This window comes from Callithrix jacchus, chromosome 1 (genome assembly GCF_049354715.1).
Source record: "Callithrix jacchus isolate 240 chromosome 1, calJac240_pri, whole genome shotgun sequence".
In the NCBI taxonomy this organism is placed as follows: Eukaryota; Metazoa; Chordata; class Mammalia; order Primates; family Cebidae; genus Callithrix; species Callithrix jacchus.
Window position 1 is genome coordinate 134439867 of NC_133502.1, and position 59363 is coordinate 134499229.

Here is a 59363-nt window from a genome sequence, read left to right on the forward strand (position 1 = left end):
TACTTTATCTCGCATTGACTGGTTTGACAGTCAAACCACTTCAATCCTCCTCTCAATATGTACTCTTACTCCCTGACCTCTCCTCTCCGCTACAACCCTCTGGATGACTCGCTCTGTGTGCACTTTGCTTTTCTATTAAACGTACTCCAAGGTGAGTCTTGACTCTTTAGTGTAGGACAAGATTGTACACTAACACCAGCATGGACCTGCTTTTCATTGTGTCTGAAATGTGAGCCAGGTAGTGTCAGCCTGCTGTGAAGTTAACATGGCCAGGACGAATCTTCTACAGAAATAATTTCCATTTGTTTCACTATTTAGTAGTGAAAGATATTAATGCATTAATGGTAATACATTTCTGGTTTAATGTAAATTACAGATATTTTCTAGTTGTGCATGAATGCTGGCAACTTAGTAAATTTTGACAATTGTTTAAATATGCAATGTTAAGCTTAGGTTTAAAAAAGTAAAGCTGGTAAATCGGTCATTTGCTTAAAAAAAAAATTTGAATGTGTTGGTACAAAAAAAAAAAAAAAAAACCACAACTACCACCTTTTCCATTTCTGTATCCAAGATTTTTATCTGACCCAAGAAAAATTACCCAGTTATGCAGACTGAGACCACAATACAGATGCTGGCTCCACCGCCAGGTGGTCCTCCAAAGTCCTGATGCCTTTGGCTCTTGCGTTCTTGGCCAGGCACCTTGTCCATTCTTCACAGCAGTAATTCCAAGCCCTTCACAGTTCTTTCCTTAGCCAACTCCTATCATTCAACTCATCCATACCCTGACCCTCTCTGAGCCCTTCTGTCTGGCCCTAGGTAATATTCTCCCAGTTGCTCCCAACAAGTCCCTCTGCCTCCAGTGGTTTTTGCACTAGTTTTTCTAGTAAAAACTGCCACACAAAGCCCTTTCTATGAACATAGTAAGAAAAGCTCAGGGTGTAAAAGTAACTTGCCCAGGAAAGTAGGCAGCGAAACAGCCCCAAATCTCAGCTCCCCCCGCTGGCTCCGAAGTCCCTGTCCTGCTCATTACGCTGTATAGTCCCGCCAGCCCAACTAGTTTATATTTGCTACACTTTTTCTACCTCAGCATCTTCCCTCCTTGTTCTTATTCTTGGAATTCAGTCTCCCACTTTCCCAAACTAAGCCCTCCATGCTTTAAAGATAGGTTGAACTTGTCTGAGCTACTTTACAACATTATTTATTCACCTAATTTTTCTTCTCATGGTTCCCCTCTATTTCCTTTCCTTTGCTTTTTTTTCATAGTGTTTATTACGATATTATCCATAGTTATAGCCACACCTACATAAATAATTTACCTCTTCACCCATCCAAATATTTATTGATGGCCTGTGTGTATCAGAAACTATGCTAAGTGCTGGGGGACAATGGGGAGGAAACATGCTAATCAGTCCCTCCAGAAGCTTGTCATTTTTTGAAGATGGCAGTCAGATTACTAACTCATTACAAAACATAGTTAAGTGCAGTGGAAGAAAGAGACAGGGTGCTGCAGAAGAGGGAGACCCTATGTAGAAATGTCAGTGGGGCCGGGCGCAGTGACTCACGCCTGTAATCCCAGCACTTTGGGAGGCTGAGGTGGGTGGATCACGAGGTCAGGAGATCAAGACCATCTTGATGCAACATGATGAAACCCCCATCTCTAAAAATTAGTCAGGCATGGTGGTGCGCACCTGTAGCCCAGCTACTCTGGAGACTGAGGCAGGGGGACTGCTTGAACCCAGGCAGCGGAGGATGCCGTGAGCTGAGATCGTGCCACTACACTATAGCCTAGGTGACAGGGCAAGACTCTCTCTCAAAAAAAGAATTACAAAAGAAAGTATGGTCAGTAAAAGACCTTGAGGATGTGACAATTAAGTAGAGACCTCAAGGTTACAAAAGAACTAGCCATGTGAAATGTTGAGGGTGCACCAGGAAAGAAGGCTCCAGAAAGGTGGGCAGTGTGGTGTAAAGACAGCAAGGAAAGGGTGGAAGAGGGGGTAGGGGCCAGACCAGAGAAGCAGCAGGTCTGGGATATGCTTGTGATGTAGAACAGTGGGACTTGCACACTGTCCAGATGAAAGGGTGTGCAAAAAGGGGACAGTGAGGATGACACTAGGTTTCTGGCATAAGCAGGGGAACAAATACACTTAGGCAGACTACAGGGAATTTAGTGTGCTGGAGATACCCCAGGCTGGGGAGAGGATCAAGAGCACATCTTCATGCAGGTGATGCTATGGTGCCCGAGGGAAACCTGCATAAGCAGGCAGATGGATATTCAGCAAGTTGGGAGTCCAGGGGAATCGTTTCTTTACAGAAACAGAGAGAAAATACTATAAGGTAGGACATTACTGAAAAGGTAAGTAAAGTGACTCAGAAATGAGTCTATTAGATCCAGCAGCCTCAAGGTCACTGGTGTGAGCTTCAGTGGTGAGTGGAGGGAGTGAAGCCAGCTGGCATAGACAACTCTTCATTGTGCATGAACTATACGCGACAGGGAGGGAAATGAGAGTAGCTATGCAGTGAGAGACCTGGGGTCATGGAGGCTTAGTTTGCTAAAACAAATGGGAGATACCAGGATGGTATGTTGAGGAACATGCTCATTTTACAGAGAAGGGGAGTCTGGTGAGTCTGTGAGTCCGTGCAGGAGGACAGGATGCAGATGCACATGCAGAGGAGCTGTGATGGAAAGAGGGATGCTTCCTCCATCATGACTACAGAGAGGAGCAGATGTTGGTGAATCCACTGGGAGGGAAGAGCAGGGCATTATTTCCCAAAGGTTTTGTTTTTTCAGTAAAGTATAGGTCAAGGCCACCTGCAAGGAATTGAAGCAATTAGCAAACAAACAAACAAAAAATGCTGCAATGCTGGTATGTGGAAAAGGGCAAGGTTAGGAGGCAGCTGATTGACCTGAGGTTTTAAAAAAAAGCAGAGTTGTCATGCCCTGAGGCTTTTTGAGCCAATGAGCTGTAGGGGTAAGATAAGTGGTGGTCAGAAGTAGATATCTGTAATAAAGGTTTTAGAGTTGATTGTTTTTCTTTACTGGACTGTATTGAACAAACATATTGAACTTAATACTTCACTCCACTTTTCTCTGAACATCTGTGGCACTGCCTTGTCAAACCAAAGAAAACTACCAAATACTTGCCTTTATAACTCAACACTCGGCCAAAGTGGTGGTTACATTCCTCTACCCTGCTGTGTCTGCCTGAAGGAGTCCGTCACACCGTATATTTTTCCATATCAACAACAGATCATCTTAGATGCTGAAACAAAACATGAAGTAGATGGGAGAGAAAAGGTAAATGAGCCAATGCGGAGACTTGCCTTTGCATGCTTGATCCTGTGGGAAGCACAAAGCCAGTGTGATTACAGAGTAACAGGAGAAGTTACAGGATTACTCAAGGGAGAATTTGCAAGTGGCCTGCCTATTGCACCAGGGCTGCTGCTGCTTAAACAGGCGATCCCCCGCCACCCCATTTCCCCACCACAAAACACAGAAAACAAATCAAACAAACAAACAAAAAACCCACCTCCAGAGTCAGCCCAATGCCAGACAATTGCTGCAACTTGACTGTAACCAACTTGATCAATCACCTACTCTAGGACATAATAGCTCCCTGAAAAAGGAGAGACTTGTCATGCCTTCTTTATGAGTTTATCCCTTCAAGAGCCTCCTACAATAATCTCTATGTTTGTTAAGTTATTAAGAATTTATCTGAGTTTCTCATTAGACCCCATTCATGAATATTTTTATTAATAAACCTCAGACTGGTTCTGATACTGATAATGATGGTGATGAGAACAACAATTCTTATTTGAGTATCCATGATGAGATCAGATTATGAGGCAGGCTCTGTGTCAAGTATTCTATATACATTATTTTAATGGATTCTTATAACAACCTGACAGGGTAGTTAGCATTATCCTCATTATTCTGAATGAGAAAACGGAGGGCAGGAGAAAACTTATCCAGCGTCTAAACCTTGACTAACACTTCGATGAGAAAACAGAGCCTTTAGGAAGCCTGACTTCCTCCTTCAGCGCCCAGATTCTTACCTGCCTTCCACTGAGGGGATCTGAAAAACATAACAAAAAGAGAAAAGTTAATGGTGAAGATAATCCCAAGGGAGAAGTCCTAAAGGTACAGAATATGATAAGTATTTTCTAGTCACTGTAAAATATTTGTACAACTGTATTTCATACTCTGATCATCAACTTAAAGTTTGTCAGCTGTGATGTTTAGCACCTTCTCTCTCTCTCAGTGGGGATGAACACAGTAACTAATTATGCCCAGTATTTGGAGAACATGCAAAATAAGACTAATTATAAATCTTTGTATATGAATTCACAGTGAGAATGTATACAGTGTTTAAAACATGGCATTGCATATGTAAAGAAAGAGTGACTAAGAGTAGGAGCTCAGGAGTTGGCTACCTGGGCTTGAAATCCTGGCTCCCCCACTTATTTTCTGTGACCCTTGATAAACTATTTGACCTCTCTGAATATCAGTTTCCTTATTTGTGTAATTAGGGGAATAACAATACTGACCTGAAATCGTTTTTGAGGACTTAGTAAAGTAGATCACTCATAAAATAAAGCACTTAGATAATGGAAATGAAATGAAAAGGGAAATGAAATATAATGCAAGAATGCTTTTATCAGTTGTAAAACTCTGTGAGCCAAATATCTCATTTCCACTAAAAAAAATACACACACACACACACACACACACACACGTGAGAACACTGGGTCCCCTAGGTTTCAGTCTTAGCCTGTAGAAAGGGTAATTGCTGACCCCATCCACTTACCATCATTTGCAAGAGTTTTTTCATAGCTGGGTTTAAAAGAATTCTTCCTGGTTTGTTGGGTTGTGGTCTAGGGTAGTTACTTTCGTGTAGCTGTTCTTCGGTTAGCAGGTAGTCTTTAAGATGTCTACAGAGAGTAATTCCTGTGAGCACTAAGAAAAGAAGAAAAGCCATTCCATAAAATTTAGATAGCATTTTTGTCTTTATGTTGTGGTAAGGTCAGAGTTTACTAACCCTTTTGGATATGAAATGCTAGGGTTCTGATTAATATTAAGTAAGGTAGTGGCCTAAAAGATTTCTAGGTCTTCATGTCCATCATCCAACAACAGCAACAAAACCAATATTGTTCCCTGCACCATGTGACATCACATGCTTGAGGTGAGAGAAGGGAAGTAAGAATCATATCAGTAATAGCTAGCATGTATTAAGCATAGCACCTTTATTTGAATGTCACATTAACTTAGAAAGACAACTGTATTCATTTCATTTTTACAGATGAGGAAAATGAGGCTCAGAAAAATCAAAGACCCATGACCAAGGTTACACAGCACAAGTGACACACAAACCCAGGTCTTCTGGCTCTAAATCATGCTAAATTATTCTTAATATTCAGATAAGAATACTGCAAATGCTTATATGCAAGGTCCATAAAGGGAAACATGACAAGTCTCTCATGGCAAAAGAGTTAAAGTTCAGGTTCCATTTTTAACATCATTTACCCAGACCAAGATCCCCTCATTCTTATGGATTCTTTTAAAATTTTATCTAATTTCTTATTTAAAACTCTAGCAGAATTTTCTAGATATTCTTTGGTAAACCCTTTTTCAAAAGGAAAAATTATTTTGTGAGAAGTATTAGGAGATTCAAAAAGCATCTATTTTGTTTTTATTCATACACACACACACACACACACACACACACACGGCTTTATTAGAGAAGATGCACTACCATTTGGTTTTATTCAAAATACAGCCAAATTCAAATTCTGTAGCTTCTTGCTCCTTGGAGCTTGTTATAAATTCAGTGTTTGAGGTTCTCCCCAGACCTACTGAACCATATTCTGCATTTTAACAAGATTCCCGGGTAATTCAAATGCATGTAAAGTTTGAAGTTTGAGAAGCATTGCTCTTGCTGACTAGACATACATTAACCAAAAAAGAAAATATATGTTAATCAAAAAAGAAAAATAGGTGAGAATTCAATCCAAATATAGCTTAAATTTAAGTTCTTTCCCCTTATTTATACAATTTTTAAAATTTCACTTGCAGTTCTGGGATACATGTACACAATGTGCACGTTTGTTACATAGGTGTACATGTGCCGTGATTGTTTGCTGCACCTATCAACTCATCGTCTAGGTTTTAAACCCTGCATGCATCATTAGGTATTTGTCCTAATGTTCTCCCTCCCGTTGCCGCCCACCCCGACAGGCCTCCGGTGTCTGATGTTCCCATCCCTGTGTACGTGTATTCTCATTGTTCAACTCCCACTTATAAGTGAGAACATGCAGTGTTTGGTTTTCTGTTCCTGTGTTGGTTTACTGAGAATAATGGCTTCCAGCTTCATCCATGTCCCTGCAAAGAACATGAACTCATTCTTTTTTGTGGCTGCCTAGTATTCCATAGTGTATTTAAATTGATTTTTTTAAAAAGGATAGCAAATATGCATACTATACAGTTGACCCTTCATAAACACAATAATTTAATATTTGTGCTATACCAAGTTTACTTTCCCTTTAAGGTAACAATTACAGGGCTTATTACTATTATTACAGTAAACTTACCATTTTTCTGCTGACACTTTCTAAATCCAGTTGTCTTAAATGTCATTACTGCTTCTAGACTGAATAAAAGATAAGAAACTCTCTGAAAATAATTATTCTTGTCTGATCCATAAAAACATATAGCCCATTAAAAAAGTATAGAAGCTTAGTAAAACATTTATTTTTATCTTAAAACAAGTATCCAACATGTATGTCCAAATATCTTCACGACAAATTCCAAGCTGGGAAAAAAATTAAATCTACTGAACTATTAACAAGGTCAAGAGCCACTGGCAAGATGGCCGAATAGGAACAACTCCGGTCTGCAGCTCCCAGCAAGATCAATGCAGAAGGCAGGTGATTTCTGTATTTCCAACTGAGGTATCCAGTTCATCTCACTGAGGCTGGTTAAACAGTGGGTGCAGCCCATAGAGAATGAGCTGAAGCAGGGTGGGGCATTGTCTCACCAGGGAAGCACAAGGGGTCAGGGGATTTCCCTTCCCCAGCCAAGGGCAACCATGAGAGACTGTAGCTGGAAGAACAGTGCATTATGGCCCAGATACCATGCTTTTCTCATGATCTTCTCAACTGGCAGACTAGAAGATTCTCTCCAGTGCCCATGCCACCAGGGCCCTGGGTTTCAAGCACAAAACTGGGTAACCATTTGGGCAGACATTGAGCTAGTGGCAAGAGTTATATATATATATTTTAATACCCCAGTGGCACCTGGAATGCCAGCAAGACAGAACTGTTTACCCCTCTAGAAAGGGGGCTGACGCCAGAAAGCCAAGTGGTCTGGCTTGGTGGATCCTACCCCCACAGAGCCCAGCAAGCTAAGATTCACTGGCTTGAAATTCTCGCTGCCAGCACAGCAGTCTGAAGTCAACCTGAGATGCTCGAGCTTAATGGGGGGTTGGGGGCATCTGCCACTGCTGAGGCTTGAGTAGGTGGTTTTACCCTGACACTGTAAACAAAGCCTCTGGGAAGTTCAAACTGGGTGGACCCCACCTCAGCACAGCAAGGCCACTGCGGCCAGACTGCCTCTAGATTCCTCCTCTCTGGGCAAGACATCTCTGATAAAAAGACAGCACCCCCAGTCAGGGACTTATAGATAAAACTCCCAACTCCCTGGGATAGAGCACCTGGGGGAAGGGGTGGCTGTAGGCTCAGCTTCAGCAGACTTAAACATCCCTGCCTGACAGCCCTGAAGGGAACAGGGGATCTCCCAGCACACTGTTCTAGCTCAGATAAGGGACAGACTGCCTCCTCAAGTGGGTCCCTGATCCCTGTGTATCCCGACTGGGAGACACCTCCCAGTAAAGCTCAACAGACCCTCATACAGGAGAGCTCTGGCTGGCATCTAGCAAGTGTCTTTCTGGGACAAAGCTTCCAGAGGAAGGAACAGGCAGCAATCTTTGCTGTTCTGCAGCCTCCACTGGTGATACCCAGGCAAACAGGGTCTGGAGTGGACCTTCAGCAAACTCCAGCAGACTGCAGCAGAGGGGACTGACTATTAGAAGGAAACCCAACAAACAGAAAGGAATAATATCAACATGAACAACAACAAAAAATTCCACTCAGAGACCCCATCCAAAGGTCACCAACATCAAAGATCAAAGGTAGATAAATCCACGAAGATGGGGATTAACCAGTGCAAAAAGACTGAAAATTCCAAAAACCAAAATGCCTCTTCTCCCTTAAAGGATTACAACTCCTCACCAGCAAGGGAACAAAATTAGATGGAGAAGGAGTTTGACAAATTGACGGAAGTAGGCTTCAGAAGGTAGGTAATAACAAACTCCCCTGAGCTAAAGGAGCATATTCTAACTCAATGCAAGGAAACTAAGAACCTTGAAAAAAGGTTAGACAAATTGTTAACTAGAATAACTAGTTTAGAAAAGAACATAAATGACCTGATGGAGCTGAAAAACACAGTATGAGAACTTCGTGAAGCATATACAAGTATCAATAGCCAAATCAATCAAGTGGAAGAAAGGATATCAGAAATTGAAGATAAAGTCAGTGGCAAGAAGAGAAGACTAGAGAAAAAAGAGTGAAAAGAAACTAACAAAGTCTCCAAGAAATATGGGACTGTATAAAAAGACCAAATCTACATTTGATTGGTGTACCTAAAAATGACGAGGAGAATGGAACCAAGTTGGAAAACACTCTTCAGGATATTATCCAGGAGAACTTCCCCAACCTAACAAGGCAGGCCAACATTTAAATTCAGGAAATACAGGGAACACCACAAAGATACTCTGTGAGAAGAGCAACCCCAAGACACATAATTGTCAGATTCACCAAGGTTGAAATAAAGGAAAACATTTTAAGGGCAGTCAGAGAGAAAGCCTAGGTTATCCACAAAGGGAAGCCCATCAGACTAACAGCAGATCTCCTGACAGAAACCCTACAAGTCAGAAGAAAGTGGGGGCCAACATTCAATTTTCAACCCAGAATTTCTTATCAAGCAAACCAAGCTTCATAAGTGAAGGAGAAATAAAATCCTTTATGTACAAGCAACTGCTGAGAGATTTTGTCACCACCAGGCCTGCCTTACAAGAGCTCCTGAAGGAAACACTAAACATGGAAAGGAACAACCAGTACCAGCCACTGCAAAAACATAAAAAATTGTAAAGACCGTCGATGCTATGAAGTAACTGCATCAACAGGCAAAATAACCAGCTAGCATCATAACGACAGGATCATATTCACATATAACAATATTAACCTTAAATGTAAATGGCTAAATGCCACAATTAAAAGACACAGACTGGGAAATTGGATAGAGTCAAGACTCATCAGTGTGCTATATTCAAAAGACCCATTTCAAGTGCAAAGACACACATATGCTCAAAATAAAGGGATGGAGGAATAGATACCAAGAAAATGAATAGCAAACAAACAAACAGCAGGGTTTACAATCCTAGTCTCTGATAAAACAGACTTTAAACCAATAAAGATCAAAAGAGACAGAGAAGGGCATTACATAATGGTAAAGGGATTAATGCAAAGAGAAGAGCTAACTGTCCTAAATATATGTGTACCCAATACAGGAGCACCCAGATACATAACACAAGTTCTTAGAGACCTACAAAGAGACTCAGACTTCCACACAATAATAGTGGGAGACTAACATCCCACTGTCAATATTAGACAGTTCAACAAGACAGAAAATTAACATATTCAGGACTGGAACTCAGCTCTGGACCAAGAGAACCTAATAACATCTACAGAACTCTCCACCCCAAATCAACAGAATATACATTCTTCTGAGCACCACATCACACTTAGTCTAAAATCGACAACATAATTGGAAGTAGAACACTTCTCAGCAAATGCAAAGAATGGAAATCATAACAAACAATCTCTGAGACCACAGTAAAATTACATTTAACTCAGGATTAAGAAACTCACTCAAAATAGAACAACTACATGGAAACTTAACAACTTGCTCCTGAATGACTGCTGGGTAAATAACAAAATTAAGGCAGAAATAAAGAAGTTCTTTGAAACCAATGAGAACAAAGATGCCACATACCAGAATCTCTGGGACATAGCTAAAGCAGTGTTTAGAGGAAAATTTATAGCACTAAATGCCCACAAGAGAAAGCAGGAAAGATATAAAATCAACACCCTAACGTCACAATTAAAGGAACTAGAGAAGGATGAGCAAACAAATTCAAAAGCTAGCTAAAGAAAAGAAACAATTAAGATCAGAGCTCAACTGAAGGAGACAGAGACACGGAAAACCCTTCAAAAAAAAAATCAGTTAATCCAGGAGGTGGTTTTTTTTCAAAAGATCAACTAAATAGATAGACTGCTAGCCAGACTAATAAGAAAGATGAGAGAGGAATCAAATAGCTGCAATAAAAAATGATAAAGGGAATATCACCACGAATCCCACAGAAATACAAGCTACCATCAGAGAATATCATAAATACCTCTAGACAAAAATAATTAGAAAATCTAGAAGAAATGGATACATTACTGGACACATACATGCTCCCAAGACTGAACCAGGAAGAAGTCAAATCCCTTACTAGTAACAAGTCCTCAAATTGAGGCAGCAATTAATTGAGACAGCAATTAATTGAGGCAGTTAGTTACTTAATTAACCAACCAAAAAAACTCCAGGATCAGATGGATTCACAGCCAAATTCTACCACAGGTACAAAGAGGAGCTGGTACCATTCTTTCTGAAACTATCTCAACAGTAGAAAAAAAGGAAATCCTTCTTAACTCACTTAATGAGACCAGCATCATCCTGATACCAAAACTTGGCAAAGACACAACTAAAAAAAAAAAAAAAAAAAAGAAAAAGAAAAAGAAAATTTCAGGTCAATATCCCTGATGAACATTGATACAAAAATCCTGGCTATTCAAATCCAGCAGCACATCCAAAAGCTTATCCACCACAATCAAATCAGCTTCATCCCCTGGGATGGATGCAATACTGGTTCAACATACACAAATCAATAAATGTAGTCCATCACATAAACAGAACCAATGTCAAAAACCACATGATTATCTCAGTAGATGCAGAAAAGGTCTTTGACAAAATTTAACACCCCTTTGTGCTAAAAAAAAACTCTCAATCAACTAGATATTGATAGACCGTATCTCATAATAAAAGCTATTTATGACAAACCCACAGCCAATATCATAGTGAATGGGCAAAAAACTGGAAGTATTACTTTGAAAACCAGCACCAGACAAAGATGGCCTCTCTTATCACTCCTATTCAACACAGTATTGGAAGTTCTGGCCAGGCCAATCAGGCAAGAGAAAGAAATAAAGCGTATTCAAATTGGAACAGAAGAAGTAAAACTGTCTTTGTTTGCAGATGACATGATTCTGTGTTAGAAAATGCCATCATCTCAGCCCAAAATCTCCTTAAGCTGATAAGCAAATTCAGCAAGGTCTCAGGATACAAAATCAATGGGCAAAAATTACAAGAATTCCTATACACCAATAACAGACAAACAGTCAAATCATGAGTGAACTTCCATTCACAATTGCTACAAAGAGATTAAAATATCTAGCAATACAATTTACAAGGGATGTGAAGGATCTCTTCAAGGAGAACTACAAACAACTACTAGTTGGGAACACTGGCTAGCCGTATGCAGAAAGCTGTTATTGGATCCCTTCCTTAAACCTTATACAAAAATTAACTCAAGATGGATTAAAGACTTAAACATGAGACCTAAAACCATAAAAGCCCTAGAAGAAAATGTAGGCAATACCATTCAGGACACAGGCATGGGCAAAGACTTCATGACTAAAACACCAAAAGCAATGGGAACAAAAGCCAAACTTGACAAATGAGATCTAATGAAACTAAAGAACTTCTGTACGGTAAAAGAAATCATCATTAGAGTGAACAGGCAACCTACAGAATGGGAGAAAATTTTTGCAATCTACCCATCTGACAAAGGGCTAATATCCAGAATCTATAAAAGCTTAAATTTACGAGAAAGAAACAAACAACCCCATCATAAAGTGGGTGAAGTATATGTCTTCAAAAGAAGACATGTATGCAGCCAACAGACATATGAAAAATGCTCATCATCACTGATCATTAGAGAAATGCAAATAAAAAACACAATGAGGTACCATCTCATGCCAGTTAGAATGATGTTCATTAAAAAGTAGGAAACGATAGATGATGGAGAGGCTGTGGAGAAATAAGAATGCTTTTACACTGTTGGTGGGAGTGTAAATTAAGTTCAACCATTGTGGAAGACAGTGTGGTGATTCCTCAAGGATCTAGAACTAGAAATACCACTGGAACCAGCAATCTCATTACTGGGTACCCAAAGGATTATGAATTATTCTACTATAAAGACACATGCACATGTATATTTATTGTGGCACTGTTTACAGTAGCAAAGACTTGGAACCAACCCAAATGTCCATCCATGATAGACTGGATAAAGAAAATATGACACATATACACATGGAATACTACACAGCTATAAAAAAATGATGAGTTCATGTCCTTTGCAGACACATGGATGAAGCTGGAAACCATTATTCTCAGCAAACTAACACAAGAACAGAAAACCCAACACTGCATGTTCTCACTCATTTGTGGGACCTGAACAAGGAGAACACATGGACACAGGGAGGGGATCATCACACACCGGGGCCTATTGGAAGGTAGGGGCCTAGGGGAGGGATAGCAGTAGGAAAAATACCTAACGTAGATGACGGGTTGATGGATGCAGCAAATCACCATGGCACACATATACCTATGTAACAAACCTGCACGTTCTGCACACGTACCCCAGAACTTAAAGTATAATATAGGAGTGGTAGCTTACGCCTATAATCCCAGAACTTTGGGAGGCCGATGTGGGCAGATCATGAGGTAAGGAATTTGAGAGCAGCCTACTCAACATAGTGAAGTCCTGTCTCTTCTAAAAATACAAAAATTAGCCATGGTGGCAGGCGCCTGTAGTCCCAGCTACTCGGGAGGCTGTCAGGAGAATTGCTTGAACCCGGGAGGCAGAAGTTGCAGTGAGCTGAGATTTCACCACTGCACTCTAGCCTAGGCAATAGAGCAAGACTCCATCTTAAAAAACAAGAAACAAACAAAAAACTCAAACAATCGTGAAGAAGAACATGAAGAAGGATACATGTTTCTGTTTAATATTCCTACTAAGTGTATGGAAGAAGCAAAACTATTTTAGGTAAGTTATATTAAAATTAAATTAAAAAGTAATTTCAAGTTTAAGTTCATTAGAGGTAGAATAAACACAAAGTACAAAATTACCTACACTCACAAAAGGGACCAGTGAGACTGCCATGTCTGTGCTGCTACCTGCATGTACACAGTGATAGCTAATCCCTCATCTAACTGCAGTACTGTTTCCACATCCAGATTCCTAAAGCTGGGATTTACTTCTCTGAATCAAATATAGCAAAATTTGGAGGCTGCCATCCTTCAACAAATTTCTGATAGCTTATCATTAAGAAAAATTATTGGACTTAAAATTTATGAAAGACTTGAGTATACTCAATATTCCAGTGAGAACGCTGCATGTTCTCACTCATAAATGGGTGTTTAGCAATGAGAACACATGGACACAGGGAGGGGACCATCACACACTAGGGCCTGTCAGGGGGTGGGGAGCTAGGGGAGGGATAGCAGGGTGTTGGGGGATATGGGAGGGATAACATTAGGAGAAATAGCTAATGTAGATGACAGGCTGACGGATGCAGCAAACCACTATGGCACCTGTATACCTATGAAACAAACCTGCACATTCTGCACATGTACCCCAGAACTTAAAGTATAATGAAAAAGTTGAAAAAATAAAAAAGGATTTAAAAATTAAATGAATGTAAATAAAAACATATTAAAAAATAAAGATTAACAGTAAAAAAAATTAAATCTCATACAAAAGTGATACTTTGCATGTAGATGGAAATGATAATAGAATAGCTAATAAAACATATCTACTAAAATTATTAGACTTCGAATTAAAGGAAGAATGCTTTGGCTAATGAGACAAAAGTATCAATTGACTCAAGGGTGAAATATAAGGCAAGCATCAGACTTCTCCACAGCAACATTTGTCATAAGAGAATGGAACATGTGAAAGAATGTTTAGCTTCACTGGTAATTAAAGAAATGTAATGAAAGATAAGGCAATACAATTTTAACCTGATTTGCAGGCTTTAAAAAAATTATAAATGTGCATTGCAGGTAAGGGTTTGTGGGAAGAGAATGCTGGAACACTGAGTAGGTCTATAAATTTCAAAACACTTTTGAAGGCAATACATCAACATGCTTTAAAATTTTTAATATTCTTTATCTTACTTGGTCCAATTACTTCAACTTGTGAGAATTTTAAGGAAACAATTATTTACAAAGCCAAAAATTATTTATATACAAGAATCGGCGAGGGGAGTTACCTAGCACAATAAAATCAAAACTGTGAATACAACATTTGCAGTTAAAGGGAAATAATGCTAGCCATGAAAAATCTTTATAAGAAACAAGAGAAAATTTTGGATTAATGATTAAATGTCATAAGAAATAAGAGGATTTATTAAGTACTTATATATTTGACTCTGGGGTAGGCACTCAATTTTCCTTTCGTAGATAACGAAACCGAAGCTCAGAAAAATCAAGTAATTTAAGTACTTGCCCAAGTACATCCAACTATTCTATGAAGAACTGAAATTCAGGTTTTCATTTGTGATTTGGAAGTAGAAAGTCTTTTTCTGTCAAGCAGAAAGGTTTTGTTAAATATCACTTTTTAAACACAAAAGTGTTAAAGGAATACTACTCACTGAACTCCTTCAGCTTCTCTTTTGTATGTCATAAAAGAACTTCAGCACTTACAAATTACAAAAATTTCAAATTATTTTTAAAAACTAACGCCGATTCTTGTTATTTGAGGTAGTAATACCCTATAAATCACCACAAACTAAGAATTAGTAAATATTGAACTCTTTGCTCCTAAACAAATACGGAGTTAAGTTCAGGTAAGTCTCCGCTCATGGTTTTTTTTTTGGTCAATCAATGTATGACCTTGTTTTATGTATGTATCATGTTTAAAGGCATCTCATTTAATACACTTGTGGCCAACGGCACTAAAACTTATGCCTGAACAAAGTTTATCTAGCACATATTTTCTCTGGTAAGGCACATCACATCCCTTTTACGCTTCGAAGTACTAAACAGCCCTACAATGAGGGGCAATTTTCAGCACAAAATCACCAACAAAAAGCGCACAGATGCAAAAAAACAAAAAACCTGGCACTAAATAGACTGCAAAAGGACATTTGTTTACAGTCTGAGAGCTGAAGCAAGAAGGCTGTGGCCTTCTTCAGTCTTAACTGGGAATGTGCACGTGGGGCAATTCACATGTGTTGCCACTCAGTGCTGTCTGTGAATGACCTCATAAGCACAGCAAGTCCTGATTTTTTAAAGGTTACAAATCAATCTTAGTGAGTAGGTGAATTCACAAATTTGGAATCTGTAAATAATGAGGATCGACTTTTAAAATTTATGATTAAGAGGCTATGCAATGATAATATACCTATTTTTAATGAAAATGTTAGATCTGTGTGGGTTGCGGGGGGGAATGGACAGGAAAACGCTAACAAGCGGGAATCAATTAACTGCCGGTAAATTGTGCTCCCTAGTGGGCAAAAAGATTAAGTAGTCCTAGAATAACAAAACTGGAAATAACAAGGTAGCACTTCATATAATGTTTGGCCTGGGTGGAGAAGAGGAACTAAATAACTCACATCACATTTGCCAGCGTATGTAATTCTCTTTTTTTGGTCCAGAAGTGTTTTTTTAATATAACATATCTTCCTGTTCCAAAGCCTAGTGGAAAAAAAAATAAGTTATGCAATTTCAGTATAGTAATGACAAATTTAGCATGTTTCTTGAAAAGCCACGTGAATCTAAGCAACCAAGTCGTAGGCAAATTTTTTAATAAAAATTCACAAAAAATTCAATTCGAACAGTTTTACATGTTTAGATTCCTATAAAATAATCCTCTAGGCCGGGCATGGTGGCTCATGCCTGTAATTCCAACACTTTGGGAGGCCAAGGCAGTTGGATCTCTTGAGGTCAGGAGTTCAAGACCAGCCTGGCCAACATGGTGAAGCCTCTATCTCTACTAAAAATACAAAAATTAGCCAGGTGTGGTGGCACGCGCCTGTAGTCCCAGCTACTCGGGAGGCTGAGGCAGGAGAATTGCTTGAACCCAGGAGGCAGAGCTTGCAGTGAGTCAAGATGGCACCACTGTGATCCAGCCTGAGTGACAGAGCGAGACTCCATCTCAAAAGAAACAAACAGGCAACAAAAAAAGAATCCTCTAATTTGAGAAATCAACTGTAAGTTACTGTATATACTACTATGGCCTCTGGAAACTGTCAACTCTACTAGACACTATGGCTGGCCGTTTATCAAGGCTTTTGTCTTATCTCAATATATTATTAATCAAAAACTATTAGAATATATGTATTATGCACATATATATGATATATAATTTAGAATATGTATAAAATATGTATTTAAGTAAAACTCCCTTAGATTTAGAAAAACAAGAATAAAAGAAAAAAATGCTAACCTGTTTAGCAGTCTTTTCCTTATGAGATTCACTTTCTGTGAACTCATTAGAAACTTGAAGACATTCTTTTACAGTATCATCAGAATCAGAGGGGGTGTTATCTTCAGTAGACCCCTTACCAGATTCGATTGGAGCAGAATCAAATTTGGCTAATTTGCTGTCTTCAAAAGTACTTTGGTCTTGATTATCATCTTGCATTCTTAGCACATTGTCCTTTGCAAGATCATCTGAATAAGAAATGTGGAACTGGCTTGGTGAATGCCAACATTTAGTTTCTTCTTTTTAAGTATCATAATTTGTCTTTACATGGTTTTTGCTCTTTGGGTAACTGATGACAACTTTCTTTCAGTATTTCATTGCCACTGAGAGGTGCACGAGATCTACCTCCTCCTAAAATAGTCATGCTTTTTTTATGCCCAAATTTCCCCTTCTTAGGTACTCTTGTTTTAACATGATATAAACTTACATCACTTTTAATACCTGGTGATCTTTTCGTAAGCAATGTAGGTAGTTGTAATTTGTTACTGTTATCTATTTGTGTGGTTAGTTGGGTTTTATCTATTTTTTCTTCTTTTGTGCCACTAAATTTAAGGTTTTTCTCCTCCAGGGGCATATCCTTTCATCTTTGTAATGATGTTTGAAGTCTCTAAATAGTTTAGATTTCTCAGAAGTAAGCACGACTGGAAGTACATCTATTATAAGATCATCTTCAGATTCTTGAAGATCTATTTAATTCTTATCGGTGAAACAGAAGGCTTTTGACGCTCTGGGGACATGTGGCAATCTTCGCTCACAGATTTTTTTCAAGTGGCAGAAGTGCTGTTGATTAGTCCCATCCTGCTTTGCTTTAGATGCTCCAAGTAGTTCTGCAGAATAATTGAGCAAAGGATCAAATCCAAGATCAGTCTCTGGACATTTGTGGTCCATTACATATTTTCCAGGCTGACTGTCTTCATTCTTTGATGGTGCAATCCACTTTTCCTCTGGGAGCAGGCTATTTTCAGGAAAATCTTGCCTCATATTGTATCATTCAAGGAGGCCACAGGGCTTTGAGTTAGTTCTTCAAGTGCTGGAGTTCATTTGGAGATCCTCTTCTTCTTCTCTTCTTCAATCTCAGCCTTGACTGGCTCAATTTTTCTGATATGTCTTTCCAATTTTTCCATAGTTATTTCTAGGACTGTCAATAGAAAATCGGTTTTGTTTTATCATTACAATCATGATGAAATGCAGATTGTGTAATACCCTGGAGAAGTAGCTTCCTATCAGAAGGACATGAACTTTTCCAAATTCAGTTTTAAACAAAGGAGGTAGTTTACCAAGTTATCAGTTCTAAAGGAGAATGAGAAGCCAATGACTATCACTGTTTAAGTTTTTCAAATGTCTAGCTCATTCCCATGACTGATTAAAATACTTACCCCTTACTATTAAGGTGACTACACACCAGTAGGACAGGCCTTGAATGTGCCTAATTGTTGGTGTCAAACATGACATGCTTTGGATAGAAAATATTCGCCTTATTATCACCAACCAACAACAATTTGGAGGCAATTAAAATAGTTGAATGCTACTTACACAGAACTGTATATAGACTTATCCACTGATACATCTCCTCTGTTCACAAGAAAAATGTATTGAAAGCATTAGTCTTTCCTTCCTTTAGTGAGTCTCAGCATTCTAAGGTCCCTGATAGCTACAGAATGCTTCAACCACCAATAACCCTCAGCCCCTAACAACCATGAAAATCTAAGAATCAACAAACACAACTCCAGAGAAGCTGGATCCACACTACTGAGGACACCCAGGAGAGTGACAAGACATAGGCTTGAGTCACTGCTGTCCACAGCACCCTGGCAGCTCCTTCCTCTATTTCCCCAAAGAGGGGAAATACGACCTCTTCCCTCTTTCCAAGATACACTTTCCTGTATCAATTACAGGATAACTTATACCTTTCTCCCTTCTCCCAAACAAGAGATTTCAGATCTGAGATGTGGCATCAAATATATTGTTTATAACTCTGAATTATTTTAGATAACCTACATGTGTTGTTAACACACACATGCTTCCTCTTCACACAATAAGCTTTCTCCTGGCTCAATAGCCTTTCAACTTAGCATTCATTTCCTATTAAGAAATTAACATGATTAAAACCCAAAACAGTCTAGTGGAAATGTGACATTTTTATAGAGGGGGAAGGAGAGGAGCACGCACAAGAATGAGAATTCTCTTAGGATCCAAAGATAAAGGCCTGGATCTAATATCTCTTTAACTTGGAAAGGGCAGTAAACTCTAGATAAACAGGCCTTTTGGCTTAAGCTGGGTTGTATTTGGTTGCAATGATTTAGGAAGAGTTGTTAAATAGTGCTTTGGGGGCACTACTGATAAAACATGATCATACTTTCCTTCCACGTCACGAACAGTTAAGTTTTGTTTTTTTGCTTTTTAACTTCGCCAGAAGCTAGATTTGGAGGGTTAATTTTGAAGTTTGAAGGCACACAATCTTTTCTCAGGCTAGAGCTGATTGGGAACAGCTCCTGTGATTGGTAATTTCTCCTTGCCTTCACCAGAATTAACAGAGGCCTAGGAGCCAGTTTTCTTCCTTACTTCTTCCACCTTTCACAGGACCACAGGAAGCTCCTTACAGTACTTCCAAGTTGGGGATGAGTGACAGGGAGACAGGATACCTACCACCTCTGCACATGTTTCTTAACCAGCAAATCTTGTGCACGCCATCCTAGGCGCCTTCCTAAGATCCTGCATTTCCAAGAAGTGGCATTTACTGGTCCTTGCAAAGAGCTCAGACGCCATGGAAGTCCCTGGCCCACGACTTTCTGACCTGGTGACTTTGGCCCCGCCCCCATCTGAGTATCGCGAGGGTCCACCTACGTGGGGAACCGTGAAGCCCCGAGGGCCCAGCAGTTCTCTCGGTTACTGGGGAACTGGTGCCCATTCCTCCTGAGGGATGGAAGAGACGCTCTTGACGCCTGCCCAAGCCAATCCCTTTCCAAACAGCTCTGGGACAGCTTCCCTCTACAAACGAGCGTTTCAGGAACTGAGGGACCACCCAAAAGGCCTGCAAAGAGCACCCCTAATCAGGACCCCTGTAGCACCCTCGCTATTCGGCATGTTTAGGACACACTTGCGGCGGGAGGGAGGAAGAAAGCGGGAATAGGGGCTAGAACCTAAGGCTGCCGGTCAAGGGTGTGTGAGGCTGGGAAGACTTACTCCTGGGCACTTTAGAAGGACTTGGTTGCCAGTTCTAAGGCGAGTGCTGGTGCTTCTCTCCCGTCACAGCCAGTCCACAGGAACTGATCCTAAGTTCCTTTGCAGTCGGGAGGTAGATGAGCAGGACTTGTTTTTCTAGCACCAGTAAGGCTCCTGCGGATCAAAAACAGGATGTAGCAGAGAAAGCTCTCAGAAAACAGAAGAGGGCAAGGAAAGCAACCTGTTTGCTCTCACTGATCGTTATTAAAGACACTCCCACCAGAGCTGTTGCCGTTTACAAGTGCCTTGGCAACGCCTGGAAGTTTCCTTGTAGGGTTCCAGGAACTCCCTGCCCCTTTTCCATAAAGTTTGTGAACAAACTACTCCTTACTTAGCATGTAATTACAAGTAGGTATAAATAGAGCTAGCTGGCAGCCTGCAAGTGCTGCTCTGCCTCGGGGTAGCCCTCTCTGTTTATAGAGCCGCCACTTCTGCTGTGCAATGTTGCTGTTTAAAAACTTGCTTGCTTTCACTGTCCGCTGGCTCTTCAATTCATTCCTGAGCAAAGCCAAGAACCCTCCCGAGCTGAGCCCCAGTTTGGGGGTTCACCTGCATCCCTGTGAGTAGTTAAGGTAGAAGAAAACACACAAAGCAGCAAAATATACCTATGGGGCTAAGGGAACGGAATTGAGAGTCCATTTTGAGGTTTGGGGAAGAGGATGACTAGGGAGCATCAGCTAAAGGAAATAAGATAAAAGTTTCAGAATTGGGGAGGAGACTGATAGGCTAAAAAGGAATTGGTTGTTTGATGCCCTTCCAGGAGAAATAGGTCAGAGGTCCAGAAAACCTGTTCAGAAAATGAAGGTTTAGCTATGGATGGCATAGAGGGTCAGCTGTGGACAAACAAGAAGTCCTTTCCCCAACCAGCACTGCTGTGAGACCTCGATCTCGCTTTTAGAATAGAAGAGGGAGGAAAAGAAACCACAGACACCAGTACCTCCTGACGTTCTTCATGTACCCACTCCTCTTGCAGCCGCCTCAAAACACCTTCATTGCACTTTACAAGACAAACTACGCCAACTGCCTGGGGATGACTAGCCTATTTAAAAATACATACTTAACACATCTCTTTTGGCCATTTTAGATATTGTAGCCGGAGGAATGCCATACTCAACTTTCTACAATGCTCTACTTTAGTATCAAAGACAAGTATTACTACTAGAGACCTACAACTACTTTTTACATGACTAAGAAGTCGCTCTTCCACCTCTTTCCAATCAGGAAAATTCTTGGTACCTCCTAAGCCAGGGTGGAGAGAAAACGTGGAAATAGTTGATTATCAACCTCTCTCCAAGCCCACCTGACATTCTTCTCACGTCCCTTTCTCACCTGTGGACCCAGCGCAACTCTTTGCACCTGGAGAACCCCCAAGCAATTGCAACCACCTCCCTCGCTTTCCTGCCAGATCTACAGGTGCCTGAACTGGCGGTACAAATGCTGCCTCCATCCCTGGAGCTGTCAAAAGGGCACGGAAAATGGCAAAAGTAAGTGGCAGAGGGTAACATGGGTTGGGGCTCCAGGCCACCTCCACCGGCTCAAAAACTGAGCACTGTCGGCAGAAATCAGACAAAGGCGAGCGCCCGTCCTGCTGCCCTTTCCCTCAAGGGTGCTATTGATCTAGCCAATCACTACTCAGAGGTGGGGCTCGGTAGCTTTCCCAACCAATGGTGAGTGAGACTGGGCTGGGGTCTGGGGTGAAATTTGGGAGTGAAGGACTCTGAGAATGGCTGGTAGGCGAAGTTGCGGATGAGAGTAAAATGTGTGTTTATTCTCGCGGGGAAGAAGGATTACAGATAAATTATAAGCTAAAGGAAAGGAAAACAGTTTCCCCACAGCCGAAAGAACACTTGAGTTAAGGAACCTTAGGTGTCTTGGGTACTGGGCCTAGGTTGCTCCTAAAGACATTTGCTGCAAGTGTGACTATTCACCTTCATGGATCATGGAGAGACCCTCAGACTGGAGGCATATCACAGCAGGTGATCTTAGGCAATTTATCTGACTTATCTGAACGTCTGTTTCTTGATCTGTAAAATAAACTCACCTTTCATAGGGTAGAATTTAATGTGATATAATGTTCTAAAGAGACTATTATTTTATTTTATTTTTTGAGACGGAGTCTTGCTCTGTCGCCCAGAGTTCAGTGGCACTATCTCCACTCACTGCAACCTCCGCCTCCCGTGTTCAAGCAATCCTTCTGCCTCAGCCTCCCGAGTAGCTGGGACTACAGGTGCACGCCGCCACACCCGGCTAACTTAGTATTTCAGTAGAAACGGGGTTTCACCGTGTCGCCCAGGCTGGTCGGGAACTCCTGAGCCCAGGCAATCCGCCCGCCTCCGCCTCTCAAAGTGCTGGGATTACCCGCGTAAGCCACTGCGCCTGGCCCTTAAAATGCCTCTTATAAAGTAGGTACTCAGTAGCTGAAAACGATTGGTATGGTAAGAATTGAAGAGGGCCATGAAACGTGTCCTGAGTTCTCCCATATCCATACATATCCAGAAAAGACATGATGCGTGTCCCTAAATTCCTCCACTTGAAACTAATTTCTAAAAAGGAAACATTATCCCCTATTTTTGTCTTCTTTGTAAATCGAAATACTTTTGGTATGAATAGCCACAAAAGTCACTAATAACCTTGAATAAGTCTTTAAAAGGCATTGCTTTTCTTTCAATGGAACACAATAATCCTGGATACCTGGAAGAAGAGAGAAAGAAGGGCACTTCAGGGCTGAAAGACTCAGAGTCTGTGAGTCCCCATCTAGGAAATTACCTGCTGCCTCTCTCTTCTTCTGGAACACCATGTCGTCTCAAACAATTATGGATACTTCAGAAATGGAAAAATATCTTTTCTTTCTTACTCTTTGTCATGTGAGAGCAGCGCCTGATGACTTTTAAAACAATTCAAAAATGCTATGAGTTCCTACCACTAATTTAGTTTCATCCCTTGATGGCACAACTGTTTTGTTAATAAAACATGAACAGGTGTGTTCTTTTTGCTTCAGTGGTGGTGAGGGGGTGCATAGGTAGCAGTGAGTACCCTGATGTTCTCAAAATGCCCCCAGGGAAGGAAAATATATAAATGTCCTCGTTTTAAAATGAACCAGCCTAGAGAAAATTTCTTTCAAAATCACCCTCCAGGAATGTTTTTACCCGATGAGTTTTTCACACCTTAAATTGTGTTCTTGCGTGTTTTCCATTAAATTTTATAACCGAGAGATAATTTTTATTGAATACGCCCTTCTTTTAACACCAGAATGTTTGTCTCAGCAGAGTTTCAAAATCATGACATTAACTGAAGACATAAAGAAAGGTCTTTTGATGACAAAAGAATTAAAGCTATTTATTCATCAGTATGATATCTTCATCAGGTTCCTTGATTTCTTCATTGGGTAACTCTATCACGTTGTTTACGTCCATAGATTTTGATATTCTTGTGCCTGGTCTTCTCACATCTGAAGACGTGCTGCTCTCTGTACTCTTGGAAAAGGATGTATCTGATACACCTTTTAATGGATGAAAGTACGACTTCGAGGCCAGCTCAGGATTGATGCAATATTGACTCTCACAACTTTTAAGACGGAAAAGAAAGAAACATATGTCAAGAATTATTTTTAATTGTATACATTGTAACTCAGCTTAAAAAGCATTCAAAAATTAAAAATTTATTAATATTGCCCAATGTATTAGTAACATTATAGAAATGATATATAGTTTTTCTTTCATTGTAATTTGATTATATTTAACACTTTATAAATGAAGCATGTTTCAAATCCCTACTAGAATTTATAAACCGGTTTACTAAAACAGTAAAAGTTGCCTTAATAAAAGTTTAATAAGAATGTGCAAGAAATTGAATGAAGGGGAATAAATACCTAGGAACACAGTTTTGATGGACCAGAGAGATACACCGTTCATCAAAAACACCGTAATGCAAAGAATGGAATTAAGGATCATTATGAACATTAAGCAACTCTGTTAGGATTTTTGAAGGTGATCTTCAAAATTTTACACTGTGTGAAAATATTAAATAATCCCCTCAATCAGGCTTGAGTTGAATTTAATATTTTTATAAGAAAGAGCACATGGACAGGCCTGACAGTTTAAAGGTGACAGAGATCGGCTGTTTTTAGGAAGTCTCAAGGCTTGCTTGAATGAAAAACATTAGACGCTAAACAGATATGCTATTTAGAACAGAATATATAGCCCTTTTGTTCCAGGGCTACATAGATAACAAACAAACAAACATATCTAGATTCTCTATATCCTTTCCAATTGACTAAGGTTTTTTCTATCTCTGGTTGACTTATTGGGAAAACGTTCAAGTAGGATATTCCCTTAAAGACAGTCTCATCCTCCATCTGAATAGGGTAAATGGAATCCGTTTGAATGCCATATGGATAAATTTGGAGGTCGCACATTCCTAAGATCTGCTAAAGAGGAGAGAGTGCGATGCCATGCCTCTGTGGTAAAGACGGAGAGGTCTGCAGACCTACCTCAGGTACTTCAGTCTGTACATTGTGGCACAACAGAATGCCAAGAGGAGCACAAAGAGGAGGAGGGTCATCAATAAGATTCCCAACGTTAATTTTATCTTCAGATCCTCTGGATCAGGCCAATTTTCTTCCTTTGTAGCATTCACATCAGATTCTGAAAAGAAAGAAAGAAAATTCCTGAAGGAGTAAAGATTACAAAGCAAATACAGAGGAGCCAGCCCTCCCCCATCCGGAGAATTAACTGCCCAGTCTCCCATCCCGCAGGCAATGCAAAAGAGAAAGCAACTCTCTAAAGCCAAGCACTCTCATCTTTTCCCTTTAACCTTCACAACCATCCTGAAGGAGCTGTCCTTGGCTTCATTTTATAGTGTCACAGAAGTTTCTGTATTTGCCCTTGGCACATAGTAAGTGGCAAAATCTAGTTTCAAACTCAGGTTACCAGATATCAAAATGCATCCACAGCAGACGTTCTCTGACTTATGTCTGAAGAGATTACTATTCAGAACAATTGACTTACACACCAGGGACCAGCCTTTCAGGGGGCAAAGGTGTATGCTCTAGTGTTGGGTCATGCACGGATTTTTCTTTTATGCTAAAAAGGTAGTATAGTGGATGCTTCCTCCATGAGGCTTAAGGGCTAGTTTTGCTGTTTTATTACTGAAAAGACTAATAAACCTAGTGTACTTCACATTATAAAAATAAATAGAATCAATGTATTTAACTTTCTAAAGTAAGTTAAATATAAGATATGTCTGGATCTAGAGATAGCAAGAATTTTTTTTTTTTACTAAATCTATTAATAAAATGATAGCTTTACTGCCAAATTTTACATCTGCCTGAATATATGTCTGACAAACATGTAATGATAACAATATGTTGTTATTCCTCCCCTTTCCCCCAACTAACCCCCAGCCTCTGCCAACCCAGAAGTTCCAAGGGTTTTCACTATTTTCTAGGTAATGATATTGAGGTGATAATCAGCAACAAGCTTCCATGTCTATATTCTCTGATTTTTAAAAGTTATAATTGTCAATGCATGATCTCAGACCACGACATGTGTACAGTTGTCAATGACTCATTTAATGCTTTGAGGCGTATTATTTTGGGAATAATTAAACAAATTATGTTAAAATGGGCTATGCTCCTGAATTGCTTTTCTGTCTCCTGAAAGGGTTTTTTATAGAGAGATGTGCTCATGGTACCTTTTCTTTATCTAGGTGATGGTCAGAACTAGAGAAGGGCTTGGAATGCATAATCACTGGAAATTACGGAAAAGCTAGTTACAAGTATGAGCAGCTTTTCTCTCTAAGCCTCAGGTTTCTCAACTGTAAAATGAAGATAATACCAACTTCATGGAGTTGCCATGAGGACTAATGTAATAATGTGTCTATAACATCTAACATGCAGTATGTGCTCAATAAACAATAAAATCAATCAAGCTCAATTTAATCACTTAAATATTAAATGAGAAATGACAAAGTATTTATAAAATAAACAAGCATTTGTCATTCCTGTTTATATTTTTTCTAAACAAAGAAGAATCACTCAATTTTCTTCCTTCCTTCCTTCCTTTCTTCCTTCCTTCCTTCCTTCCTTCCTTCCTTCTTCCCTCCTTCCCTACCTTCCTTCCTTCCTTCCTTTCTTTCTTCCTTTCTTTTTTTTGATGGAGTCTCGATCTATCGCCCAGGCTAGAGTACAGTGGCACAATCTTGGTTCACTGCAACCTCTGCCTTTCGGCTTCAAGTGATTCTTCTGCCTCAGCCTCCCAAGTAGCTGGGATTACAGGTACCTGTCACCACATCCAGCTAATTTTTTTGTATTTTTAATAGAGACGGGGTTTCACCATGTTAGCCAAGCTGGTCTTGAACTCCCGACCTCAGGTGTTCCACCTGCCTCTGCCTCCCAAAGTGCTGGGATTACAGTTGTGAGCCACAGGGCCTGGCCAAATCACTCAATTTTCTTGAAGCACCATAAGGCAAATAGCTACACTTATTAATCCAGTGCACAAATGAGGTGACAGGTCTAAGATATATCATCAGATGCTATTTTTCAATCATTTATTTATGGGACAGAGGTTTCTTTGGGGATATTAATGTGATTTTTTTCATGAAATTTTGCATTCAAATCAGGGGTTTATTTTAGTCCTATAATTAGTCCATTAATGAAAACTGTATTTCATTAATGAGGCAGGAGCTCACATTCACTGCTGGTGAGAATTCCAAAAATACTTTGGAAGATAGTTTGGTAGTTTCTTACAAAGACAAACACTCTCATCTTCCAACCTTGCCCTCCCAAAGTGCTAGGATTACAGGCAGCCACTGCACCTGAACATACTCTTATCAATATCATCTCGAAATCATATTCATAGATATTTACCAAAATGAGTCGAAAATTTATGTCCACATCAAAACCTGCACACATGTGTTTACAGCAGTTTTATTCATAATTGCCAAAAACTGGAGGCAACCAAGATGTCCTTCAATAGATGAATGAAACTAGGGTATGTCCATACAATGGAGTATCGGTGATAAAAATAAATGAGCTCTCAAGAAAACATGGAGGAATCTTAAATGCATATTGATAAGTGAAAGAAGCTAGTCTGAAAAGGTTACATACTATATGACTCCAACGACATGACATTCTAGAAAAGGCAAAACTATAGCGCTAGTAAAAAGATCAGTGGTTGTCAGGGGTTCAGGAGGAGAGAGGAATAAAGCGATGAACTGATGGGGGCAGAGGGAATTTTAGGGCAGTGAAATTTTTGTATGATACTGGGATGGCAGACACATGACATTTTGCATTTGTCAAAACCTGCGTAATATAAAGAGTGAACTGTATTATACAGTTAAAGAGTTATTTGTATTATATAAGAACTGTTTAATACAAAGAGTGAACCCTAATGTAAACTATGGACTTCAGTTAATGATGCATCACTATTGGTTCATAAATCGTAACAAAGGCACCACATCCATGCAAGACGTAGGAGAAACTGAGGAGGGTGGAATATGGAAATTCTGTACTTTCTGCCAAATTTTTCTTTAAACCCAAAACTGCTCTAAAAATAAAGTCTACTTTTTAAAAAGCCTGCATTCTATATATTATTCACTTCCCTCCTCTATTTGCTTTCAGGAATAAATGTTATAAAACAGAAAGATGCTAATGGTCATCTGCAAAGCATAACTAAAAAAGAGGGCTTAGGACTATAACTCTCCTACACGGTAAATGTCCTCTCTGAGATGTCAGCCACCATGATACCCCCTTTCACACACCACACTTCACTAGGAAAAATAGTATCACCATGAAGACACTATGATGTGTAAGCATATTTATGTGTCTATTAATTAAAGTACTTTGGCTTGTTTGTGTTTTGAGACAGGGTCTCACTCTGTCACCCAGGCTAGAGTACAATGGCATGCCACCATGCCCGGCTAATTTTTGTATTTTTTGTAGAGAGGGGTTTTTGTGATGTTGCCCAGGTGGGTCTCGAACTCCTGGCTCAAGTGATCCATCTGCCTCAGACTCCCAAATTGCTGGGATTATAGGCATTAGCCACTGTGCCCAGCCAATTGAAGGATTTATTCTTACCTGGAACTGGGAGAAATAATTGATCTTTATCATCCATGACCACCGTTGTTCCATTTATAGCTGTTAAAACAATAAATTGGTGTTATGGTAAACAACGTTCACTTACTAAAATTATTGCCTGTTTATGTATGTGTGTGTATAATATGTACAGTCTGTTCTCATTATTCATGGCACTATGTTCTATAAAGTGACGATAAACACTATATTAGCAAATACTGAACTGTTGCTCCCAGGGTAAATACAGGGTTAGATTCCTGCAAGTCTGGTCACAACATTTTCATCAACTGATTAATATATAATCTTGTTTTACATGTGTTTCTGTTTAAAGATACTTCACTTAATACACATCATTGATTCACTAACACTGAACTCATCGTAAACAGCACTGTAACTCTTGCCTGAACAAAGCTTCTCTAACACATGTTATCTTCATAAGGAAACATCACAGCCTTCTTGCACTTAGGAACACTAACCAGCAATTTAGCACTACATTTGGGGGCCATTTTAAACACAAAATCATCAACAAAGAAAGCACAAGAAGTTCAAAAAATGTGGCACTAGGTGGACTGCAAAAATGACTTGTATTTACCGAATGAGAGCTGAAGAAAGAAGGCAGAATGTTGCCTTGTTCTACTTCAGCTGGAAAAGTGTGTGTCAGTCTATTAAAAAATTTCAAAGCTCTGCCAATGTCCATAAATGACTGTGAAGGTGCTGCAAGTATTGATTTTGGGGTAACAAAGAAATATTAATGAGTAGTTGATACAGAATGCAAACATCAATCAACTGAATAGGGTCTACATTTCACATATACGAGGCATATATTTCTATGTGATACATGCATTACCTTTATACATGTGTACATCCAGGTATGCATATGCATTTATACACAAATGCATAGAAATAATATGCACCTCATGCTATGCACGCATGTTTATATATTTATGACACACTTTTATGCCTGCATATATTTTGATATATACTTTGCATTTATACATGCATCTCTCTGTGCTTTTGCACACACTGCTCCAAATACAAAGATGATGGTATTAAGCAAGAATCTTATTGAAAAATTTTAACCACGAATAAATTGAATAACACTTAGCATTTGTAAGAGAATAAAACTTTTGTAGAGAGTGGGTACTCAGAAAATATGTGACACTTTATCACCTTTCTGGGTTTGTTTTGCATTTTGCTATCACATGTGGCAACAAAATGTTGACTTATTGACTCTTAGTATTAGAGGTATTTAGACTGATCTTAGCTTTAAGCAAGATTTTAGAAAACCAAAACATTTCCCAAGCTACCTAGCAGTGAGACTTTACCTTTAGCTAACATTGTCCAAAATTCAGGCACATTTGGGGTTGGTTCTGTTTAAGAAAAAAAGACAACAGGATAACAAAATAATTTGGTTTGAGTAACATTCTTTTGTTTGTCATCTAGCAGTTCAACTTTGAACTTCTACCATGTGTCAGACCCTGCAGTTGGCACTAACTTATAGAAGTTAAAGAAGGCACAGACATTACATTCAAGGAAAACACCCTAATTTTGGATGCTGACAAGAATCATTGCTGATTATGTAGCAGGATAGTGAAGGCTTTAATAGACACGCACAGGTGGTATGCACAGGGCTTAATTCTGTGAAGGCCAGAAACCCTTCAAAAGGGAGATGATGTTCCAATATAAGCTTAGAGGACTAGGAATTGTTCACCAGGCAAACAAGGTGAGAGCAAGCTCATTCCAGCTGTGATCATAGGCAGGCTCAGTAAGCTCTGGGAGCTTCAGGTAAGTCTGGAATGATGTGGATGGGGAATGTAACCAGAGATGAGACTGGAAAATTTTCAGTGGCCAGATTGTTTCAGAATTGAATGCTTGGTTAAGGAGTTAAAACTTGATCCCAAACCTAGTAGTAAGTTACTAAAGACATTTTAGAAGGGGGATACCAGGATGATCTGGTTTTAATTTTTAAACATATCAAAAAAGATTGTTTTTTTCCCAGTAGTGTTAAAAATGAAAACGAATTCAGAGTAATTATATTAGAAACACATTGCATGAACTGGAGAAAATAGGGTTTCATGTAATGACATGTAAGTATCCGTTTTCTTCAATTAGACCACTCATTCAAGACTTTAGAGGAGAGCCATCCTGGGTGGCTATGGCTCCACAATATAAGGAACAATATTCTTGGCAGGAAAGTAAAATGGTAATTTTGATTTTGCAGACTCCCACTCCCAACCCCCAACCTCAAATAATCTTAGGAAACACTAATAATTGACTCTAGATAATTTTATTCCTCAAGCAGGCAGAATATTTTCCATCACTAGCAAAATAAATTATATTTCAAATACATTTGATATATACTTATATTTATAAATATATACTAATTTATAAATACCTGTTTATTATAGACACAAATGTAATATATTTTATTAAAATAAAACTCTATTTCTAAAAACGCTCATTCCTATCCCTTGTCAGGTATACCTAAAGATTGACTCTTAGACATTCCCCATTTAAAAAATTTTAGTGACTTTAAATCGTAGCGGTATAAATTCTTTAGGTATGCTATGACTTTATGTAATGCTTAGAGTGGTGAAACTTAAATTTTTAAGTCACGTAATGAAATGCTCCAGGTATGAATACAGTGTAGAATTTTAATACTTTGAATATTTTTACGAGAGGGTTCATGAGTAGTTGTTTCTTCTTCATTGGCAGATTTTTCAAATGTAGTCGCATTGACGATTTTATCTAGGAAAAGAGAAAAAGGATTATCGGCATGTAAAAATACTGACTAAACATCTGAGATTAGATATTTTTTAAACTAAAAATGGAACAAAGAAAAGGAGAGAGAAGAAGTAGAAGAGAAAGACATTAACATTTTCCTGAAATAAAGGAGAAAGAAGTATTGAAGAATACATTTTCTGTAATCATGGGGTGCCTGAGGTGGGATTAATACGCCTACAACCTGTGAAAGAGAGGAAAAGGAACCCTGGGGCCTCAGGCTTTCTTTAGAGGTAAAGAAGATCTCTTGGAGGAGATGATTGACTCCAGCTGGTCCCCTGCACAGGCAGGGAAATGATCCCCTTTGTCCAGAGCAGCTTGGCTGCTGTTCAGTGAACGACGCAAGAAAGGGAGGCTGAGTATTAAAGTGTGCTTGTAAGTTGGAAGCAGACATTTGGATGTAAAGATTTTGGACTACAAATCAAGAATTTTCAGGTCAAATTTAGTATATATCTCCTTCTGTAATGGGTCCCTCAGGAGGTATGTCACTATGGGAGTGTTTGGTAACAACTGTGACCAGAGAACCCTTTCTGCAAGTTGATGGCTATTTCAGTTCACTGCTCAATATAGGAGTCAATAAAATTCCATATGGAGTCCTGGGACCCACTGCAGGGGGACTTCCAGAGAGAGGCAGAAGAAATTCACACTGAGCCCACGAACCCATGACAGGTGTCTTGTTGACAAGGAAGGTCGGGAAAGGGAATCAGTTACTGGAGTTGATAGTGATGCAGGCAGAACTCAAAGAACTGGTAAGTCATCCTTAAATTCTGCTTTGCAACTCTTATCCTCTGAAGAAAAGCATCTAGCTTGCCTCAGTTTATCCCTCTTGCCTTCAGAGTTTTAGGGACTCTACTTAAGCAAGCAACCTTTAGTCAAAGGTATCCACATCCATCTTCCTGAGGGCTTGCTCCTCTAGAATGTCCCCACCATGCTGGCAGGTCTCCTCTGTCAGAGCCCCATTTAAAATGGCAGGAATGTCTTATTCCAATCCCACTTTCCTTGACAGTCCTCTGGGGCCTGGATTGTGGAAATGGAAGTGAGGGTTTTGCAGTCTCTTCCTTGGGGGCCTGTGATCTGTCCTCAATAACTCATATCCTAAGGGAATCTGAGGTACTATGTGCGCTTAAGAGCTGCCTCTCCATGTCTTGCCCCAGACAACTCGAGATGTGGTTTGCTGTGCACAAGCAAGATTGCCATGAGTGACTGATGGAATTAACATATGCCCTTGAAATGTCACTGTCTCATTTAAAACCCAAAGTCTGAAATTGCTCAAAATATTCCATTATTATCAAGTAGCTTGGTAAATAATTAGGCATTACTGAGTCTCACTTTTCTGAATATTGACATTGCCATAGCTGGAAACATTCTCTCTTCCCCATTTAAAGCTGAAGATAAACACCAGAAAGCCATAAAAAAAAATGTGGGTTTAAGAAAGATGTAAATTTCCTAGAATCCTAAATTTAGTTATTATTTAATTTTTCTTTCTCCATAAGAAAAAAGTATGAGGTTTAGAAATGCAAGCACCTCCCTGGCTTCTGAAATGATCAGGGTAATGGATGTGGAGCCTCAAGTGTATTCGTGTGGGAGGAAGTGTGAGAAAAGCAGAGAGGACGGCCACGACCTGAGCTGGATCCCAGTCATCGTATCTACTTTAGAGGGAAAATGTTAGTCTTGTTTAGGAATGAAGACTTTTCTCCCCAACACTTTCTAGTGCTGTTTTGAAATCCTGCTTTAAGGCTTTAACATGTACAATGGTGCCTTTCAGTACATACAGTTTTTTAGAGCAAAATTCAGATCAGTTGTGGCTCTCACAGATTGTTCAGACTCAGTGCCATTTGGATTTTGTGTTGTGAACACATCTAAAAACAAAAGCAAAAGTCTTCGGCAACTAGCTAAGTCACTGTTTTCCTTTTACCTATTTCTTCCGCTGAGTTTCTTCTTAAAACATATGCACTCATTTAAAAAAATATTACAGTCATTTTTTTCCACCTGTAAAATAAGAAGGTGGGGCAAGGGTAAAATCTAAAACTCATGGAAAAAAGCCAAACTAGTATCTTTATGCTAAACGACCCTTTCCAAGAAGCAATTATTGAGGAAATTCATGGAAACAAATATGTAAGCACATGACAGGTGCTGAAGCAGATTTGTAGCTGTGCAATGTTATCACTGTTTGTATTGATATTATTAAAAAACCAAGTAAGAAGCATTTATCTGCCCTTGAACCATTAATGTTTCATCATTTTTGAGCAATTCCTGAACAGAGCTATGGAAAAATAAAAGGAAATCACAATCCAACACTCATGCCATGAGTTATCAAAGTATAAAAGTTGAAACATTGGTACTTTTCTAGGAACAGACAGATTAAAAAGACAAGAAGTATAACAATTGGCCTAATTTCATCTTGGACTTTTGACTATATTAAATGTGAGTTCCACATCGGTAGGGAATTGGTGTTTGACACTTGGCTATCATCCTTGAAAAATATAATGTTTTATCCCTACTTTATGCCATGTACAAAAATAATTGGATTTAAAGCTCAAGTTAAAAACAAAAGCATACAATTATTTTTAAAAATCAAGAAAACAGTATTTTTAGACTGGATAAGGCCTATTTAGGCATGACACAAAATGCAGAGATTATAAAGAAATTAATAAACAAAAATTGATATTATAAAACTTGAAATCTTCTCAGTTATTAGAGATACTTAAACAGGCTTGGCCAGGAGTAGTGGCTCGTACCTATAATCCCAGCGCTTTGGGAGGGTGAGGTGGGTGGATTGCTTGAGCCCAGGAGTTTGAGACCAACCTGGGCAATATGATTAAACACCACTTCTACAAAAAATACAAAAATTAGCTGATGTGATGGCACGTGCCTGTGGTCCCAGCCACTCGGGAGGCTGAGGTGGGAGGACTGCTTGAACCCTGGGAGGTCAAGGCTGCAGTGAGCCATGGTCATTTCATTGTACTCCAGCTTGGGTGACAGAATAAGACCCTGTCTCAAAAAATGAATAAGGTACAAGAAAATAAAATAAGGCTTAAAGATAAGCAACATGCTGGCAGAAAACATTTATTACTTTTACCATAAAAAGGGTTAATATGTTCTACATAAAAAGAGCCCTTGAAAATAAATGAAAATACAACCTAATGGAAAAATGGGCAAGGATATGAACAGGGAAGTCACAAAAGTAGAGCAAACACAGGGGAAAATGATGAAAGTTTAAAAAGGAGACTTAAGTCAAATCAGGATAATCAACTTCTGCACTATTCACTTTAAAGACTTACATTTTTATAAAGACTTACATTCACTATAAAGACTTACTCTTTATACATGTTTTATATCTTTAAAATAATTGCCATTTTTCTCATTAGCAGGAGTGTAATTGTATGTATGATTTTCATTGTTTTCTTCCTGTTTTTTAACATCTTCATTTAAAGGCAACACATTAGGCAATGTGGAAAAAAAGTGTTATACACCATAGATCAGAAATATATTGATTTCTTTTACTACTTTCTTTTTCTAACTGCATTTTTTTACAAAGGATTAGAGGCAGAGATTTAAAATCTACAGTATACCATATCTCCAACAATAAAGTTTATATCATCCTGTAGAAAATGGCCACATATCAATTTTTCATAATTATGGGTCATCCTTCTTACCTACTATTTTTACAAGAGTTTTAAATGCTTTCTCACCTTCAACAGTAGGCTTCAAAGGGCTACTCTTTAGGGAAAAAGAATATATTCCAGGTATAAGAATATACAATATAAAATTCATTGGGAAATTGAAGTTATGTATCCAGTAATCTAGTACATCTTCACAGAGCCTCCTTTCTGTGGCCCAGCAGGTCATGTGTCTAACTAGGACATTATGACATCACTGCCAGGGGGGCATGAGAATCCCCACAGCTTTGTGACTCAGTCTGAAGACTGCATTATCTCAGGTATTATAATGGTTTTTAGTTTTTTAAAAAAATAAACCATTACAAGATTTTCTTTGAAAATTAATAAACGTGTTTTCGTAAGAGAATGCTAATTACTTGGTTCTGGATTTCGAAAAACCATTAATATTGTTAATAGTAAAATGAGAACAGATTTCCTTGTTTCTCAAAGCATTGCAATATGATGTGGTTTTTTTGGTTAAATGCATTAAAATTTCTGTTAAAAACTAGTCAGAGGTTGGACTTAGTGGCTCACACCCATAATCCCATCACTTTGGGAGGCAGAGGCGGGAGGATAGAGTTCAAGACCACCCCGGGCAACATGGTGAAATCCCCTCTCTACTAAAAATAGGAAAATTAGCCAGAGTTGGTGTCCCACGTGCTTGAACCCGGGAGGCAGAGGTTGCAGTGAGCCAAAATCACACCTCTGCACTCCAGCCTGGGTGAAGAAGTGAGTCTCTGTCTCCAAAAACCAACCAACCAAACAAACAAAATAAAACAAAACAGGCCGGGTGCGGTGGCTCACGCCTGTAATCCCGGCACTTTGGGAGGCCGAGGCAGGTGGATCACGAGGTCAAGAGATCGAGACCATCCTGGTCAACATGGTGAAACCCCATCTCTATTAAAAATACAAAAAATTAGCTGGGCATGGTGGCGCGTGCGTGTAATCCCAGCTACTCCGGAGGCTGAGGCAGGAGAATTGCCTGAACCCAGGAGGCGGAGGTTGCGGTGAGCCAAGATCGCGCCATTGCACTTCAGCCGGGGTAACAAGAGCAAAACTCCGTCTCAAAAAAAAAAAAAAAAAAAACTAGTTGGAAAAACCAAGTTTGGACACCAAATTCCCTGTAAGTCTATAAGTTCTGGTTAATGGACTGTCTTAACTATAATTCTTTAGAAAAAGTTTTCCAAAACTAGTCATATTTGGATTTTAAGACCTATATTATGTGTATATATATATATATGTAATTAATAACATATTATATATATGTTAGTTACATAAACATATTTATATAATATAAATATATATTAATAATATAACAATATATATTAATCACATATATTAATATATATCATTATATATTAATTATGTATATTAATAATATATAACATTAATATATAACAAAGGTCTTATATGTACTTATATTTCATATAGCTTTTGGGGTCCAAGTGGTTCTTGGTTACATTGATTAATTGCATAGTGGTGAAATGTGAGATTTTAGTCTGCCCATCACCCGAGTAGTGTACATTGCACCCAATATGTAGTTTTTTTATCCCTCACCCACCACCCATCTTCCCCCCTTCTGAGTTTCCAATGTCCATTATACCACTCTGTATGCTTTTGTGTACCCATAGCTTAGCTCTCACTTATAAGTGAGAGCATATGGCATTTGGTTTTCCATCCCTGAGTTATTTCTAGCTCCAATGTCTAGTTGCTGGAAAAGACATTATTTTGTTCTTTTTTATGGCTGTATAGTATTCCATGACATATATATACCACATTTTCTTTCTCCAGGCATCAGTTAATGGGCACTTATGTTGGTTTCCAATCTTTGCAATTGTTAATTGTGTTGGAATAAACATGTGTGTAGGTGTCTTTTTGATATAATTACTTTTTTTCCTTTGGGTAGATACTCAGTAGTGGGATTGCAAATGGTAGATCTACTTTTAATTCTTTAAGAAATCTCCATACTGTTTTCCATAGGGGTTGTACTAATTTCCTTTCCCACCAACAGTGTATAAGCATTTCATTTTCTTCCTTTTCACCAATATCCATGGCGACATCAATTTTTTGTTTCTTTTTAGCAATGGCCATTTTAGCTGGGATAAGGTGGTATTCAATGTGGTTTTCGTTTGCACTTCTCTGATGATAGTGATGTTGAGTATTTTCTCATGTTTGCTGGCCAGAAAACATATTTTTTAACAAAATATAAAACATTTGTTGTTTTTAAAACATTTTTATCATGAAGCTCATCTTTTACTTTACATACAAGTGGAAAAAATCATCTAATATTTAATTAGTCACAAGAGGATGTAGGTATAGACAATATTATCCATGTATTAGTTATAAAATAACTCAAGTAATAAGAAGTAAAGACAAGAAACCAAATGGGCAGCATTTCTCTTCCTAATAGGATCACCTAACTTCCCCACTCTCAACTGTGATTATTATTGATGACAGCCTCTTAACATTAGAGAATATTCATAGTCAAAATGACACAATACATCAAGAAAAAAAGCATGACTTTAAAAGGACTTGATAGTCTCTTCAGGTAATGCATGCTCACAAATGAAGTCCAACTTGTGACTCCCTACTGAACACGCCTGGTAAACTGAAGATAGACTCACCAGGAGTCTAATTGCATAAGAGGATGAAGGAAGTTGAGAAGAGTTATCCCCAGGGAAAAGATGGTCAGCAACAAAGCTTAGCATTAAAGCTTTCGTCAGCCAAAGGGAGGTAGTCCTGTGTAGAGCTGTTTTTCTTTTAGACCTTAGCTTATTCATGTGAAAGCTGATAAGTGAAAAAAGATGTGAGTAAACAGCTGGCAGGCCTTGGGAGCCCTTTACTTTGTTATCTCTCTAACAGGGTGACATAGAAAAGGAGAGAGACTTGAAGCAAGCATGCTCCATGTCGCCGCAAACCACCTCAGAGCTTTGAATGATGTAGCTCAGCCCTCGTGAAACTCGGAAGAAGTTGTTCCAGGGGAAGGTGGCAGCAATGGAATTACCCCTACCCCTGGTAATAAAGGGGAAGTCAGAGCCAGCTGGAGAAACATGTTTACTACTGAGTGCCCCAAATCTGACACACTGTGTGGTCCATAACAGGTGCTTGATAAATGAGGGAATGAAACACTTTATTTAGTTCAGAAAGCACTTAAGTGCCAAAAAGTCAGCTTACCATTTTCTAATGACATGAATGGAATTTTCTTTATCATAAAGCTTCTCTCCTATATTCTTCTCTGATATTCCTAGGATTGTTCGTTTTAATGTGACCAATGCTCTTCCTAGGTAATTGAATTGATAAAGTGCAGATATGGTAGGTTTTATTAAAGATCATTAGATTTAATGAAACTAAGTTTGTTTAAAAATTGACTTTAGGCAGGGTATGGTGGTTTGTGCCTATAATCTCAGCAGTTTGGGAGGCCAAGGAGGATCACTTGAGCCCAGGAGTTTGAGACGAGCCTGGATGTCACAGAGGGACTTATTGCTCAAACAAATAAATAAATAAATAAATTGATGTTAACCTTTCTTTGTCCTATATCAGTATTCTTTTTATCACATATCACTAGATGTGTTATGGGTTGAATTGTATGCCCCAAATTTAATATGTTGAAGTCCTAATCCCCAGAACCTCAAAATGTAACCACGTTTGGAGATAGAGTTGCTGCAGATGTAATTAGTTGAGAAGAGGTCCTACTGGAGTAGGATGAAACACCAATACAACACGACTGGTGTTTTTATGAAAAGGAGGAGAGTTGGACACAGAGACACAGAAAAAAGTGCTATGTGGAGATGAAGGCAGAGATCAGGGAGATAGAGCAGAGGCTGAGGAACACCAAAGATTGTCAGCAAGCCACCAGAATCCCATTACTGGGTCTATACCCAAAGGATTATAAATCATTCTATTATACAGACATAAGCACATGTATATTTATTGCAGCACTGTTCACAATAGTAGAGCTTTGGAACCAACCCAAATGCCCACCAATGACAGACTGGATAAAGAAAATGTGGCACATATACACCACGGAATACTATGCAGCCATAAAAAAGGATGAGTTCATGTCCTTTGCAGGGATATGGATAAAGCTGGAAATCATCATTCTCAGCAAACTGACACAAGAACAGAAAATCAAACACTGCATGTTCTCACTCATAAGTGGTTGTTGAACAATGAGAACACATGGACACAGGGAGGGAAACATCACACACCGGGGCCTGTCAGGGAGTGGGGGGCTAGGGGAGGGATAGCAGGGGGTGGGGGGGATAGGGGAGGGATAGCATTGAGAGAAATACCTAATGTAGATGACGGGGTGATGGACGTAGCAAACCACCATGACACATGTATACCTATGTAACAAACCTGCACATTCTGCACATGTACTGCAGAACTTAAAGCATAATTTTAAAAAATGAAAAAATTTTAAAAAGTAATGTAAACTTTAAAAAAAGAGGAATATTTAGACAGAAACGCAGACTACGGCTTGCACACAGACAAATCTTTATTGCTGCCTGTCTTCCTCCTGAGACCACCCAATTAGAGAGAAAGGGAAGGCTCCTGAGCCAAAGTAGAGACTTCATGGTTCAGTTTCTCTGTATTTTAAGGAGGTTTGGGCAAGAAGAGAGAGAAGTGTGTGTGGGGAAATCTCACGGCCTGATGTAAAGAAAAGAAACTCCCCTCTATTGGGGAAGTTGCAGGACTTCCGACCAAGTCACCTCTGGGCAGCGGAGGCAGCAGCACAGGCTGGGTGTGTGTCTCTCCCTGCCCTCCCTCTTAGGGGCCTGGCTGACTCACTGGGGGGTCAGGCGACAGGGGCTGGAAGCAGGATCACACTGAGAATGACCAGGTATTTAAGGGCTGGGCTGCACAAGCAAATCAAGTGCTTCCAGGCACTCAGAATGCCCCAGGGAGAAAACGGCAGCAACGACAACAAACAACAAAAATAGCTCCCCTCCTTCAACAGCAAATCCCTGTTTCAACAACTGTATTACAACCAAATAGTGTCAGCCAGTGTTCTCTCTAAGACGCAGAAGCTTCAGGGAAACCGAAAAGACTTTTTTAGCCTTACTTTTCTACTGTTTAGGTGTTAAAATGTTTTCTTCTATGGGATAAGGGTGGTAATAGACAATTGCATCTGTAAGTCGCTCTTGGTTGTTTAATGTTAAACTTTTAGCCCACAGAATGAAAAAATCTAGGAGTCCATGAGCGAAAGGACTGTTGGTCACGTTAGTCATTTTCTTTTTTTGAAACAGAGTGTCACTCTGTCACCCAGGCTGGAGTGCAGTGGTGCAATCTTGGTGCATTGCAACCTCCACTTCCCCAGTTCAAGCGATGATCCTGCCTTAGTTTTCCAAGTAGCTGGGATCACAGCAGCATGCCACCATGCAGGGCTAGTGGTTGTATTTTTACAATCGGGTTTCACCACATTGGTCAGGCTGGTCTCAAACTCCTAACCTCAGGTAATTCGCTCGCCTCAGCCTCCCAAAGTTCTGGGATAATAGACGTGAGCTGTCATGCCTGGTCCTGTTGGTCATTTTCTATAACCTATGAAAATCCTAACTTGAGTCTCTCTCGAGGGAGGAGTTTGGGTTATTCAGGTGGGGATAGGGAGACATTGTAGGATTCCAAGGAAGTATAGGGAAGGAAAATTGTCATCACCAAGTCTTAGATCTCGAAAGAGCAGTCTGGTTTCAGTTTGTGAAAACTAGAAGATGAGAGAAGAGCCCAGAGATTTGTAAAGTAATTGGCAGGCGGTAAAGGAGAGGCCATGAAAATAAATGCAGAGATCATGAAAATGCAGAAAGGGGGCCTGTCTGACTTTGGGGCTAATTTTCTAAAAATAACTTGGACAAATCTTTATTCTCAATTGCTGGAGCTAATCAGCTGTTTTGTTTTTCCAGAATCCCATTAAAAGAAGGAGTCTGCCTTTCAGGACAATCTTTCTATGAAAGGTAGAGACAAAAAAGGAATGCAATTTATTTTACACTTTTTCCAAATAAAAGGTTTTTTCTTCTTTTATCAGCCAGACTAGTCTGTTTTGGCAAGCTTTCCACTGGCAATTGTTGCTTTCTCCAGTCTGTATTCCCTGATTGGCTGCATTTGAACTCTTGTAATTATCATGTGTCTTCTTTGTGTCAATAGATTCCTGCATCTGGCCCACATCTCTGTAATTACCAGACACGATTGGTATAAGAATGGAGGCTGGAGATTTGCACATAAATGGGCAAAATCATTCTTTTCAAAAAGTTTCTAAACCTAGAGATGGAATCAAGTACAGACATGTTATGCTTCTACTCTACCTGGCTCTGTGCCCATTTCTGGCTCTTCCTCATCTGCATATACATCAGCTTGCTCTCTCAACTTTCCAATCCCTCAGGCTGGAAGATAAAGTATCATAGATTACTTTTCTTAATCCCTTGCTTCTTACTCCACAGCTAATTAGATGGTTTCCCTTCTTTGAGACGTGCTTATATCCACCGCTTCCTTTTCATTACTACTCCTACCAGAGTTAGGTCATTATCTTCTCAGGACATGAAGATTATACTGTTCTCCTTTCTAAGCCATGTGGTGAAGTTGAGAAGCATGCATTCTAAGGAAAAAGGAAATATAGCTTAATTACAAACACCGTTACTTTCTAGTTATACGTGACCATGGCATGATAGTTTAACTTCTCTGATCCTCAGTTTCTCCATCTGTAAAATATGAAATAACAACTAGCTCTTTAAAACTCTGTTTACCCCTGGAAAAATACCTGTGATGCTTCCTTGCGTGATGAAGCTTAATTTAAGAGGACATTTTTATGAGTTGATAATTGAAGTGATGCTATAAAGTATAGATTATCAGGTGTCTTAGATTGGGTTTCTCTAGAAGCTGATTCCAAAACTAGGACTTGAGAACCAGTGATTAAGGAAGTGCTCCTGCAGGAAATAAGTTAGGCAGTAGAAGAAGCAGGACAGGGAAAGAAGACACTAAGCAGGAGAGCAGTCTTAGGCAAGGTCTCACAAAGGGGAAATTTAACCTAATCCTCCAAGAAAATTTTGGAGGGAAAGTCATGCCTCAGAATCGCCCTAACCCATAGCAAGGGAGCTGAGTCTGTCATCCTGTGCTGATGTCAGATAGTGGTTAAGGGCTATCCAGGGGAGTTAAATTTCCAGGTTCCTCTGGGTCTTTCTGTGTGCTATGGGATTCTGAGGGCATTTCTCCAAGAAAAAGCACCATGTGCTAGCTTCAGAAGTTAAACAGACTGATGACAGTCATACATAAAAATGATAAAGACAGGGCTGGGGAGAAGTGGGGAGGTGCTGACAGTATCCACTACAGCTCACACATTGTGTTGCTCAGATTCATCAGATCCACGGATTCTTCAAGATGAATGATGGTTGGTAACAAATTCTGGGGAAAAAATTCTAAAAGGAGGGTTATGGGAGAACTACAATTCTCATTGCTATGGCAGTCCAGAGGCTATAATGAGTATCATCTGTGTCCTCTTCGATTGGTTCTAGAAGGTAACTTCTGATGGTTTAGTCTGCTCACCTGGGGTCTTGGTTTCTATGACTTCGTCAGGCTGCAGTTGCTGTAATTGCTTGTTTATAGTTCACATGGAGTTCTGATCAGAGACTCCTCTCTGTCCCTCTTAATTAGCAGCAACCCTAGCTCCTCAGGATGGTCAGGGTCAATTACTGTGCCAGTATGGTAACTCTCTTTACCTGTTGATTTATTAGCATGAAGAGCCCTAAATAACCAGGCAGCATCAATCGCTTTAGGGTTAGTGGGACTCTTCTGGCGTTCAGATGGAAATGTTTCCTCCCTGAGAACCAAGGCTTCCAAACTCACAAAACATAAAGTTGTGGAACAGAGTCTTTCTAAGTATCTAGTAACCATCCCAGCAGTATATTAAGGCATTAAATCTTATGTCTTGAGAATGTGTCGCCACAAATCTACTCTCTTATCTAGCACTATATTCTATCTCCCTTGGTCAAGCACCAGCTCAAGATACATTCCTAAGCATGTTCTTCTATTTTTGTTGCTCTTTCTTAACCGAATAGATCATTCCTTCAATACTAGGACAGGTACTTTCCTAATCAGGCCGTGCTGAGACTTGACTTGATCTAGTAGCCAGGGGAGGAGGTGACAGCAAATCTAAAGAAATCAAGTATTATCTTGCAAGGCATAAAGCCACCTCCGTTGAGACCTCTGCAGAGTCTTCAGGAAAGTGGGGAGGTGCTATCTTTTGGTAAAGGGGCAGTGGATACTTCTACAAGGGGCAGCTGAGCACATCCACCTCGTTATCCTTATTCCGCATTTCACGATCCACTCCTTCCTTATCAGAGTCTTGATTTTGGTATAAGAGACTTGCCAAGGCTATAGACTCAGCCTTCTCTGAAGTTTTGCTGACAATCTACTAACTACAGGAGATGCCTTTAAAAGGACTTACAAAAAGAAGCCACGTTTGTGTCTTGGGCCTCAACAAGACACAGTGGTGGATCACCACAGTGATGATCCACCACAGTGGTGGACAATCTCTAACTACAGGAGATGCAGGTCCCTCTATACACTGCCACGTAGCCTTTTGACCTTCAGGTTGGGACTTAAATTGATAACTGGCTTAGCGGAACCTGTCGTTTTCCCCTTAATGCATTAAGAACACTGAGTAACTACCAACCGAGTCCTGGCTCTTCATACTCGCCTTCTCCCATAAGTCTCTCATGAGCGCCAGTGCATCCCCACTGCCTGCAATTTTTCCAGTTCACCAGGTGAAGTCCTAGGAGTGGTAATGCCACAGTGTCCTGGGGGTTATCTCCATAACCCTGAGGCTTGTCTGCATCATCTCCCAAGGTTCCTCATAAGACTGTGCTCCCGTAGTCTGCAGCAGCGATGCCCCTTTATTGGCTCCTTCCACTGTCATTTCCCCCTTTGCGTCTTGGTGCTTTTAGGGATCATCTCCCAGGAATAGTGTCAGTGGATGAAGTCAGTGCCCTGTCTAGATCCCTTTCTACCACTTTGGGGCATCTCCCTGTCTCTTCCAGTTGGACCCATTGTGAAGGCTGAAGCAACTCCAGCTTGGAAGCTAATCTGCCATGTTGGCTTCTGATTGTCCAACATTCTAGAATGGCTGCTAAAATTTCCAGTTTATCTATTGCTCCTTGTGTAAGAGCAAGTACTTACCATAAATTCTGCCCTTAGGTCAAATAACCTTGATGTTATCATACTTCAGTTGTCCTGTGAATCTGTGCTGAACCACTTCTCTCCCTGTGCTACATAAGCCTTGGGTCTTGGGAGTCACGGTGCGGGGATCCACCACTGTGTCTTGCTGAGGCCCAAGACACAAACGTGGCTTCTATTTGTAAGTCCTTTTAAATGTTTCTTTCTAAGAAACTTTATTGGTCAGCCTCTTTCTGCAGCCTCTCACCTTCATCAGACTTTAGGGTAGGCTTTCACAGGCCTGCCCATGGTGACACACTTGTGTACGAGGTGGGCCTTTGCTTGTGTCCAGGCAAGCCCTCAGGTTCATAGTTGCAGATGTTTCTAGTAAAGAGCCTTTTGTACTCACAGAATGGAGTGTCAAAGGGATAAACATGGGGCACGACAGTGCCTGCTACACTCAAGCCCTTAGCTGATCAGATACACACAAGCCTCACATTAAGTTCCCTCTGTCTTGTTGCTGATTTCTTTAAAAATTTTTACTCAAAATTAAATGTGCATCCAATTTAAGGAGACAAGTATTTCAATAAATTTTGCTTCCAAAAACAGTTGTGTTCCAGGTACCTCTCATTTATACCTTCCAAAAAAATGTTCAGTGCTTCAGCTTATTCTTTGGTTATTTGCATCCAAATCTCTCCTAACATGCCAATGTAATAGCTTTGGGTTTTCAGAATTAAGTGATGCCTACTAAATCCCATTATGAAAGAGGAAGACAGCTCTCTTTCACAAGACCCATGAAGATGGCCTGCAAGGACCATCTTCATTCATTACCCTTGATCCTAAAACACAATTACATCATTACTGTAGCTTGATCAGTGTTCAGAGTTTACTTCAGTGCTGTCGGTGACTCTTAAAGGTGTTACCAGTCACAGTTTCTGAAAAGGGACCTACAACAGAAGGGACAGTGGATAAGCTGTAGTCCCTGTTGCTGCAGTTGGACCTGAGTCCACATTTGACCTATGTCAGCTCTTTATCACACATTCTAGATCCCCTGTTTGCCATCACATCTGCTGGTCGAAGGAGAACGGCTAAGTGTAAAAAAGGACTGAGTCAAAGTGGAGAAGAGTTCCTTAGTTAGGCGCCCCTGATGAGGAGGCCTACAAATGGTGACACCTGCACTGGGACTATAAGTATTCATTTGTGTGTAGCCCCCAGAGGATGAATGAGTCCTTTACAACTCCCTCCAGAAAACTGCAAAGCTCTTGCTGTGTGCTAGGTTTGGGGTGAGGGGTGAAGCTTGCTAGGCAAAGCCTTGTGATTACCTAGGGTGGGACCTGAAAGATCACACATAGGAAGTAGGCCTGAAACTAAACTCAATTAATTCACTTTGCATTCCATGGAAAGTTAATGGCCAGGAGCACTTCTTGAAAATCTGCATGTTGGGATGCCGCTCCCTCCCCCATCACTGCCTTCCAGGGTCACGCTGGGTGGATCAATAGGGAAGCAGTGGAGCTCCAGGGAATTTTTGGCTTGCACATTATTGATCTGACCCATCTGTGAACGAGGCTTGAATTGTTTCTGTTTTTGTTTTTTGAGACAGAATCTTGCTTTGTTGCCCAGGCTGGAGTGCAGTGGTGCAATCTTGGCTCACTGCAACATCTGCCTATCCAGTTCAAGTGATTCTCCTGCCTCAGCCTCCTGAGTAGCTGAGATTTATAGGTGTGCACCACCACACCTGGCTAATTTTTGTATTTTTAGTAGAGACAGGGTTTCACCATGTTGGTCAGGCTGATCTCGAACTCCTGACCTCATGATCTGCCTGCCTTGGCCTCCCAAAGTGCTGGGATTAAAAGCATGAGCCACTGCATCTGGCTGAATTATTTTCTCCTTATTTGTTTGTAGAGAGCCCTGGATAAGATCATAAGCATCAGCTGAGGGAGAGGCATTGGGGCAACATAACTAGGTGACATGGGTCTGGGCCCCTTCTTGGTTTAACCTACTTGTGGCACCCAGATCTTCTTGGTTTCAATCCATAATGCGTATTTCCTTTGCATTGTGGATTGTTCCTAGGCCCATTGATTTTCAAGGGTAAATAGCCCACAGAGGAATAGTAAATTCCTCCTGAAGGATATGGACAGGACACCAACAGCATCTACCGTTACCTGGGACTTAAGAGATAGCAGGTGCTGGTCATTAAATAAAAACTGTATCCTTGAATGTCTGTTCATCCCATGTGAATTACTACAGCTCTTTGATCTGCAGAAGCAGCATATTAGGATTAACAAAGAAGAAAACCACATCTCCATCTTTTCCTTTGCAGTAAACCTAAGATACTAGCTCCTAGGATTCTATGATTGAAAGGAGGTAATTACATAAAGTTGTTATCTCAGGGCTCACCATTCAGTAAATGTCACTTCCCATTAAAAGTGTTGGTGCAGAAAGACAGATGATACTGCCAATCTCATTTATATGTGCAATCTTAAAAATTCAAACTCACAGAAGCAGAGAATGGAATGTTGGTTATCAGGGGCTTGTGGTAGGGGATGGTACTAGGGAGATGCTGGTCAAAGGACACAAAATTTCAGCTAGAGAGAAGCAACAATTTCAAGAGATCTGCTTTACACCATGTTGTATACTTAATAATGAGATACTAAATACTTGAAAATTACTAAGAGAGACTTTTAAGTGTTCTCACCACAAAGAAGTGCTATGTGAGGCAATATACATGTTAATTAGCTTGATTTAGCCATTCTACAATGTATACATATTATCATCAAAACATATTGTACCCCACAAATACTACAACATCAATTAAAAGCATTTTTTAATTTTAAAAAGAAGCCAGCTTAACATAAAAAAGGGTGTGTTAGTGAGTGTTTGGCTGTCCACTTAAAGAAAAAAACACCAGAAAAAAAAAGTTTTGATCTGTAGCATTTACCAATTTTCATGTCGTGAATATCTCCACTGTAACCGATTCTGGGCTACATTACGTTGACATGTAATGTAATCCCTCCTGATAATCTAAATTTAGTTAATGGAGTATAGGCATTAATAAATCTTACAACCACACATTGCTCTAGCCTTTCAGTTGCATGTTTCTAACTATTCATGTGCTCAGATATTTTACATTACAGCTGAATAATGTCCACTCAAAATAAACAGAAAGAAAACGTTCTGATCTATAGCATTTACCAATTTTCATCTTGTAAATATCTCCACCATATCTGATTCTGGGCTACCAACATAATGTCACTGAATCTGGACTTGGAAAAAAATGAACAGTAAGACAGCATTATATAATGGATGTAAATAAGCTTGAGCATATTTGTAAAATAATTAGGAAATGCCAACTTTTGAGTATTACCTGTATTTTAAAATATACTTTATTTAATTGTATATTTGTATAATTTAATTTTTAATAATGGCCGTGTTTAACACCTGGCTTACAGAACTCTTGCTAATGTCTTAATCAGCTCTCGGAGTACAAGCTGGTTCCCGCACACCACTGCTTCCCGACCGCCTCTAACCTCCCCTGGGGAGACTCTGAGGACTCCTTCAAACACCTTGTCTTCTCTTACAGTCACCAGTGCCTGAAGGCAGCTTTCTTATCTCACTTTTGAGAACAGTGCACATTTCCTTTTTGCCCTCGGTACACTGTTTAAAACTAGGATAAGGTCCTATTCTGGGCTCAGTCCTCTTATCCCTGGACGGTCATTCTGGAGACTTCCCTTTGGTGTACTCTAGAAGCTGTTCCCAACTTTTGTCTTCTGTGCTGAGGTAGAATGTTGAACCCCAGCTTGTGACTGGAATAATGGAAAGCCGTGCAAATATTTCTCTTGTCCTGGGACCCCTTATCTGGAGATGCATTTTAATAATGTAAAGCCCTGAAATCACTCACTGACTCTGAAACAAACAGACTCTGACAGTTCCCAATACTCCTCTCCTCCTTGTGTATGCCTTTGTATAATTCCCTCTCCAAATATGCGAAGGACCTGTGACTTGCGTTTAACCCATAGAATGTGGCAAGGGTAATGGAATGCCACTTTCATGATTACATTGCATAAGATCAGAACTTCCATCTTGCTAGAAGGCTGTCTCCTTTCCTGGCTTTGATGAAGCAAGCTGCCATTTGGAAATATCCATATGGCAAGACACTGAAAGTGGCCTCTTGCCAGTAGTTAATGAGGACCTGAGTTCTCCACCCAGCAGCTCTCAAGGAACCAAACCCTGACAGCAAGCTCACTAGCTTAGAAGTGGATTCTTTCTGTCAAGCTATCAGTTAAGACTTAGCCCTAGATGATACCTTCCTTGTAGCCTTTGTGAGAGATCCTGAAACATAGGACACAGGTAAGCCTTGCCCAGATTCTACCCTACAGGTTTTAAGCTGCTAAATTTGTTGCAAAACTAATAAACTAATAAAGTGGCACTCAGAAGTAGATGAAGATAAGGCCTCGAGTAGTAGTTCTCCAAGTTAAGGGTACGTAACAATTATTCTATGCGCTCGATTAAATTCAAGTTTCTTGGTCCCTCTCCCAGAAATTCTGATTTAGTAGTTCTTGCATGAGGCCCAGCAACCTGCCTCTTTAACCAGCACCTCTGTGATTTTCAGGCAGGTAGCCAGCCTTCTCAATACATCCTGAGAAAAACTCATGTAATCACAGTGGTTAGTATTTGGAACTGAGCAGTTTGTAAAGAGATATCCCTAAAAGCCAAGAGTCACTTTTGGGGCCCTTCTATTCCTGATGGTAAGATCCATCATTTATGATTTTACTAAGACCTAATAAAGACCTATGCCACAAATGCTTTATAAAAAACTCCCATCATCAGCTGCCTTTGCATGAAACATCATGTCACCTTCCTCTTTTAGACCGTCATGGTGCATGTTAGCCCGAAGGCTCCTAGAGTGCTATAGCAAAAAGCCCTTTTTAAATGTTTTACCCGTTATTTTCCAAATGTATTTGGCCATGGAAATTGTGAAGTTCAATGCTAGCATTTGCAGATTAATTACTGTATGGACTGAGAGCCTGTGACTGAGAGCTGACTACATTGATTAAGAGCCTGATAACACTATATTGACTAAGAGTGCCCAGCCATAGTAATGATGCAAATATTTACTGAATTAGATTGAATTTCCCTACATGCTTCCCAGTCTTGCATATTTTCATTGGCCAAAAATGAGGAGACAGCATTTATTTCCTCCCCTGAGGATATACTAGTCTTCCCTGGAAGACAATGGTCTGGTCAGATATGAAACTGTTTGTGGGAAGTGGGATGATGTGATCCCTCTGACTGGGATCAAGGGATGCGAGCGCCCCTGGACTCCTGACTGCTCTTATCGAGCTCGTGAAGGGTAAGCTTCCCTTATCAGTCTTTCTTCCCTTTTCTTCTGCAGGCAAGACCAGGTCAGCAACATCTGTAGCAGGGGCAATAAGCCCACATATTCCTCTCCCTTGATAACCTGAACTTCTAATGACATGTTTTTCATGAGACCCGCCCTTTCTGTATGGTGAAAGAGGCATTTATTTCATCCTGTGTGACTTCATCATTGCTTCTCCAGGTCCTTCAAGCTTTTGAGCAGAGGCTGGGGACGGGTAGCTAATTTTATGATCCTCATGATGAAAGAAGCCTTGTTAACCAATTTAGCAAGTGAACAATCTAAAATTAGGAATATATATATATTTTAATAAAGTGTGTTTGTGTGTCTGTGTTGGGGCGGGGGTGGGGGTGATGTAACATTGTGATTAAGAGCAGGAGTTCTGGAGACAGACTGCCTGGGTTCCAATCCCAGCCCCACCAATAACCAGCTGCATGATCTGACCTGCAAAATGAGAATGATAACCATATTACCTGCCTCATAATCTTATGGTGAGGATTAATTCCGATGATCCAAGTAAAATGCTTTTTACTCACGCAGGTGAGTCCCTGTGTGAGCTCACCACTGTCCCCAGCATGCAACCAGTGCGCAGTCTCTGTATCTGCACAGACTACAGAGCATTTGCTGTCACTAATGCTTCCCTCAGTGGACAACTGCAAAAATGGGATGAGGGACTATACATCAAGTACCAAGCACAGTGCTTGGCACAAAGTGGACCCTCAGTAAATAAATTCCAGGTATCTCTTTCCCTTGGAATATCTTCCTTAGTTCCTCAAAAGGCACTTTGCATACCCACCTGCTCTGCTCCTAGTCCTTTCTAACACAGTAACTCAGGAATCTTCGAGCCGCAAAGGACGTTCACTTAAAAATCACTTGTCTATCATCTCTTTCTTTTTGCAGTCGTGGAGGGACTCAAGTACCTTCCTGTTATGTTTCTCTACCCAAGTCACACAATAGACTTTTTCCAGTCACTTAGAAGAGATAATTCAAATTCCAATTAAATATCTTGAGGCCAAAGGCAGCACATTCTTTCTTCTGAATGCAGATGATATATATTAACCATTTTATGGCTGTTAGTGACTTTCTGGACTTGACATTTTTTGTTTTCTTTATTTCAGACCTATACATTCACAAGGTTGTGCTGAATTCATTGTCCAGATAATGCCCGGTCGGTGCTTACTACCAAAACTACACCTGATGCTATCTGCACAACCTCAGGAAGCTCCTGCTAAGGTTTGAGCTACAAATTGTTCCTGGAAGTATGAAACGAGCCTGCTTTTTGCATAAATTTTCTTTAACTTCTGTGGTTAAGATATGACTTAATCTAATGATTTAGTAGTAAAAAGATTCACTCTCCACTGGCTCATCTCTTACTGAACTGCTTCCTTCTGTGTTCAATTGAATTGTTTGCAGATAAAGCCCTAGGAATGGGAAGATAAAAGACATTCATTTCATCACAGCATATTTCATCAAGCTTTAAAGCATAGGCCTGAATTACATCCTAACATATTAAAGATCTCCTGATGGAACCAGGAACCAGAGAACATTTATGGTCTGCATAACACTTATGGTCTACATGACTTCCAGTGACCTCAAAGGAGCTGCACAAGTCAGGTTAATAGAACAGACGCTGCTTTTAACATGTAATGTAACCCCTACTGATTTCTAAATTAAGTTAATGGAGTATAGGCGTTAATAAGTCTTACAACCACATATTGCTCTAGCTTTTCAGTTGCATGTTTCTAATTATTCATGTGCTCAGATTTCTTACATTATGGCTGAATAATGAATGCCAGTTAATTTCTTTAGTAGAGAAGGAAAATTGGCAAGAATTAACTGTGATAGTTTTGCAACTATTAACTAGAAATTAACTAGAAAATAATATCTTCTGCTTTCAGTATTTCTGTTTCTCAGCTCTTAAAAGTCTGCTTATACTCCTGTGAGTGAAATGCATGCGTCATTTCTATTTCACAGCAGGGAGCTAAACCTAGAAATTTCCTATGTCCCCTTTCAAATGATCATAGGAACACCCTGCTCCCACCCTGAATAATTCCTTCAGACTTCAGAATGTCTTTCTGTCTCTTGCCAGTTTAACTTTCTGTCAGTCAACACTGAGTGAGTGGACTGGTCATTCGGATCTTTCGGTGTCCTCCTGTTAGATCCTTTGTCTCACCTAATCTCTGACTCAGCGTACCTTCTGTTATCTTGAATGTACAGCTTTGGAAAAGAAATAACGATGATCTCAGCTGGACTGATCATTAGAAGCACTAACGAAACTACAGTAATAAATGGCTAGAAAAGATTGCTAAGTCACATGGGGCTTTAGTCTATAGAGAGGGAGATAATCTGAAAAAGTGCCCAGTGCCAAAAGGGTGAAGGCATCTACTTCCACAGTGAAGAGTGTGGCCTCTTGAACACACTTGCGTGGCATTAAATCTTGCTCTGTCACTTTCTTGCTTATGACTTTGGACAAATCACTTAGTAACCTGGACTGTAAGATGGGGGTAAATGTAGATGAAAAAACTCGTGGGGTTGCCATGAATATTACATGAGATTATTCATGTAAAACACTTAGTATGTGCTTAGTGTATACTAAGCACTCAATAGCATTTATTGATATGAAAGCTTTGGGAGTTAATATCATCAAATTAATAATATTATTATATATTGCTTCAAATTAATATTTTCCTGGTAGTAGATCTTAATTAGGCACCCACCTGCCATGTTTATTCATTCATCTACCAATTATTTATTGATCATCTATTATGAGCCAGACCCTATGTTTTACATGCCTGGGATACATCAATAAACAAAATAGACAGATTCCTGATCTCATGGAGTTTATTTTCTAGTTGGGGGTGACAGACAGTAAATTATAAACCTAATGAAGAAATAAAATCTGTAAATGTCTTTGGAAAAAGAAAAGTAGAGCAAAGAAAGAGGGACTGTGAGTTCTGGTGGGCAGGTGTGATCACAGAGGCCTTACTGAGAAGGTGACATGCTTCTCTTGAAAAAGAGACGGAGCTGGACATGTGGCTATCTGGGAGGACAGCATCCAAAGGCAGGAAACAGCCACTGCACATGCCCAGCATGTTCAAGGCCAGCTAGGAGGCCAGAGGGCTGAAGGGAAAGGGGAAGAGAAGCAGAAACCCAGGCTTTTAGTGTGGGTAAAAGAGTAGTATAATATACTCCTGTGAGTGAAATGGGTAGTGAATGGAAAAGAGACTCATCCAGACACAGGTGAGTAGCTCCTTCCTCATTTTCCAGCCAACATGAACTTTTCTTGCTAAACTTCATCTTGACTAAAACTAAGCATCTTTACCAAGGTTTTGACTTCACAAGACTCATGTGGGCCTAACATCCCTGTTGTATCTTAATGTGATAATGCTTCCGACTCAGACAGCTGTAAGTGAGATAATTCGCCGCTAGACAAATAGACAAGTCACAGTTTAGGAATTTCCTAAATGCTGCTGCCTCTATGAATATCTGCGGACATGCAGTTTTCAGCAATACTAAATATATACGTTTGAGACATACATGTACACAGTCATGGAAAATACCCATAATATTGTTTGTGGGTTAATAAACAGGATTGTTGATATCTGTCTTCCTCCATGCTTTATTTATTTCTTGAAAATGCTTAGATTTTTATTCTTTGCTGATTTGATAATACAAAGTCAAATCTTAATCATATGACTTCCTCTGGAGTATATATTCAACTTAATTCGGTATGCAGTAATATAGTAGCAAACAAAATTAGTGTTTAATTAGATTGAATTTGACTTTCTCATTTAGTTTTCAATCTGTCAAATTGGGGATTTTTGTTTGGTTTTCATCTTCATGAAAACTCAATTAGATGATGAGTATTGCATTAAGACGACGAGAAGTTTTAGTTAAAATAACATGCTTTGCTAAAATTTATTACACAATGAAAGAGAAGTAAAACCAGATAAATTACATAATTGTGACAATGATGTTACCATTGCTTTTCAATGACATTTATTATTTTTTATCAAATAAGTTTACTTGGAAGCAGAGTTGAAGCATATGTATTTAGTATAATTAAAAGATTGGATGGATTTAATTATCATCTTAATTTCTACAGAGGAAGTAAGCTTCTCATGAAAATAGAAATTTTTGTTGTTGGGTAGGGAGTTGAAGACATATGGTTTAAATTTATTGTCTCCTAAGACTATTTTTCACTTATCATCATTAACACAATGTTGGTTACTAGAAAAAAATATTATAAGAATATAGCAGATATTCAATGTGTGTGGGGTTAGATTTGAAAACTGAAGAGTGGCTTCCTTGGTGGCCTATCTAGAAATGTTGTAACAGGGGCTACAACCCTAATTATTGCTATTTGCTATAGTGGCTGTTATTAGAATCAACTGTATTATAGAGTAACTGTAAATACACTATTAATTTAGATGAATTAAATTCAGATTTATATATATCTAATGTTTCAAATAGGTTATCTTGTTCTCCCAAAATGATTATTAAGTTATACAGAAATAAATTGATAAGGCCAGTTTGAAGTTCTAAAATTTGAGGCGTGGGACAATTTGATAAACTACCCAACATATATGGTATTGGCAAACCAGAGAGTAAAACTCAGGTTTATCTACTCTGATGAGGTTTTTCTATGATCCAGTTTTATTATCCTTATGTGCCAGCTTATCATCAAGCTTAATATTGAATCCTACTGCAGGGGAAAAGTATGTACAACATTAATCTGTTGAGAAGCTAAACTCTAAGCCTGATGATTTCCTGGAAAATTCTGTAACAGGATAAAGGAATTTCTGCTAAAATGTGAATGTGTGCATACATATTTTCTTTTCTCTTTGCCCTTTTTATTTATTTATTATTATACTTTAAGTTTGGGGATACATGTGCAGAACATGCAAGTTTGTTACATAGGTATACATGTGCCATGGTGGTTTGCAGCACCCATCAACCTGTCATCTACATTAGGTATTTCTCCTAATGCTATTCATCCCCTAGCCCCCCACCCCCCAACAGGCTCTGATGTGTGATATTCCCCTCCCTGTGTCCATGTGCCTCATTGTTCAACTCCCATTTACGAGTGAGAACATGCGGTATTTGGTTTTCTATTCCTGTGTTAGTTTGCTGAGAATAATGGTTTCCAGCTTCGTCCATGTCCCTGCAAAGGACATGAACTCATCCTTTTTTATTGCTGCATAGTATTCCATGGTGTATGTGTGCCACATTTTCTTTATCCAGTCTATCATTGATGGGCATTTGGGTGGGTTCTAAGTCTTTGCTATTGTAAACAGTGCTGCAATTAACATACATGTGCATGTGTCTTTATAGTAGAATGACTTATAATCCTTTGTCTATATACCCAGTAATGGGATTGCTGGGTCAAATGGTATTTCTGGTTTTAGATCCTTGAGGAATCACCATACTATCTTCCACAGTGGTTGAACTAATTTACACTTTCACCAACAGTGTATGTTCCTAGTTTTCCATGTCCTCTCCAGCATCTGTTGTCTCCTGACATTTTTTTTTTTTTTTTTGGATAGAGTCTTGCTCTGTCATCAGACAAATACAGTGATGTGATCTCAGTTCACTGCAATCTCTGCCTCAGCCTCCCTAGTAGCTGGGATTACAAGTGTGTGCCACCATATCCAGCTAATTTTTGTATTTTTAGTAGAGATCGGGTTTTACCATGTTGGCCAGGGTAGTCTCGATCTCCTGACCTCATGAACCACCTGCCTTGGCCTCCCAAAGTGCTGGGATTACAGGTGTGAGACACTGCACCTGGGCTGTTTCCTCACTTTTTAACGATCGCCATTCTAACTGGCCTGAGATGGTGTCTCATTGTGGTTTTGATTTGGATTTCTCTAAAGACCAGTGATGATGAGCATTTTTTCATGTTTATTGGCCACATAAATGTCTTCTTTTGAGAAGTGTCTCTTCATATCCTTTGCCCACTTTTTGATGGGTTTTCTTTTTTCTTGTAAATTTGTTTAAGTTCCTTGTAGATTCTGGATATTAGCACTTTGTCAGATGGGTAGATTGCAAACATTTTCTCTCATTCTGTAGGTTGCCTGTTCACTCTCATGATAGTTTCTTTTGCTGTGCAGAAGTCCTTTAGTTTAATTAGATCTGACTTGTCAATTTTGGCTTTTGTTGACATTGCTTTTGGTGTTTCAGTCATAAGACTTTGCCCATGCCTATGTCCTGAATGGTATTGCCTAGGTTTTCTTCTAGGGTTTTTGAGGTTTTAAGTCTTACATTTAAGTCTTTAATTCATCTTGAGTTAATTTTTGTATAACGTGTAAGAAAGGGGTCCAGTTTCAGATTGCTGCATATGGCTAGCCAGTTTTCTCAACAATATTTATTAAATAGGGAAGCAATATTTTCTGGCCATTAATTACTTTAGTTTCATTAGTGCTTCTAATGATCAGTCCAGCTGAGATCACCATTATTTCTTTTCCAAAACTGTATTGGAAGAGACTTTATTGAAGTTGCTTATCAGTTTAAGGAGATTTTAAGCTGAGATGATGGGGTTTTTAAAATATACAATAATGTCATCTGCAAACAGAGACAATTTGACTTCCTCCCTTCCTATTTAAATACCATTTATTTCTTTCCCTTGCCTGATTTCCCTAGCCAGAACTTCTAATACTATGTTGAATAGGAGTGGTGAAAGAGAACATCCTTATCTTGTGCCAGATTTCAAAGGGAATGCTTCCAGCTTTTGCCCATTCAGTATGATATTGGCTGTGGGTTTGTCATAAATAGCTCTTACTATTTTGAGATACATTCCATCAATACCCAGTTTATTGAGAGTTTTTAGCATGAAGGGGTGTTGAATTTTATTGAAGGACTTTTCTGCATCTATTGAGATATCATGTGGTTTTTGTTCGTTCTGTATATGTGATGGATTACGTTTATCGTTTTGTGTATGTTGAACCAGCCTTGCATCCCAGGGATGAAGCTAACTTGATTGTGGCGGATAAGCTTATTGATGTGCTGCAGGATTTGGTTTGCCAGTATTTTATTGAGGATTTTCGCATTGATGTTCATCAGGCATATTGGCCTGAAATTTTCTGTTTTTGTTGTGTCTTTGCCAGGTATTGGAACCAGGATGACGCTGGCCTCATAAAATAAGTTAGGGAGGAGTCCTTCTTTTTCTATTATTTGGAATAGTTTCAGAAGGAATGGTACCAGCTCCTCATTGTACCTCTGGAAGAATTTGGCTGTGAATATGTCTGGTACTGGGCGTTTTTTTTGGTTGGTAGGCTATTAATTGCTGCCTCGATTTCAGAACTTGCTATTGGTCTATTCAGGGATTCTACTTCCTCTTGGTTCAGTCTTGGGAGGGAGTATGTGTCCAGGAATTTACTCATTTATTCTAGATTTTCTAGTTTATTTGCATAGAGGTGTTTATAGTATCCTCTGATGGTAGTTTGTATTTCTGTGGGATCAGTGGTACTATCCCCTTTATCATTTTTTATTGTGTCTATTTGATTCTTCTCTGTTTTCTTCTTTATTAGTCTGGCTAGCAGTCTATTTTGTTAATCTTTTCAAAAAACCAGTTCCTGGATTCATTTTTTTAAAAAGATTTTTTTGTGTGTCTTATCTCCTTCAGTTCTGCTCTGACCTGTTATTTCTTGTCTTCTGTTAGCTTTTGAATTTGTTTGCTATTGCTTCTCTAATTCTTTTAATTGTGATGTTGAGGTGTCAATTTTAGATCTTTCCCACTTTCTCCTGTGGGCACTTATAAATAACTTCTTTATTTCTGCCTTATTTCCATTATTTACTGAGTAGTCATTCAGGAACAGGTTGTTCAGTTCCATGTAGTTGTGTGATTTTGAACAAGTACCTTAATCTTGAGTTGTAATTTGATTGCACTGTAGTCTGAGAGACTGTTTGTTATGACTTCTGTTCTTTTGCATTTGTTGAGGAATGTTTTACTTCCAATTATGTGGCCAATTTTAGAATAAGTATGACGTGGTGCTGAGAAGAATGTATATTCTGTTGATTTGGGGTGGAGAGTTCTGTAGATGTCTATTGGGTCCGCTTGGTCCAGAGCCGGGCTCAAGTCCTGGATATCCTTGTTAATTTTCTGTCTCATTGATCTGCCTAATATTGACAGTGGGGTGTTAAAATATCCCACTATTATTGTGTGGGAGTCTAAGTTTCTTTGTAGGTCTCTAAGAACTTGCATTATAATCTGGGTGCTCCTGTATTGAGTGTATATATATTTAGGATAGTTAGCTCTTCTTGTTGCATTGATTTATTTACCATTACATAATGCCCTTCTCTATCCTTTTCGATCTTTGTTGCTTTAAAGTCTGTTTTATCAGAGACTAGGATTGCAAACCCTGCTTTTCTTTTCTTTCCATTTGCTTGGTAAATATTCTTCCATCCCTTTATTTTGAGTTTGTTTGTCTCTGCATTTAAGGTGGGTCTCCTGAATACAGCACACCTATGGGTCTTGACTCCTTATCCAATTTCCCAGTCTGTGTCTTTTAATTGTGGCCTTTAGCCCATTTACATTTAAGGTTAATATTGTTATGTGTGAATTTGATCCTGTTATTATGATGCTTGCTGGTTATTTTGCCTGTTAGCTGATACAGTTTCTCCTTTGCTTATGAAGGTTAATTTGGCTGGAGATGAAATTCTGGGTTGAAAATTCTTTTCTTTAAGAGTGTTGAGTATTGGTCCCCACACTCTTCTGGCTTGTAGGGTTTCTTCAGAGAAATCCGCTGTTAGTGTGAGGAGCTTCCCATTGTGAGCAACCTGACCTTCGTCTCTGGCTGCCTTTAGCATTTTTCCTTCATTTCAACCTTGGTGAATCTGACGATTATGTTGGGGTTGCTCTTGTTGAGGAGTATCTTTGTGATGTTTTTCTGTGTTTCCTGAATTTCAGTGTTGGCCTGCCTTGCCAGGTTGGGGAAGTTCTCCTGGTTAGTATCCTCAAGAGTGTTTTCCAACTTGGTTTTATTCTCTCCACTTTCAGGTACACCAATAAAATGTACGTTTGGTCTTTTCACATAGTCCCATATTTCTTGGAGGCTTGTTCATTCCTTTTCATTATTTTTTCTCTAATCTTGTCTTCATGCTTTATTTCATTAAGTTGATATTCGACCTCTGATATCCTTTCTTCCACTTGATTGATTCAGCTATTGATACTTGGGTATGCTTCACAAAGTTCTTGTGCTGTGTTTTTCAGCTCCATCAGGTCATTTATGTTCTTCTCTAAACCAGTTATTCTAGCTAGCAATTCCTCTAACCTTTTATCAAGGTTATTAGCCTCCTTGCATTGGAGGAGTTTGTTATTACCAACATTCTGAAGCCTACTTCAGTTAATTTATCAAACTCATTCTCTGTCCAGTTTTGTTCCCCTGCTGGTGAGGAGTTGTGATCCTTTAAAGAAGAAGAGGCATTTTTGTTTCTGGAATTTTCGGTCTTTTTGTGCTTGTTTTTCCTCATCTTCGTGGATTTATCTACCTTTGGTCTTTGATGCTGGTGACCTTCAGATGGGGTTTATGTGCAGACATCCTTTTTATTGATGTTGATGTTATTCCTTTCTGTTTGTTAGTTTTCTTCTAACAGTCAGGCCCCTGTGCTTCAGTCTGCTGGAGTTTGCTGGAGGTTCACTCCAGACCCTGTTTGCCTGGGTATCACCAGTGGAGGCTGCAGAACAACAAAGATTGCTGCTGGTTCCTTGGAAGCTTTGTCCCAGAGGGGCACCCAGCAGATGCCAGCCAGAGCTCTTCTGTATGAGGTGTCTGTTGACCCCTGCTGGGAGGTGTCTCCCAGTCAAGAGGCACAGGGGTCAGGACCTGCTTACAGAGGCAGAGCTCTGTCCCTTAGCAGAGCTTGAGCACTGTGCTGGAAGATCTACTGCTCTCTTCAGAGCTGGCAGGCAGGAATGTTTAAGTCTGCTGCAGCTCCACCCACAGCCACCCTGTCGCCCAGGTGCTCTGTCCCATATAAGCCCCTCACTGGAGCTGCTACCTTTCTTTCACAGCTGCTTCTCCCAGAGAAAAGGAATCTAGAGATGCAGTCTGGCTACAGTGGCTTTGGTGAGCTGCGGTGGGCTCCACCCAGTTCAAACTTCCTGGAGGCTTTGTTTCCACTGTGAGGGGAAAACCACCTACTCAAGCCTCAGTAGTGGCAGATGCCCCTCCCCCCACCAAGTTCAAGCATCCCTGGTTGACTTCAGACTGCTGTGCTGGCAGTGAGAATTTCAGGCCAGTGGATCTTAGCTTGCTGGGCTCCATGGGGTAGGATCCGCTGAGCTAGACAACTTGGCTCCCTGGCTTCAGCCACCTTTCCAGGGAAGTGAACAGCTCTATCTCACTAGCATTCCAGGTGCCACTGGGGTATGAAAAAAAATATTGCAGCTAGCTTGGTGTCTGCCCAAATGGCTA

The 59363-nt window shown here is 39.7% G+C and overlaps 1 protein-coding gene and 1 long non-coding RNA gene across 3 annotated transcripts; both read right to left on the bottom strand.

Moving 5' to 3' along the window:
• Positions 1-3148: 3148 nt before the first annotated feature.
• Positions 3149-6646, bottom strand: LOC100404588 (uncharacterized). Its single transcript, XR_004740110.1, has 4 exons — positions 6586-6646; positions 4806-4954; positions 4054-4073; positions 3149-3260 (listed from the first exon to the last, which is right to left on the bottom strand). It is a non-coding gene; the product is annotated as an uncharacterized LOC100404588 (long non-coding RNA).
• A 16591-nt stretch (positions 6647-23237) lies between these two features.
• EQTN (equatorin) lies at positions 23238-34635 on the bottom strand. 2 transcript variants are annotated; one of them, XM_035307397.3, is made up of 9 exons: positions 34473-34635; positions 34108-34232; position 33240; positions 32553-32639; positions 30661-30747; positions 29325-29369; positions 28003-28062; positions 24418-24571; positions 23238-23492 (listed from the first exon to the last, which is right to left on the bottom strand). In XM_035307397.3, exons 1-9 carry the CDS (start codon positions 34627-34629, stop codon positions 23261-23263), a joined length of 948 nt encoding a protein of 315 aa, XP_035163288.1. In that variant the 5' UTR covers positions 34630-34635; the 3' UTR covers positions 23238-23260. The 2 variants fall into 2 exon arrangements, with proteins under 2 accessions (XP_035163288.1, XP_035163269.1); XM_035307378.3 differs by lacking the exons at positions 32553-32639; position 33240; positions 34108-34232.
• Between the last annotated feature and the right edge of the window lie 24728 nt (positions 34636-59363).

Excerpts from the sequence above, each read along its gene's own strand:
- EQTN (XM_035307397.3), bottom strand. The coding sequence starts at position 34,629 with ATGACCTGCTGGGCCACAGAAAGGAGGCTCTGTGAAGATGTACTAGAT. Across the intron at positions 34,233-34,472 it reads TTTGAAGCCTACTGTTGAAG|CATTGCCTAATGTGTTGCCT; the intron begins GTGAGAAAGCAT and ends ACTTTTTTTCCA. Across the intron at positions 29,370-30,660 it reads CTCTCGTAAAAATATTCAAA|AACCAACCCCAAATGTGCCT; the intron begins GTATTAAAATTC and ends TTTCTTAAACAG.